A 72089-nucleotide genomic window follows, 5' to 3' on the forward strand; every position below is an offset into this window, starting at 1 on the left:
GGCCTAATTTGTCTCATAAAATATGGGCTCTTAAGTGTAGATACTTTATTTATAATTTCTAATTTCCTGATAGGCCAAATTAGAAATAAAAAAATATGTGCAGTTATAAAAGTGGTTATGGTCCCTAAATTATATGTATAATTCTTTTCTGAAATCTCATCATTAGAAAAGTGAGAACCTCTCTCTCAAGAACAATATACATACTAATTTAGAAGATCAAGAATCGCTAGACCAAAGGATTTTGACGGTATTCATGGATTCAGGTATGCTTCCGCATCTAGTTTATCTTCTTGACGATTTAACATGATAAATCTTGGTTTTATGGGCTGTTTTTCACATTATGGATTTTCTCCATCAAGTGGTATCAAAGCCATCTTCATGTTGAATCATTAATAAAAGAATTTAGTGATTTTTTTTATTCAATTTTGTTATGTGCATATTCAAAGGTTATATGCTTGTTTTCTTGTGGAACAAAATCCATTATGCCTTCTATTATGGATGAACTTATGTATGTAACAATTTATTGTATTTTTTTAAAGTTGAATAAGTAATATTGGGTTTGAATTAAGTTTTCTATGTGTTCTCTGGTTGTTGAATCTTGTTTGGCCATTTTTAAAGAAAGAAGGAAACAGTTACTGTGAGATCCATTTTCACCTACGTTGATTCATGGGTATTGTTTAAGTCCATGTTAATTGGGTTAAAGGATTTCTTTGTTTTAATTCTGATGGGCTTCAACCCACAAGGTTTATTGGGCACATAAGAGCAGATGGGTGGGTTACCCGGTAGTTGACTCGACACAGTCAGTCTGCCATAATTGACTTTGACCCAAAAATAAAATTGTTGCAATTTTAATTTAAATATTGGTATTTTTATATATTTTAAGACAAATTAAATGAGGCAATATGACGCCAAAGAGACCTCTTTTGTGGAAATTAATTTGTTTTGAAATTTAAACGATTATGTGCATGTAAGTTATGTGAATATTAACTGGCCCAAAGGAAGATTTATATTTGACAAAATTACATGAACACTTGTGGTAATAAACGCGTGATAATTATTTGGTTTTACATGTGAGCAATTAATCGACCTAAAGGAAGATTCATTATTTGACATGTTATCTTATTATCAGTGTTAATTACTACACCAAGATATCACTTACAAGTTAATATTTCTGTCCAAAGACTAGATATTAATGTTGTGCTCGATGTCTTGTGATGAGGCTTACCTTTATTTGAAATTATTATTGCATGTTTTGGTACTTATGTGAGTTTGTTTGTTTTGTTATGGATTCAGTTTCTAATCCTGCTTCTAATATTACTATAAGCATCAACTCCATTCCCATATTGAATGGCACAAACTTTAAGGCATGGCAAGAGAGTATCCAAATCACTCTCTGAGTCATGGACCTACACCTTGCGTTGAGGGTTCCCAAACCCGCTGGTCTCACTGAAAAAAGTACCTCAGATGACAAGAGGGAGACGGAAAAGTGGGAAAAGTCTAACCGTATTAGTCTTATGGTCATCAAGCGTGCCATTCCAGAAGCTTTAGGGGTACTATGTCTGATCAAGTGGATACTGCTAAGGGTTTCATTGAGGACCTTGAGAAAAGGTTTACTAAGAATGAAAAGGCTGAAACAAGTACAATCTTAGCAAAACTTATCTCCATGAGATATACAGACAAAGGAAATATAAGAGAGTATGTTATGGAAATGTCTCATCTAACTTCAAAATTGAAAGCACTCAAATTGGATTTTTCTGAAGACTTGTTAATTCAAGGTGAGCTATAACTGCCAAAGGGACTCTTGGTCTCTTAATGAGCTCATCTCACACTGTGTTCAGGAAGAATATAGATTGAAGTAGGAAAATACATCAAGTGCTCACTTAGCCACCACTTCAAAGGATAAGAAGAAGAACTTCAAGAGAAAGAAAAATAAGGAAGCTGCGGATACGACACTGTAGAAGAAACAAACTAAAAAACCAAATAAGAATGGTTGTTTCTTCTGTGTAGCTACAGGTCATAAGAAGAAAGAGTGTACCAACTATCACGCTTGGCATGTAAAGAAAGGTATGCTTCTTAATTTTGTTTGTTCTGAGGTTAATTTGATTTCGATACCTGTACACACGTGGTGGATAGATTCTGGTGCAACAACTCATATCAGTGTGTCTATGCAGGGTTGCCTGAATTATCGAAAGCCTAATGATGGTAAAAGATACATCTAGGTTGGCGATGACAAATCGGTGGAAGTCGAGGCAATATGAATTTTTAGATTATTGTTAAGAACTAGTTTTTATTTGGATTTGAATGAGATTTTCGTTGTACCGTCGTTTAGACAAAATTTGATTTTTGTTTCTGCTTTGGACAAATTTGGATATTGTTGTTCATTTGGAAATAAAACATTTAATCTTTTTCATGATTCAAAATTTGTTTGTACCGATTCATTATCAGGTTATGATAATCTATATTTACTTGATACAGTTGCCTCTTTTAATGAATCCTTACATGTAAGTACATGAGGTGTAAAACGTAAATTGACCGACGAAAATTTGGCCTCCTTATGGCACAAGAGATTAGGTCACATCTCAAAAAGGAGAATTGAGAGACTTGTGTCTGATGGTATTCTCGACCTTCTTGATTTTTTGAATTTTGACGTGTGTGTGAATTGTATTAAGGGAAAACAAACAAATGTCAGGAGATTTGGTGCCAATAAGAAATTAGACGTCTTAGAACTAATATACACAGATATTTATGGACCATTCCCAACAGTTTCTTGGAATGGTCAACAATATTTCATTTCGTTTATAGACGATTTTTCACGATATGGCTACTTTTATCTCATTCATGACAAATCGCAGTCACTGGATGTGTTCAAAAGCTATAAGGTTGAAGTTGAAAACTAACTCAACAAAAGAATCAAAAGTGTTAGATCTGACCGTGGTGACGAGTACTACGACAGATATGACGAATCAGGTGAACAACGTCCATGACCATTTGTGAAATACCTAGATGCATGCGGTATCGTCCCACAGTACACTATGTCAGGTGTGCCAACTATGAATGGTGTTGCTGAAAGATGAAACAGAACACTTAAAGATATGGTAAGGAGTATGATTAGTCATTATACCTTTCCGGAATCACTCTAGGGAGAAGCATTAAAAACTGCAACATATATACTCAATAGAGTTCCAACTAAGGCAACTGAAAAGGCCTCTTATGAGTTTTGGACAGGTAAGAAGCCCAGTTTAAGCATTTACATATTTGGGGATGTCTAGTTGAGGCAAGGCCTTATAGGCCAAATGAAAAGATACCAGATTCAAGGACTATCAGTTACTATTTTATTGGATACTCTGAAAGGTCTAGAGGTTACAAATTTTATTATCCCACGACTAAGTCTATTTTTGAGACGGGTAATGCTAGATTCTTTGAGGATGTTGAGTTTGTCGGGGGAAAAAGAGTTAAGGACTTTATCTTTGAAGAGGAATATGTTGATATTCCTCCAATTGCAATTGACACTGATTAGGAACAATCTCTTATACCTGACATTGTTCAAGAAGCAGCTCCAGATCAAGACAATATCATTGAGCCTCCCGTTTAAGTTCAAGAAGTTGTTCTAGAAGAACAAACTCTATAACCTCAAGAACTAATGTCATTAAGAAGATCTACTAGAGAAAGGAGAAATGCAATTTCGAACGATTATATTGTGTTTCTCCAAGAACATGAGGTTGAAATTAGAATGATGAAAGATGATCCAATCAACTTTCGCCAAAGTCATAGAAAGTTTCAACTCTCAAAAGTGGATTAATGCCATGAATAAAGAGATTAAGTCCATGAAGGACAATGACATATGAGATCTTGTCTCATTGTCTGAAGGTACAAAGCCTATTGGTTGCAAATGGATATTCAAAACCAAGAGGGATTCAAAGGGTGATGTGGAGAGGTACAAGGCACGACTTGTTGCTAAGGGCTTCACATAGAAAGAAGGCATCGATTATAAAGAGATTTTTTCTTCGATTTCATCGAAAGACTCTTTTAGGATCATAATAGCTTTGGTGATGCATTTTGATCTTGAGTTACATAAGATAGATGTTAAGACCGCGCTTCTCAATGGTGACATTGATGAGACGATTTATATGGTGCAACCAAAAAACTTTATATTAAGCAATGCAAAGCAAATGGTTTGCAAATTAAAGAAATCCATCTATGGACTCAAGCAGGCATCTCGTCAATGGTATCACAAATTTCACCAAGTTATTGTCTTATTCGATTTTGAAATGAATTTGATTGATGATTGTGTATACCACAAGTTCAGTAGGAGTAAGCATATTTTTCTGGTTTTACATGTCGATGACATACTACTTGCCAGTAATAATACAAGCTTGTTGCATGAAACTAAAAGATTTCTAGCAAGAAATTTCGAGATGAAAGATCTTGGTCATGCAATTTTTGTATTAGAGATTCAGATACATCGAGATCGTTCTCAAGGTATCCTTGGATTATCACAAAAGGCCTATATCGAAAAAGTTCTCAAGAGAAATGACATGTAGGATTGGAAACCAGGTGATACCCTTGTAGCTAAAGGAGACAAGTTCAGTCTTGATCTATGCCCCAAGAATGCTTTTGAGAAAAATGAAATGCAGAGATTCCTTATTCTTCAACAGTAGGAAGTCTAATGTATGTTCAAGTTTGTATGCGCCCGAACATTGCATACATTGTTGGAATGTTGGGCAGATATTTGAACAATCCGGGAATGGATCATTGGAAAACAGCCAAATGAGTCATGCAGTATTTATATTACATGCTCACATACAAGAGGTCGGATAAGATAGAGATCGGATATTCAGACTCCGATTTTACCAGATGCCTAGATAGTATGAAATCTATGTCAGGCTATATCTATTTGCTAGCAGGAGGTGTTATCTCCTGGAAGAGTGCTAAACAGTCTCTTATAGCCTCTTCTATCATGGCAGCAAAGTTCATAATGTGTTATGAGGCATCCAATCATGGAATATGACTGCAAAATTTTGTCATTGGGCTGCAAATTGTGGATGGAATTGAAAGACCACTTAAGTTATTTTGTGACAATAAGTCAACAGTCTTGTATTTCAACAACAACAGGAGCTCCATGAAGTCAAAGCACATAGACATCAAGTTCCTGGTTGTCAAGGAAAGAGTTCAGAGTGAACAGTTGTCTATAGAGCACATCGGGACAAACTCCATGGTTGTGGATCCGCTTACTAAGGGATTGCCACCCATGGTCTTTCATGAGTACACTGCTTATATGGGTGTCATGTCTTTTGAGGATATTTAAGTTTAGTGGGAGTTTGTAGTTTTAAACATATTTTCAGTTTATGAATATTTTGAGATTATTTTCTATAGAAATAAAGTTTTTTTGTTTATGGTTTGTTCACGCTTCGATTTTGGTATGATTTGATCTCACTAAAGTTTAAGGTGGACCAGTTGGAAATAGGCATGTTTAGATCACATCACATGTAATTTCCATGCTAAACTTCCATACTTGATCTATGTCATTTGGTTATGTTGATATACGTGATCAGGAATGGATTTAGTTATGATATATGTAATGAAAGTCACCTTGGTTCTATTTTGATATAATTGATGGATGAGATTGTTCGGATATACTTTTGGTTATAATAGCAATTTTTTTTTTTTGCTCATAAGATATATAATGACATACAATTATAAAGGTAATAAATATATATATATATATATATATATATATGTAGTCCAAGTGAGAGATTGTTAGATTTATGGACGTTTACGTATATATATTAATAATAATTGTATGTAATTTGCTATTATAAAAGTTTTGACTCAAATTAAAAATGATCTAGCTATGTTTAATTTTAAATAGGCCTAATTTGTTTCATAAAGTATGGGCTCATATGTGGAGATACTCTATTTGTAATTTCTAATTTCTTGATGGGCCAAATTAGAAATAAGGAAAATATGTGCAGTTACAAAAGTGGTTATGGTCCTCAAATTATATGTATAATTCTTTTATGAAATCCCATCATTAGAAAAGTGAGAACCTATCTCTCAAGAACAATATTCATACTAATTTGGAAGACCAAGAACCGCTAGACCGAAGGATTTTGACGGTATCTATGGATTCAGGTACGCTTAGATCTTGGTTTTATGTGATATTTTTCACATTATGGATTTTCTCCATCAGTTGATTGTTTTTTGTTGATTCAACTAATCTAAGCTTTTTTACATTGTGATTTGATCTTTTATTACTTTTACTATTCTCTTTAATTTAATCTTTCAACAAATCAATTTTAAATTAGTTATTTCTCTGATCATTTTAAAGTTAAAGTTTGTGAATCAATGTTGTCTCTATGCATTGACCCCTTGCTTGCCAAGATTTTATTATTTTGTTCTCTGTTATTTTAGGTGATAATCTACGACAACCAAATTGGAGTCGCTGCGAAGGGGTTGATTACAATTTTGACGAGATTTGAGGCTTCAACAAACTTGAGTGTTATATTGCAAACAAAATTTCTAATATTTTTATTTTTATTTTCAATCAGTACAAAGAGGTCTGCAATTGAAAATTTTTTTTTTCACTGCTGCGCGGTGGACCTTAGCCGCAACGCGATGATCTGCACAGATCTAGTTCTAAATTTTTTTCTATATAGTCTTTGTGTAGAAACCCAAAATAGTTTTTCTTTACTTAACTAATAGGATTTTATTTTATTGGTCCCTACTCATGTTCTTGGGCTAATCCATGTTTTTGGGCCCATAGTAAGGCGTACTCTAGAAACTCTAGTAAAGTACTTTTGGGAAGGGCAAATGAGTGTAGATATCACTCTTTTAAAGGTCAAGATTGGAGAGGAATATTTGAGATAAAAATTTAAGAGAAAAATCTGGAGAGACAGAGAGAGAGAATGTGTGTGTGTGTGTGTGTGTGTATAGTACGTACCAACCATTTTGGAATGAAAAAATACATCTCTTATTTGGGTATATTACTCCATCTTTTTTGCTTTCCTTTATTATGGAGATTCTAGCTCTAAAAAGGAACTCGTGTCTTTGAAATTTTGAAAAAAAAAAGAGGTTCCTTTATCTTTTTAGCATACTTTAAAAATCTTCTTTTAGTAAATCAATAAGAGAAAAAGAAAATTATTATGTTTCCAAAGTATTTTCAATCATCAATTTAGTAGAAATGGAAAAAAAACAAGGAGAGGAAAAAAAATGACTTAAGTAGTGTGGAGACTTTCCCATAGAGGTTAACTTTTTTTTTTTTTTTTCATCTTCATCTTTTGTATTTTATTTTAATTCATTTACTATATTAGCTTAACTTGTGTGTTTTTTCTTCTTTTGGGCTAAATAGTTGAAGAAGAAGACCACGGGGTTAAGGTGGTATGAAGAATGTGTAACTCAATCAGAGAGAATCGAGAATTCGATTAAGGTAAGATTTGACTCCCCTTAACTTAGTTTAATAATGATATAAAGGAAGTAAATCATGCATCTATATATCTTGTCGTTAAAGCATAATAATTATTGTAAAAGAATGATGATAATTATATAATCTAATGATATTGTATGCGTAGATGTTAGTATGATTTTGATGATGCTATGATAAGGATGAATGGTTCACATGATTTTTGAGTTGTATAAGAATGATACATTAATTTTTTGAGGACAAATGGTGTTGTAAAACAAGTACGGTGTAAGCCCTTGGGTGCAAGATCCTTAAGCTTTCGAGGAAGACCTTGGAATGTGGTGGTTAGTGGTTTCGCCAAACCGGAGATAAAATGGTAGAATTGAATATGTCGATTTAGCCAATCTGAGGATAAAATGGCTAAAATGGGTGATAAGAAAATTGTTTGTGATTTTGTTATTTATGAAATTTGAAATAATTATTTTGTATTATTTTATTGTCATTATACCATGTGCAATTCGATATATTCCTTTCTATTATTTTTTAGACTATGTGGAAGGAGTGTCATGTTACTCCTATTAGGCTTCATTTCTTATCAGTATTTTATGTCAAAAATTTTAGATTTTAATAAAGACACATTAGGGGCGTTGAGATCATATTCGAAAATTTGATATGTTTTCTTGCTTAAGTTGATTTGATTTCATGATTAAGGGTGTATGGTGCTTTAGGGAGAATTATTGAGGTTATCTTATGTTTATTGGAGTTTGTTTAAAACAATTTGATAAATAGATCTGTTGGATTCCCATTTTGAGAACTTCGATTATTAAATGACTTAAAAAAAGAATATCTATAATGTGTTGATTTCTTTTAACATGTTTTACGAGAAAGATTGTAAAATTTTCATTTGTTTTTGAAATGATATGAAACCACTTGGAGAAATTCTATAACTCGTATGTGCATATCCTTATATTTGTTTTGAATTTTTATACATTTTATAAAAAGACGTCCTTGTTGTTGATGTTAGTAGATTGCAAAAATGAGGAGAAAATAAAATTTACTTTATAGTGTCACACTCCCTACTTAGACTTCACCTTTGGTTATGAGTTTCTTTTTAGTATTAAGTTTTGGAAGTTAACTTCGACGTAACTCTGGTTCCATACCATTTTAATGATATAAATATTTATTTTTGATTTTACTGTTCAACCTATTGAATATAACTGCAAGGAACCCATTCTACACCTCTGTTTTTGTAAAACTATTTCACATTCCAAGCCATGATTTTAAAATAATTTTCAAAATTTTCTTGAGTTCTACATTTTAGTAACTTCTATCAAATTAAAAATCTCTACCTTCCAATAAGAATTGAAGTGTGTAAAAATTTTAGAAGTTACACAATGGGTTGTTAAATCCTAATTTGTGTCATAATACAACAACTTTGTTTTGTATTTCCATACCAGAGAAATAAATATTTTCTTTGGTTTAGTATTTATTTATCATGGATATTTCGGTCATCTTTCCAAAATGGGGTGTGGCATTAAATTTTGATAAAAATTGAGCAAGTTATAAATTTTTTATTGAAAGTTTATTGGTTTGTCGTATGTAAATGTTTCCTAAAAATATATTAAGATAGCATTTTAGTTAGTTTAAAAACTTTTTTTTTGTCAATTTGTGTAAGTGGATTACTCCTTAATCACCCCTAAGTTACAAATCATGGTTCAAATGGTGGTAACAGGTTGAGGCATGGATCTAGAAACTTGGTGCGTGATACTTTGTACTCTTATGAATGTTAACAAAAATATTTTAAATTTTAAAAAATTAATTTTGGATTTATTCTGTTGTTTACCGGAGATGGATTCAATGCGGAGATGACAATCGGAACTTTATTTGGCCATCCAAGTTAGATTCCCCACTACAAAGCATCAATTTTTTTTATTTTAATTTTTACTTTTAGAACAAATTTGTAGTAGGATCTAATTTTGTGAACAAAATTTTAAAATCCATCCGAAAAGACTTGGAGTGTAATAATTTTAGGAGAGGATGACTATAGGAAAAAACTGTCTTGACTCCCTAGATTTGTACACCGAGTTTGGTGTCGGTGGGTTGAATTGACTCAACTAGTACATCTCCTGTCTAGAATGGGAGGTAAGACTCATACCCCCACGAAACTACCGCCAATGGATTTCTGTATTACTTTTGGTTGAATATCTTTGTACACTGAATTTGCACATATTAAAAGGGCACCCTTACAAGAATGACACAATAAAATAAGAATCAGATTTCATCACTGAATTCTTATCCTGTTAGGATAATTGAATTCACATAGTAACTCAAAATAAGCTAAAATTTAATATACTTGACTTTAGGGCCCTACGAGCTTAATAGACAAAACTAATCAAAAGTTGTACCAATTGCACTTCTTGATCAGAATCAATGCCTAAGGATGATCTTGCCTCGTCAATCAAGGGAATATATTACATTTATTCGAGATAAGAAAATGATTTAAAAGTGTCCTTGCTCAGAATTGTGCACCACCTCTTTTTTGATGAACTAATTGCCTGGTTCTAATTTCAGAGAACTGGGTTGGAGGTTTAGATTACCTTTTAAAATAGTTAGGAGCTATCTAGAGTTAGATATCCTACCTAGGTCCAGTTTGTTTTTGTGTGATTTTTGGGTCTCCTGTGTGTGTGTGCATGCTTGATAGACAAAGAGTAGAAATAGAATCTCTAATTTAGGAAGATCAAATAAAATTTATGTCGCCATAGAGTTTAGGAAAGAGTCATGGATCATGTGTGTTTTACGTAATAATTATAGTCATTTTTTAAGTGTTATCTGAGTTCATTCAATCAATCAATCATACTACATACATAATTAGTTTCCCTTAGATATCATACCTAGACGAAACGAGTTTTCTGGATAGTCACTTTAGTAGCCATATGAATTTAACTATGCACGACACCTCGTTGATGAATCAAATCATATTTCCCCAGCAACCCTACAATTCTTTGAATATAGAGTTGTAAAGTCAGAGTCAACGTCCAATTACTCATATTTGTCATCTTCGTCATTAAAATCCTTAATGACTGAGTTGTTAAATCAACAACAATAATTCATCCAACAACAACAGCTCCATCAACAATAATAGGAGGAAACTGTTAAGAAATCGATTTGAAAAATTAATTTCAGTGGAAGCACCGATAAATCTGAATCATTTTAATATCGCCCTTTAACATGAATCATCACTCAATTTAATTCTAGGTAAAAAGGAAAAAAAATTTACCTCTAGGAGTATTCAATGATGATGAAGAAAAAATCCAAATTGGATGATCTCTAGAATTTAATGAATCTGCTCGTCAAAGATCTATCCTTTCTTGGTTTCCTCTAGATTTGAACTTGTATCCCTCAAGCTCTCTAAACCATCTTTTGTATGTAAAACCCAAAGAATAATTTCATTTCCTTCTGTGTTGTGTATTTTTTGTTAGAGACATACTCCTCTATTTAAAGACTTTTAAGAAAATTTGAATTTTGAAGAACCTAAGGATTAGGTAAAATTGTTTAAAACCAATTTTTTAATTTCAATTTTTTGTTAAAATAGGAGAGAATGAATTTAACAAATCTTATAAAATAGGATTCGTTATTTAGTCAAAGAGAATTCACGTACGAATCTCTCACTCCTTATTTTAAGGATTTAATTTTATCCAAATAAATTTTTTTAAAAATGTCCAAAATGCCCTTAACCTTTAAGGGCCTTTCAAAAGACATTAAATAATGAGCTTTGTGCCTTATTTTAGGAACATACACATATGAGAAAAAAAGAATAAATAATTTGATCTGAGCATAAAATCAAATTGCTCAGGGATATCATATTCCAGGCTAAAATTGTATCAATCGACTGATCTTAAATCAAATAGTTACTAAAAATTGTAAGTGACACTAGATATGTATATTACAATTGAGCCCCTAGAATTTGATATTTAACTGAGAGGTCCCTTCCAATAAATCTTTAAATTAGATAATTCCCTCTACAATAAACAATATCATATCTAACCCTTAGTCTCTATGCACGGTATTGGGACTTTAGGATGATCAATGGATAATTTAGAAAAAATTCTTTTTCTAAAATATATTACCAATAATATATATTTTACAAAAAAATCTTGGAGATTTCCCAAATTAATGGTTGTAGATTCCTTGGTGAATTCTTATCATCATCCAAATAGTTCACCAATTACCCAATTAATGTCATTTAGTAATTCATCGATGTAAATTATAATTAACAAAATTAAAGTAAATAGATTCTTATTCAATGATGAGTAAGGTTCTCAAGTCTAAGGAATTTCTAAGCTTGATTTATGTTATAAATTAATTATATTCTAATAGTAGGCTTCAAAAAGAATTAATTTATGCGTAATTAGTCAATGTACTAATAAACACCCATTTGTTGAGTGTGTGATCAACATCATGATACCTTGAAAATATGGTATTATATATCAAATGTAAATACTCTAGCAATATGTCAACCATATAAATGAAGTGTCCAACTTCATCCATAGTTGTGACAATTTCAGATAAAAGGAACTATATAACTAATTCTCCTGTGTTAAGCCTAAGTTGATCATTTAGTTATATTACAATTTATTTGAGAACCTTATGGTATCAATTATCTCATGATCGGAAATTGGTCATATATCCTTATTTGATGATAATAATTGAATGATAAATAATAATAAAATTTATTAATTAATTAATAAACTAATAAAAATGACTTTTCTAGGTTATATTTCCAATAATGCCTCGACACTTTTTACCAATTAAAATAAAAAGTATCTGGTGTAAATTGGAGGAATTTTAGGGAATTGGGAGTCACCACCTAATTAGATCTAGGAACCAAAGATAACTCCAATCATAGAATCAAGTTGGTCTACAAGCAAGTTTTTTGTTGTTTATGTTCTCTTTATATTGCTGTCTTCTATATTTAAAGCCTATTTTTTATGTTCAATATCTTGTCTAACAAAGCAACCACTACGTCATAATGCGCCAAAAACGACTGTCCAAAACAGTCATTTTTAAAAAATACGACTGCCCCTACAGTCGGAAAACGAGTCATTTTAAAAGGAGTGGTTTTTTAAAAACGACTGTCCAAGACAGTCGGAAAAAACGACTGTAAAATAGAGATATAGCGACGGTCGGCGACGGTCGCTATAAGGTATCTTGTTTTAAAAAAAAAAATTTATTTTATACCTGACCCCCTCACATGTTGCTAAATGTTGGAGATACCCCTATGTTTTGACATTGATGACCTACACCCCAACTAATAACATGAAAAGACCCAAATGCCCCTCATATTCAACTAGCTTCCATAATGGCTGACCCACAACATTGAACAACGTTGCTCGATTCCCTGATCCCTTGAAAGGAGTTTTACCAAACAAAAGTTCATATAGAAAGATGCCGAAAGTCCACCAATCCACAGCACTCCCATGCCCATTACCTTTGATTATCTCGGGTGCCAAGTATTCATGGGTCCCAACAAATGACATTGACCGAGCCCCGGTTGGCTCCGCAATGAGCTCAGGCAATGGATTGACTTGGTTTCCAATCTCATTTTTGGGTTTTCGATCTTTCTTGGATTTGCTGGAGAAGAGACGGGGCGAGAAGCATGTTGTGGGGGCTACACAGGATGGCTGGATACAAGATGGCTCAATGCAAGCTGGTTGAACACAATAAACAGGGTTCTTCCAGAAGGGTTCAGACTCAAGGGAAGAAGATTTGACAAGAGTTGGGCTGACACTGCATCGGAGGGAGAGGTCAAAGTTGGATAGCATTATGTGTCCATCTTCCCTAACGAGAACATTTTCTGGTTTGACGTCGCGATAGACAATCCCAAGCATGTGAAGGTACTCCAAAGAAAGGAGAACCTCTGCTACATAAAACCTGCATGTTGGGAACAGTTGCACGTCAAACAACGACAAATGTTTCATAAAATAATTTATGGTGAATCTGTTACAGAGCTTAGCATGCTCAGCTGCTAGCTTGCATAGATGAGTGGCAAGCCATTAATGGTGGTTTATGCTCAGTTTCTATCTTGCATAGAAGAGGCTTCATGTATGCAATCTAAATTCAAGGTTACTCCTGTGTGAAACCATCTAAATTCTTCATATCTTAGATTATACAAATGCCAACTTCCATCTATAACAATATTTTCTATTCTTTTAGTACCACAGTGATTCATTATCAATGATAGTTCTCTCGAGCTTAAAAAACAAGCTCTTTATTAACTTTAATATTGGAGCCTACATGTTGTAAGATTTAGATTCAATTGATAGCGTTTCTCCTTCCACTAAAATAAATAAGAAAGTAAGAGAGTTCACTGGTACCTGAAAGTAGTTAATCATAGTCTGGGAGTGGTCACCAAGCTTCCCTCCATATATAACTCTACCCCCTCGTTTCATAAGAAGTAGCTGCATCGAAACCACAGAGATAATTTAAAATAAATTATAATATGGTTGCATATATGAAATTAAACTAAATGATAAGGACCCTATCGATCACCAATCAGGACGCTTTCAAGACGGCCATTTGGGTGGCGTCTATATGATCCATTGGAGTGCACCATATGACTTAACCACTATATTCTGAGATTGGGCACTCAAACCCGAGTTTCTTAACTCCGAATACTCAAAAAAATAGAACATGAGGGCCCAATCAAAGGGATGGAGGCATTACTTACATGTTGGGTGCAATAGTCCCCTCCAGTGGCAGCAACTAATGATAGATGCCATACCATATCTTGGGCCAGCCATAGTAATTTTCTTTTGTCATCACCATCACCACCACCACCACCACCCCCCTTTTTGCTATCTTCATCTTAAGTTTACTTCTTACATGGAAGCATGGTGTCTCCAATTTTAGTAGGTACACATATCTTAGATATGGGTTTTGTGCCAACAGGAAGTAGTAGTGATATGAAGCCTTTTAAAACGATTTTTAAAACGAGAATAATGCATATTACAATTTTTTTTAGATGTTGGCAAGGTGCTTCAATGACCTAAAGCGTGGAAAGAGACCAAGAAGACTCAAGTTACGTGATAACAATATACGAGGGGGTGCACAACCATGAAAGCCCTTGTGTTGTGTAATACAACCATAAGCCTTTTATGGTTCCCAACAGCAGGGATTGTGCCACAAACACCCATGTATTACATGTTAAGAAACGATATGCAAGGATTTATTTCCATAAGAATACATCAAAAACTCGAATATAAATTGCTCTTTAATTGATTTCTGAAAGCACTTATAAACCCAAAAAGCACTTCTCTAAACAAGGTCACCAAACAATAGATATCACAATGGTGACTATTGTAAAAATGATTCAAAGAGATGTGATGTGATCCCACAGAAGCACACTATTGAAAGCATCATCCTTCTTTGAGACCCATCATCAATAACAAACAACAATGCCATAGTTGGCAAATAATAAAACATGTATTATTTCCTTTTTATTTCTTTTTTTCTTCCAAATCTAGAAAAGGAAGAAAAAAGTAAAAGCAAAAAATCTATATTTAACTAGATTATTAACCTCAAAGAAAATCAGTTCAAAGTTTTCCCTTGATACTAATAAGCATATGGAGTTCAATTCAACACTACCTCAGAGATTAATGTAGAAATAATGCTGAACCATCACTCAGAACAATACTTAACCTAAAGAATTCAACATCACACACCTTCATCAATTGCCACACACATACACATGAATCCACTAAAGCAGATGATCTAAAAGCTTACCAAAGGGAGTGCATCAATGAAATAGCTGTAAATTGTATCAAGAGGACGCATATTGTAATCCGCTAGAGTACAAATAGCAGCCAGATGGCATTAATTGTGTCCCCCTGTTCAAACAAGTTATAGTATAAATAACTTTGAAAGTATAACCATTCTAATATCTAATTGTTTGCTCTATGAAACCAAAATCCCATGCTTTATTGAGTTGAATGTTGAGCTAGCAAGAAACATGTTCCAACAATGTAAACCACATCATCTTATGGATAATGGAACCAAGAAAATGAAATGGTCTCTTTAAAACATTACCTACCCATCAATTTTCATTGGACCTTCCTCTCAATGCATGTCAATGCTAAAGCTACACTCCATATGCTTTGCCTTGGTCCTATTTATTCTAAATTCCTTGAATAGTGTAAGGAGTGTTCAAATTGGCGCAGAAGATTGTTTGGTGAAGAAAGGCATAGTGTACAAAAAAAAGCATTCAACTAATTATGTGTGTGTGTGTGTGTGTCTGTCTTAAAGATAAGGTAATATGGGCAAATCTGAAATACTCATCTCCACTAACTTCTTACCTTTGAGGCAAGGCCTTTGGCTGCAAGATCTTGCATAGTAATTTGAACAGCCCCAGGTTGCTTTGGTCCACATGACACCCACGTGTCATTAGATGTCTTAATGAAAAACATTGCATCTTGAGTTTTGTGAACGGGTTCGAAGAGAACGTCTTTTACCTGTCAAAGATCCAAGGAGTGTGATACCAATCTAATCTCAACAACATCACTCAAGAAAAGATGTACAACAGCACCAAAACATTGAAGTGAATGAATGAAAATAATCTATTAAAGTCTGTTTACGTACACAAACAGAAATATCCGAACCAAAGAACCCTTCCGTCTTGTGTGCCAAGGTCTCAAAGTCACTTTCAGTCAAGTTGTGAGGGGTATCTCCTAGATGAACCTGCTCATAACCATCAAGTTCGATGACAGAAGCAACTAAAAAGATAAATGTTACAATTACCCATATTTTAATGGACTGATTTTCTCACCTCTTTAACCTCCTCAACAGCATAGGAAGCTTTTATTGGTATTCCCAGCTCTTTCGGTTGGACATCGATAATGACAAACACAAGGTTGGCAACACAGCTGCAATAACAAAATGAATTTAAAACTTTAAGTCTGTCGTTTTCTCCTTTAAGTTATATGTATGAATGTGTGTATTTATGCATGAATACAGTAATGTAATGAAAAATATGAACCTAAACAAGTCAACGAATGATAAGTGGTAAGCAAGACTACCAAGAGTAACAGTTTATGGCCATTTGAAGTTTTGAAGATGTTTCACAATCATGATACCAACAACAAAAGAAAAAAAACACTTAATAATACCTTTGAGTGCTGTGAAACCTCTTTTGACGAGCTCCCGGAAGTGGATATAAGCCATAAAACTGCAAGCCAAAGCTGTCCATAGCTGAACCACCCGAACTCCTAGTTTCTGACCGGCTTCTACACCAAAGCCAAAGCTGTCAATTATTATTCGTATTTATTCAAAATATAACACTATACACAAAGAGTAACAGTTTACTTTTGAAAGGGGAAATTTGTTTATGTTGCTGACCCCAATAGTTGGGATAAGGCATTATGAAACACTCGAAGGAAGAAACACAGTTACACAGCCATAAGAACGTAAGAGAATCATTGTAATCATGACTTATGATTACTTGAGAACCTCTCCAACAAACCAAAACCAGAAAACATTGCAAGCTAATTTTTTTAAAAAAATGGCTACAAATAAAATGAAAGATGTAGTCATTTTTATGGTGGATCCTTGACTAGATTCTGCCAAAAAATAGACTTTCCCTCATATTCGGCCTTGAGGTTTTGTTGCCTAAGCTGAATCAGCCTTCACTTTTTCAATCAGATCGGCAGCATCTTGAAAACACTTATGATGTTCTCTGCTCCACCTTCTCCTATTGACACTCCAAACTTCTCTTCCAGAGCCATATAATAAAACACACAGTGATAACTACTCACTGCATCATATTTTGATTTTCAAATCAATCACAAAATGTTTTTAACTTAAAAAAGAATCTCTTGGCTAATACTTATCATCTTGTCGTAAAGTTATATACATATGCAACAGGGGAAGGTGGGTAATTTGATCAATTATCATATGGTTAATATATGGAAAAAAGGTGAAACTTTGTGACCAAAACATGCTTTAGTAACATTATATCTTTTTGATAACTACTCAGTATATCATGATATTACATTTGATGCACTTGCCCACACAGTGATGAGTCTGGGACTGAGTTTTGGTGAAGATGATCTCCAGTAACAAAACAAAAAAAGAAGCTATTTTGAAACTTCTAATCACTTTGTTTGATGTTGTTAGAAAGAGCTGATTTTTGTTAAGGATGATCACCATGGCGAGAAGTTTTAGCGAAAAATTACCTCTCTCTCTCTCTCTCTCTCTCTCTCTCTCTCTCTCTCTCTCACACGCACACATATATATAAACATGAGTACATGTAAATGGTGGCACTTACAATAATGGGAAAGCTGTTTTGTTGGCACATGGTGTTTTTGATCTGTGGAGCAGCAGGAAGGGTGACCAAAGGAGCTGGAGAGAGAGAAAGGAAGGCAGCCATGATATTAGTTCACAAGGTTTGAGAAGAGAGATTGAAAGAATACCCAAAGCTAAACTAGTTTGATTGGTTATTCAGTTGAGTTCTTTATATATATAGAGAGGTTCTCAAGAGCCTAGACAATGAAAGGTGATGGTACCAAAGTTGGCTGTACTTTAAGCCCAATGACTTGAGCGGTCTATACAATGTATTGTGTCCTCTTGTGCTTGCAATGGACAATAAGATGAATTGCACATTAGAGAAAAGGCAAAAATAGATATCAGAATCTGATAAAGTTTCTGCCTATTGATCCTCTAGTTGGGCTCAGTTCAATGGAGACACCATTATTCTGTCTGGACTTTGGAATCTACTCTTATACTGTGTATACGAGGTACCTTGGATTCTCTTAGACTCTCCAAAACTGCTTGTCTCCTCTGACATTTTCAATTTCTGATTTAGTCAGCCACATACACCAAATGAAGCATGTCTCTAATAATGTAGATTACAATTAAGTCTTTTATTCCATTTTAATAGATTGGAGAAAATTCAAGTTGTGTTTGAAAGAACAAAAAGAAAAAAAAATCCTTCAAGTTCGGACAAGACACCTATAAGACCACCACCAAAGGGACACAAAATTGCCTTTTTCAAATTTGGAGGAGCCAAAACCAAAGGGACAGATGAACTTGAATTCTTCTTCAAGTTCAGACAAGACACCTATAAGACCACCACCACCAACTAGTCCCCATCTACTATCTTTGGGCGAACTAGAATTCAGGAAGGCCTTCTTGATTTTAAGCTACTATGGGAAGTACGTTAATGTTTAATTTATTATTATTCTTATTTTCTATGGTTGTGCATGGACTTGAATGGACGATTACAATTGATAGGAAGAAGCTGGAGGAATCTATCTTAGTGGATTTGATTCAAAGTATGAAAAACTTACCCTTGACCGAGTTTGAATCACAACTTTGGAGACTTGTTGGGCAGAAATGTATTGAGGAAACAGATAGAAACAAGGTAAAATATTCTGTCTTTTCATACTTATTTTTTTCTTTTGAAGCTCACATGTCTTTGGCATATCGCCCACATATACTATCCATATTCAATTATTTTGTGTCTAACTTCTGTAACCTTCATATTACTAGGTACCACCATATGATATACATTGTGAAATTTCAATGGAGTGAGTTGCAAAGTAAAGAATGAATTTAAAGAGGTTCTAGAAAGCCCAATCATATATTACATTGTGAATTCTTTCAAGAATGAGGATACTTGACTTAACTTGCTCTCATGTATAATTAAGGTGGATTCTAGAACGTATACTTACTACAACAGCATGTAATTACTTTTTGTAGTTAATATCTTTTAGAGGTTCAGCCAAAATTAGGCAAATAGAAATGAAATTGTAACGGCATTGTCTATCTAATGGTGGTGGTGGGGGCAACATCTCTGTCTTTCTTATCTAAAATGTAATTCATTGATTGCATGACACATTATTTCTTTTTTGTTTACAGAGCCTTGATTGGGATTCTGGAAGAACATATATTTACCGCTGTTATGTTGATCCAGATGGTTCTTACACCTTTACTTAAATAATTAATTCTTTTTGTTTACATGTGTGACCAATTCAGGAAAAAAAAAAGGTTAGATTAAATGAATATGCATTAGTTGTAATGGATTCGATTCTCTTAGGAATTGTTACGAACAGTTGGTGCATATTAATCTGAAAGAAATATAATATGAAGGAAAAACTTCAAAATCAAACAAGAATAATCTAAAATGTTGAATGCAAACTTCAAAACATTTGAAACCCTAAATTAATTAAGAAAAATCTTAGATTGTTACGTACCCACTTAAATCGGATCAGAAAAATAATAAAAAGAAGAGATTGAGATTGATCTCGTTCGAGGGAGATCGGACCTCCTAGGCCGCCAATTCGAGACGGTGAATATCCAAAATCCAATAGGATCTTAATGATAATTTCTCTGCATATTTTTCATTAGTCTAATAATGAATTTAAATACAAAGAATTACTACATTAACTACCCACTTATCCAAACTACCCACTCTCCTATTCATTCAAGTAACTACCCCATAAGCATAACTCCATAACTCCATAACTCCTACACAATTCGTAACTACCCTTACCCATTACCTAAGACTCCTTAACTAATTAAAACAATTAAAATAAAATACATCAAGATGCATCAAATCTTGATACAAGTCAATAAATTTCTAGGCACATAACATTCTCTACCTGATGTGAACCTTCTTGGATTAAAACCTTCTCTTGATGATCTCTTCTAAGAACCCTTTTATTCGAAGGCTTCGAACGTTCTAGATTGTTTTAAAACAAATTCAAAATGTTGATCGGACTAAAACCCCAAGGAAACTAAGTCCTTGAAACCTCAATCTAATGACACCACAAGGATTGATCACTTCCTTGATAAGTCGAAGAGTCATGTCTTTTCTTCAAGAACTCGAATGAAAACTCATAAAGAACTCATAAAGAACCCATAAAGAAAACATGAAACAAAACACAAGTTTCTTTGAATAAACTTCAAAATCTCGTAAGATGTAAATTATCAATTGTGTCCCAATTACAAAATGAGGTGCCTTTTTATAGACAAATTAGATCAAGATTAATTCTAATTAGTCCTTGGAAAAATAAAGAAAGTCTAATTAGTCCTTAGGAAATAAAGAATTCAAACTAAGGACAATTAGAACATAAAAATTCCCAATTAACCCTTGCATTCAAATTGATCTTCCAAATTGACCTTTTGCATAAAAAGATAGTTGACCATCCTTGATGAAACTTTGATATCTCCGAAGTTAGCCTTAGAATCTTTTAGAATGGTCTCTTTGTATTGGACTTCCACAATCAAGCCTTGGAATGCCTCTTCCATCCGTTTTGTCCTTGCCCTAGTCATTGGACCGCCAATTCCTTGCAATGGTTCTTGAGAAGACTTGGAAACAGCAACTCGATCTCCATTATTCTCCCCCTCTTCGAAAAGATTCGTCCTTGTTGATAGGACAGTAGAAAATAGAAGCTTAGTTCCTAACTTACTCCATAAAGTACGCCAAAAATAACTAAGGAACTTAACATCTCTGTCACTAACAATTGATTTAGGTAGCCCATGCAATCGAACTACCTCCTTGAAGAACAAATCAGCAATATGTGTTGCGCCATTGGTTTTAGTACATGCAATAAAATGGGCCATCTTACTAAACCTATCAACAACAATAAATATACTATCTTTACCATTTTGAGTCCTTGGCAATCCTAAAACAAAATCCATAGAAATATCAATCCAAGGCTGATTAGGTACAGGCAAAGGGGTATACAAGCCATGCGGTCGAATTTTAGACTTTGCTTGCTTACATGTAATGCACTTGTCACAAATAGATTGAACATCATGCTTTATATGGGACCAATAAAAATGCTCACGTAAGATATCTAAAGTTTTTAGGACACCAAAATGACCCATTAAACCTCCCCCATGACTTTCCCTTACAAGTAATTCACGAATAGAACAATTAGGCACGCACAATTTATCTTTCTTGAAAAGAAATCCTTCATGCCTATAAAAGTCACCAGACGCACACTTAGCACATGCATTCCATACTTGGCTGAAATCAGAATCATTGGCATACAAATCTTTAATTAATTCAAAACCAAGTAGTTTAGTTTGCAATGAAGTAAGTAATACGTACCTTCTTGATAATGCATCGGCCACAACATTTTCCTTCCCACGTTTATATTTAATTACATAAAGAAATGTTTCTATAAATTCCAACCATGTAGCATGTCTTTTATTAAGCTTACCTTGGGTCTTCAGGAATTTTAAGCTCTCATGATCAGAATGAATGATAAATTCCTTTGACCATAAATAATGTTGTCATGTTCGAAGAGTTCTCACTAGTGCATAAAGCTCTTTGTCATAAGTAGGATAATTCAATGCTGTCCCACTTAGCTTTTCACTAAAATAAGTTATTGGCTTAGAATCCTGCATCAAAACAGCTCCTACTCCAATCCCGGATGCATCACACTCTATTTCAAAAGCTTTATCAAAGTTTGGCAAACACAACAAAGGTGCATTAGTTAACTTATCTTTCAAAGTTTGGAAAGCCTGATCATGCACATTAACCCAATTAAAAACAACATTCTTTTTAACAAGTTCATTCAAAGGTGCAGCAATAGAACTAAAATCCTTAACAAACCTTCGATAAAAACTTGCTAAACCATGGAAACTTCTTACCTCGTTCACATTCTTCGGTGTAGGCCAATCCTTTATTGCCCTTACCTTTTCCTCATCAACACTAATTCCCTGTGAACTAACAACAAATCCAAGAAACACAACAGATTCCATACAAAATGTGCATTTTTTAAGATTAACATATAATTGGTGTTCTCTTAACACACTAAATACAACATGCAAATGCTTCACATGGTCATCAACATTTTTGCTATAGACTAAAATATCATCAAAGTAAACTACCACAAATTTTCCCATGAAAGCACGCAAGACATGGTTCATTAATCTCATGAATGTACTAGGTGCGTTAGTTAAACCGAATGGCATTACTAACCATTCATACAACCCATATCTAGTTTTAAATGCAGTTTTCCATTCATCTCCCTCTTTCATGCGAATCTGATAATACCCATTCTTTAGATCAATTTTAGAAAACAAATGAGAGCCATGCAATTCATCAAACATATCATCTAACCTAGGGATAGTATGTCTATATTTTACCGTTATCTTATTAATAGCTCGACAATCCACACACATGCGCCATGTTCCATCTTTCTTTGGTACTAAGAGAACAGGAACCGAACATGGGCTGAGACTTTCCCTCACAAATCCCTTCTGCAATAGTTCATCCACTTGCCTCTGTATCTCCTTTGTTTCCTCGGGATTAGCTCTATAAGCAGGTCTATTTGGTATAGCAGAACCAGGTATGAAGTCTATTTGGTGCTCAATTCCTCTTAAAGGAGGTAAACTGTGTGGAATCTCCTCGGGAAAAAGATCCTCAAAATCCTGCAATAAAGACACAAAAACACTAGGCAAAGAGAAGTTAAGATCGGTAGTGGAAAAATAAACATCTTTGTACATTAGAACTAGAACTTGTGGTCTTACTATCATTACACTTTTAACATCATGTTTGTCAGTAAGTACACTCAGTACTTTATTCTTATCTCTAGGTTGCTCATTTTGCTCTCCTTTTTGCTCACACTTTTGTTTCTCTCTCTTTTTGCACTCACTTGCTATCCTAACCTGGTCTTCATAAGCTTGCAAAGCTTTGAGAGGGGCCAATACAATTTTTCGATTGTTCATTACAAAAGAATAACGATTTTTATACCCATCATGCGACACTCTCCTATCAAATTGCCACGGTCGACCAAGCAATATATGACCGGCATGCATCGGTGCCACATCACAAATAACCTCATCCACATACTTGCCTATTGAGAAAGGAACCCGAACTTGCTTATTTACCTTCACTTCTCCACAATCATTCAACCATTGAAGCTTATACGATTTAGGATGTTTCTGCCATTTCAAATTCAACTTCTCTACCAACAAGGTACTAGCAACATTAGTACAACTCCCACTATCAATAATCAATGTACAGACTTTATCCTTCACGTGGCATCTTGTGTGAAAAATATGCTCACGTTGCTCCTCATCTCCTTCATCCTTAGGCTGTATACTCAAAGCTCTCCTGGTGACAAGTAAATCACCATGCACAGGCTCTTCTACTTCAACATCAGAACAATCCTCTAATGGAGGCATCTCGTTGTCACTTGAACTAGCACTTTCAATGTCTCCGTTTGCCAATACAACCATAACCCTTTTGTTTGGGCATTCAGAAGCAATATGACCAAATCCTTGGCGCCTAAAACACTTAATCTGACGTGACTTAATAAGAGGCTTTGTTTCAGGTCTATCTTTAGGAATAGAAACCAAAGGCTTTGACTTTACGTCTTCTTTTGGTTTGAAAGAAATTTTGTTGTCCTTCCAATTTGGTCTCCACAGATTATTAGAAGATGATCCAGATCTGAACCTTCTAGACTTGATTTGCTTTTCCACTTTAATGGCTTTGTGCAGTAACTCTTCCATCTCCACATAATGGTGCAACTCAACCACATCAGCAATCTCTTTGTTCAATCCGACAATGAATCTAGCCATGGTTGCTTCTCTATCTTCCTCTATGCTTGCTCTAATCATGGCAATCTCCATTTCTTTATAATAATCCTCTACACTCATGGAACCTTGAACCAACCCTTGTAATTTAATATACAAATCTCGATAGTAATGGCTAGGAATAAATCTTTTACGCATCACTGACTTCATTTCATCCCATGATCGAATAGGTCTCTCACCATTTCTACGCCTATTGATCACCAATTGATCCCACCATATACTGGCATAGTTTGTAAATTCCACTGCGGCTAGCTTTATTTTTTTTATCCTCGGAATAATTATGACAATCAAAAACGTGTTCAACTTTCCTTTCCCACTCCAAATATAATTCAGGATCATTCTTTCCGTGAAAGGTCGGAATCGTCATCTTTATGCTACCCAAATTGTTATCTTCTTTGAAATCTACTTTCTTATCCCGTCGATAATGTACTCTCTCCGCTTCGGAATGAATATCTTCTTCTCCGTCGAACTCATGTCTTCGATATGGTTTAGATTCATTAGAGGATTCCATATTGTCCAACCTTGAATTCAACAATTTAAATTGATCATGAACGGCCTTGATGAATAATTTTAAGTCGGTCTCATGTGGTTCTCCCCCTTCCTTACTCATGGTTGAAACCCTGTAAGTTAAAATAAACGAAAACAACAAAAAATATGCAACAATCTTGTAAGTCCTGGAAAGTGATGAAAATGATGGAATTGAAGGTCGAAACGGTGTGGAACGAGGCTATGCCTATACAACTTGTAGATCTCGAAAAGAGCTTCGATTTGATATGCACTAATAGTCGTTCCGATATCCGGATCAAAAGTTATGGCCGTTTGAAGTTAACAACTCCAATTTATCGATTTTCTGTAACTACAAATAGCAACTAACAAATCTTTTTTTTTTTTTTTAAACCAAGCCCAGCAAAAAGAAACAATAAATCAGCCTTTAAGGTACTTAATCAGAAGTTAGAGTTCAATAACCGCAAAAATTCAGCATTCGATGTTCATACAACAAAAGAAAATTTGTGTATGGTTCTTAATAGAAACAAAAATTCAACAAACCCAAAAAAAAAAAAAAAAAATTCAACATTTAACAGAAACTATGGTACGTAACACAAGCCCACGATTCCACTCTTAAAAGAAAACAAGAAAATTCGTTATGGGTGTTAATTTCAGCAAGAATAAGATATAAAAAAAATATAAAAATATAAAAAATTCTAGCAAAACACGTTACATGAATCAGTGAACAAGAAGTGCACAGATTTCAGCAAGTTAATTTTTATTTTTTTTTTATTTTAAGAATTAGTTATTAACCACTTCTTTTTTAACGATTATATCACAGATTCAAGTTGGAAGGATTAGTGGCGCAATTACGTTGATACAATTGCTGCAGTTTCAGCAAGAAATCCAATGTAGTTCAGCAAACAGAAAAAGAAAACAAAACAAACTAAAACTTGTTGGTTGAATTCGAAGATGACAATCCCACAGATGGTTTTGTTCCTTAAAGACAGTCAAGAAAGTCGACCAATCAGGTCTGTTTTCAGCCAAAAGAATACAGCCCAAAAACATTAAGAGACATAAATTCAGAAAATGCAGAAATTAAAATCTGAAGATCTATTAGTTCATATCTATTTTCAGTCAAAAGAATTTAGAAATTCGTTTCTGAATTTTCTCAGTTATAATGTTTGGCATACAAACTTAAAACAAGGTGAAAAAATCAGAAACATTACACCAATTTGGATGAAAATATGAACTCGGCAAGAATTCCAACAATAGAACGATGATCAGCAATTGACAACAACGTTTGAAGGTACTACGATGAAGATTAACAAATTCATACAAATCGCGATACAATGTCAAACCATTAAAGACAACTCTATGTCCAAGACAATTCTCCAAACGAAAATTTCAGAAATCAAGAATCACAATCGAGTATTCTGTTATGGCTGAAATTTCAAGAAGCTCAATTTGCAGATGTACATATAAGGAATTAGAAAGAATGTTGAAGATCGAACATTGATTTCCAATTTCAGCAAAATAGAATAACCAATAACACGTGGTGGCTGAATTCCAGAAATTTTTTTTTTTTTTCAATGAACAACACAGCAAAACATGGCTGTTGGGGCTGTGTTTCAGCAACAAATCAAGTTGTGGACAGCAACTTTGGTTTGTTCTTGTACACGAAATTAAAATCTGAATATTTTAAAAACAAAGATGATCATGTAGCTCGTATATCTTAGATTGATTGTTGATGATCGATCACAATTTGTAATTTTAGCAAGAAAAAATTTCAGAATTCACAAAGAAAATACCGCAAAGAAAATGCAGAATTCACAAAGAACTATGTAAGAACAACTACGAAATTCAATGAATGTTCATGGTTTCCAACAAGAACGTATCAAGAATGTTTTGAAATAATAAAAAACCTGGTTTCTAGCCATCATTGGCTTTGAATTGATATGAATTTTGTTGGGAAGCAAGATATACCACGTTTGATCTCCAATTCGAATGTCACCCGAACCAAATCTTCGAAGGATTACTTCAATCTTGATGTATTTTCCAGCAATCTTGATGCTCTGATACCAAATGATGTGAACCTTCTTGGATTAAAACCTTCTCTTGATGATCTCTTCTAAGAACCCTTTTATTCGAAGGCTTCGAACGTTCTAGATTGTTTTAAAACAAATTCAAAATGTTGATCGGACTAAAACCCCAAGGAAACTAAGTCCTTGAAACCTCAATCTAATGACACCACAAGGATTGATCACTTCCTTGATAAGTCGAAGAGTCATGTCTTTTCTTCAAGAACTCGAATGAAAACTCATAAAGAACTCATAAAGAACTCATAAAGAAAACATGAAACAAAACTCAAGTTTCTTTGAGTAAACTTCAAAATCTCGTAAGATGTAAATTATCAATTGTGTCCCAATTACAAAATGAAGTGCCTTTTTATAGACAAATTAGATCAAGATTAATTCTAATTAGTCCTTGGAAAAATAAAGAAAGTCTAATTAGTCCTTAGGAAATAAAGAATTCAAACTAAGGACAATTAGAACATAAAAATTCACAATTAACCCTTGCATTCAAATTGATCTTCCAAATTGACCTTTTGCATAAAAAGATAGTTGACCATCCTTGATGAAACTTTGATATCTCCGAAGTTAGCCTTAGAATCTTCTAGAATGGCCTCTTTGTATTGGACTTCCACAATCAAGCCTTGCAATGCCTCTTCCATCCGTTTGGTCCTTGCCCTAGTCATCGGACCGCCAATTCCTTGCAATGGTTCTTGAGAAGACTTGGAAACAGCAACTCGATCTCCATTACTACCCCTTGTAAAAAAACATTGTCCTCAAGGTTTCAATCTAGAAAGTATTCCCTCCCCCTTCATCTTCAATTTCCTTTCCATCATCTCGTTCGTCAATTTCATCAATTTCTTTTGGCCAATTCCCCTCTAAAAGGAAAAGTTGCTGAACTTTACATTTATGACCTTGGGAGAATTTCTCATCGCAATTATAACATAACCCACGATCTCTACGCTCTTTCATCTCTACAGGTGAGAGTCGTTTAAGAGCAACTGATAATGGTTTTCCTGAATGAACGATTGTGTTGGTGTCATTTATAGGGTCATTCATCCGCTTTCGAGCCAATATTTTTTCTTCTTGCATGCAAGCGAGGCCGATTGCATCAGTGAGTGTTCTTGGTTTCAACATCTGAACACTCAAACGAATTTCATCTTTCAATCCTCCTACAAAACAACTCACCATGAAGGACTCATTAAGACCTTCAGTTCTGTTTGCTAACTCTTCAAACTGAGTTTGATATTGCTCCATCGAAGACGTTTGTTGCAGTTTAGACAGCATAGCCGTTGGATCCTCGTATGGTGAAGAGCCGAATCAACTTGCAAAGCAGAAGCAAGTGATTCCCAATTTGAAATTGCTCTTGACCATTCCATCCAACGAAACCATTGGAGTGCCTTCCCTTCCATGTGAAAGGAAGCTATAAGTAGCCTTTGTGTGAAGGGTGTCTGCTGGTGTAAGAAGAATTGCTCTGCCCTATAAAGCCAATCATCTGGATCCACCCCAGTAAACCTTGGAAATTCCAGTCGTACTGTCCGAGTTTGAATTCCCTTGTCAATATCAAATTGATAAGGTTCATCAAGTCTGTTAATTGTTTTACTGGAACTCTCCCCTATCTCCATGCCTTTTTTTTTAGAGAGGTGCTCAATTTTGGTGTCCAAACTTGAAACTTTCAGCACTAGCTCATTAAGCATCTTCCCATGAATCTCTGTGGTTTCCTTCAAGAAACCCATCATCTCATTGAGTTTGGCATTTCGTGTTCCTTCCGCCATTTCAGAATCTACCGCTCTGATACCAATGTTACGTACCCACTTAAATCGGATCAGAAAAATAATAAAAAGAAGAAAGAGATTGAAATTGATCTCATTCGAGGGAGATCGGACCTCCTAGGCCACCAATTCGAGACGGTGAATCTCCAAAATCCAATAGGATCTTAATGATAATTTCTCTGCATATTTTTCATTAGTCTAATAATGAATTTAAATACAAAGAATTACTACATTAACTACCCACTTATCCAAACTACCCACTCTCCTATTCATTCAAGTAACTACCCCATAAGCATAACTCCATAACTCCATAATTCCTACACAATTCGTAACTACCCTTACCCATTACCTAAGACTCCTTAACTAATTAAAACAATTAAAATAAAATACATCAAGATGCATCAAATCTTGATACAAGACAATAAATTTCTAGGCACATAACATAGATTCAATCAAAAACTTTAACATACCTAAAGATTCGGTCAATCGAACAAAGCCCTAAAACTTTCGATCAAACGCCGATTCATTATGCCCTAAAACTTGCAAATCGAAAATGATTGCGTCTTCAAAATCACAGATTCTGTGAGTGAGAGATCGAGCAAAGATCTTTCAATCAAACTCCAATCAATTTCTTTCCACACAAAAAAATCCGAACGATCTACTTTCAAAAATGAAAAACCTGATCGATTCAGAGAGAGTGAGAGAGTCGAGTGAGTGAGAGAGAGGGAGAAACGCTAGATCAAAGCTTAGAGTTGATTCGAGAAGATAGATCCGAGAGAGAGAGATTCGAGAATACAGATCTGAAAGAGAGATTAGAGAAGAGAGATTAGAGAAGAGAGATTCAAGAAGAGAGTGAGAGTGAGAGTGAGAGAGAGAGACAGAGACAGAGAGAGAGAGACGAGTAGAGAGTGAGAGTGAGAGGAGCGTTCGACAATGGCGGAAGTCGAGTTTTATTCGAAGACGAGAGACAGAGAGTCGAGGACGAGAGAGAGAGAGAGAGTGAACGAGAGACCGCAGAGACAGAGAGTCGTTTTTCTCTCGTTTTTTAGAATGGTTATTGGCACCCCAATTTTTACTTCTTCCGTAGAAACGACGGTTAAACGACAGATTAAAACTGTCGCAATTAACGACAGTCTTAAGCAGTCGTTTTTAGAGCAATTATGCCGTCGCGAAAAACGCAATATGACGTAGTGAACAACTTTGTTCTTGGGGTTTCGGGACTGATTTCATCAGCTTGTATCTGTTTAGTACTGGAATACATGCAAGCATCTAAGTTTTTAGATAGAGAACCACCAAGTGTTAGCTCCTAATGACCAAACCCTTGTCTAATGTTTCTAAAATCTAGAGCTTCAAGTACAGAAAGCATAATTTACTTAATTTTTTTTTTTCAATTTGTACTGATTGTCTTTTTCAATTTTTGATCTCTTACTCTGCACTTATTACAGAATACAACACGAATTATTAGCGTCCACAAAGCAAGCTATCTTCCTTGACTCAAGTATTAGTGATACAAATCGAACATGTATTGTATTGGGCAACCATCGAGATGCCACGAGAGTGAGAACAAAATTTAAGGTTTATTAGCTACACTTTATTTTATTCCTTCTTTTGATGAGTGAGACGTTATAATAGGAACTCGCATGAGCTCTTCTAAGATACCCTTAAATGGATACCATTATGGACACTTCCTTCGGCATTGTGTGTGTGGGGAACAATCAATTTTTGTTGTGTGTGCAACACTTGTATCTGTGAAAAGCAGCTATGATTTTGTGCACAACACAACCCTGAAGGTAGTGTTATTTTTGAAATCAGTTTAACAAATTATAAAGAGATAATATATTATTGATCCAATGACATTGGTCATAAAATGTCGAATACAATTATCCTTTCACTAGTTTTTTCCGTCTTCAAATCAGTGATCGATTACAAATTGTAAAGGATCATTTATCTGATACCATTAAAAGGTTATTTATTTTTCAGATAAATAAGATAAAATATCAAAACAGAGGTAGAAAATGGAAGAAAGGGTAGGTAGAATAACAATTTGTGGTTACAATTTTCAACCCTTACTGTCTATTTATAGGTAGACAATGGAATGTTTTATGGGTTATATATATATATATAGGGTCCCTTTCAGCAACAAACATTTTGACAAACATTTTGGCAAAACATTTTTCAAAACATGGGTTAGAGGTTTTGGAATGGGCTGATTTTTGGTGAGGATGATCTCTACGGTGAGGAGATCATCCTCATCAAAAATCAGCCCATTCCAAAACTTCTAGCCCCATGTTAACAGGTTGAAAAATTGTGAACCGTCCATTTTTTGTAAACCATTTTTGATGGGTTAGAAGTTTTGGAATGGGCTGATTTTTGGTGATGATGATCTATTCCCTGTAGAGATCATCCTCACCAAAAATCAGCCCATTCCAAAACCTGTAACCCATATTTTCAAAAATGTTTTGCCAAAATGTTTGTTGCTGAACATTTCCCATATATATATATATATATATATATGGGTCCCTTTCAGCAACAAACATTTTGACAAACATTTTGGCAAAACATTTTTCAAAACATGGGTTAGAGGTTTTGGAATGGGCTGATTTTTGGTGAGGATGATCTCTACGGTGAGGAGATCATCCTCATCAAAAATCAGCCCATTCCAAAACTTCTAGCCCCATGTTAACAAGTTGAAAAATCGTGGACCGTCTATTTTTTGTAAACCATTTTTGATGAGTTAGAAGTTTTGGAATGGGCTGATTTTTGGTGATGATGATCTATTCCCTGTAGAGATCATCCTCACCAAAAATCAGCCCATTCCAAAACCTGTAACCCATATTTTCAAAAATGTTTTGCCAAAATGTTTGTCAAAATGTTTGTTGCTGAACATTTCCCTATATATATATATATATATATATATATATATATATATATATATATATATATATATATATATATATATATATTTTAAATGAATACTCCGCTGATGTGGCATGAACACACGGACCCATAAATCTTTTTTCTCAGAATACACAACTGCACAGTCCCATAAAAGATGTGAAATTGTGTATCCTGAGGAAAAAGATCTATGGTTCCATGTGGGAGCCACGTCAGTCAGCCGAGTGAAGACTTTCTAGTTAGAAAATCATCACTCTTTAAACATAGATAACAATGGTGATGAGTTGTTGAAAGTTGAAACTGAATACGGAAGAGAAGAGGGGTTTCATTATATCTATGGCAAGGAATTGTTGTTACAAGTTATTCAAGTAGTTGGTGTTACAAGTCACTTTGGAGTTTCTGTATGAAATTATATCTAGAAAAAAAAAAAAAAAATGGAACAGTTTTAGTGTTCATTTGAGAGGTAAATAACAAGTAGACAAAGGGTCTTTAATTACTCAACAACCTAAACTACCGCCTTGGGTCCCTATGGAGGAATAATGTAGAATTTGAGATGTTTATTGTAACACATAGGTTTGGTTTTATGTGTTCCACACAAATCAAGTTGTGGGGCTCTTAGATGGTCCACATTGATGGAAATCCTTATAGTTGTTGGAGCAGATAATAATAGGTTTAGGAATATTAAACAAGGAAGACTGAATGGAGAAGCCCCGGAAAGTTTTTATAGGAAACTTTTTAATAAAAGGATAGATGATATAAAAACACATGTTTCCCAATTTAATTCATTTGTTAATATAAGTAACAAAGTGGGTGGCATGTCACATGTGCATTTGACTAAATTTTTTTTGAAAGAAAACCACAATTAAAGAAAACTTGTTTGATACAGAGTGCTGTGTTGTTTACCAAAATCTGATATTATTGTTTGTCTTAAGTGTTGATTTCTAATAAAATGATCAAGATATTCTTAAATGTATAATAAAGCACAAGAATGCTTTAAAATGACCAGAATGAAACTGTAATTAAAATAAAGTATTAAAATTGAATTATTTTTAAAAAGACTCTTCAAATAAAAATCCTATTTAATTTCAATTTGGCTGCACTTGTCGCTCTTCAGCTCCGGGTGTGATGGAGATTTTGTAAAGATGAATGTCTTTCTCTTTGAACCTTGTGAGGGAGTGATTTGTCTTGTTTGTGCCTACTATGCCGATTCAAAGTGCCTTCAATTGATTTTGGCAATGCCCATACTTATAAAATTGCCTCTTCTGCCTCTCCTAGGGGAAATTGGAAGATACGTTCGTCTACTCTTTGCGGTTGGGTCGTTTGTCTAGCCCGAGCAAGTTTTCCTTATCCTTATGCACACCACCTTGCCAACATGACTTTCTAAAGATAGGGATTCCACCGACCTTGGTTCCACCACTCGTTATCAGTATCATGCTCTAGTTGTCGGTGCGTTGGTATTAGGAGGTTTTGCTTGTTTGTTTTGCGACTGGTCGTTTCACTGAGACTTTATGTCGTTGAAGATCTTTTCTCCATGTTTGGCGATGGTCTGGTTTTTGCCTTATCCGAGCTTAACCCTCTCCTTTTTACGTACTACCCCATTGTGGGCGTGATCTTTCTAAGACTGGAAATCTACCAACCCTATCTCTGCTACTTGTCTTTAAGCCTTGTTGTGGTTACTGCCTGAGTACTCCTCAAAGGTTCTATTGCCTAAGCTATCCTCTTGCATGGTTTCCCGAGCTCTACCACTTGGTTGTGAGTTTAACAAGACTTCCCATAGACGACGCCAAAAGTGTGGAGAGGTTTTTAGGCTTTTCCACTCTTCAAGATGTGTATGGCTCTTAGATGATGAGCTTAGTCTTGTTTTTCTATCTTTTCTTCCACGAAAGCATACTTGAATTCTCTTTTGCTCTTCTAATGCCTTCTTGGTCGATCGTAGGTGAGAAAGGAGAGGTGGTTGACCTTGTTCTTAGACCATTTTGGTCAATGGTGGCCATTTGACTTCTTCAGTTTGGGATTTCCTGCCTACTAACTCCAAATCGTCCCGAACTCCTTTTGGCTTTTCATACCTCAAGCTACGGATTGCTATCGTCCTCGACTGATGACTTGAAGTGTCTTTTCTCTTGCATTTGGTGTTATGACTAACCTCCCTACCTGATGACTTCGACTTCCGTTCTTGATCTGTAGCTTCTTTCTCTAATCATGTCTTAATTCACTTCCAACTTCTTGTTGTGGCCAGGAGAAATCTTTTTCTGGTCAGCTCAGCTTTCCTCCCTTATTGGTGTGGGTCAAATGTATTCCTATAGCTGAAGACTTGACTTTGAACTGTGTTTCTATACCTCCTTCTTTGGATTATTGATCCCTTTTTCTTTTCCACTGACTTGGTTGTTCCTCATTTCTCCTTGTTTGGTCTTCCATTATTATGCATGGCGATCTAATGAGATTCGTCTTCTAATGGACTCAACTTTGTTCTCTTGACTTTCTCTCTTTTATGGCTATAGAATGGATACTTCTATGAGACCTTGTAATCTCCAGTGCAGCGAAAGGCTTAACGATAAAAGGATGAAGCCCACAGTGTAGGGTTTGCCAATGTTCCTCCGACAATCTTATTAACACTTGGATAATAGAAAAATGAAGAAGAAGATAAATAATAAAATTGCAAAGACTTTTTACTGATGTCTTTCTTATATTTTTCTTCGTACTATTATTGTCCCTTCTTTCACCCAATCCCCTCTATTGTTCATGACTTGGTTTATATAGATGATTACTTAGGACAAGTGTCACTACACGGCTGACCTAGGTTTTTTAGCCGAGCTATTTGAGGCTTACTTGAATGTTTTGGGCTATGAGCCCATCACTTGTCAGTGGAACTAAACTTGATGTGCAAGTATTGCAGGTTTATTAAATACAAATCAAAATATCATTAACCTATAGTATCATGTTAGTTAGATTCAAATCTTTCTTGAGCTTATCTTTGGTATGCTCGGTCTCAAATGCTACCTCGGATTTCATTTGTGTACTGTATACCTAGTTACCTGTGAGTTTGGGGTTTGTGATCTAAGTTTGATTTATGAGTTTATAGACTGTTCTTCCAGTTTAGTTGTGATTTATCCTCTTATTTTCAACTATTTAACACCCTCTTATATTTTTCTCTCTAAACATGCTCAGTCGACAATCGTACTCCATCTTTCGTATGATGAAAAATGTGGGGGGAATGTACAATTATTCCTAGCTCTGCCTAGGACATTTTGGGCTCAGGATTTAGACATTGATAACTTACCTATTGTCCCATGGTTTTGGGAAAACTTTTTCAAAGTAGTAACTAATATGACTCCCACAGCTGGCATGTCACATGTGTGTTTGCCTATGAGTTACCTATTGTCCCATGGTTTTGGGAAAACTTTTTCAAAGTAGTAACTAATATGACTCCCACAGCTGGCATGTCACATGTGTGTTTGCCTATGAGTTACAAAAACCTGTTTGACAACGCCGTCAACTTTTACGACTGGAAGGAAAAAAAAAAAACTGAATTTTGCAACTGAAAAAAGGCTTATTTGATACCGTACCGTAAAAGTTTTGTTTACCATAATCAGGCAACTATTGTTTGATACAATTATTTGATTCTGATAAAATGATCAAAAGACCCTTAAATTGTATAATAAGACATCAAAATGCCCTAAACAGAACATAATGATACTATAATTATAATAAAGTATTAAAATTAAATTATTTTTAATAAGATTCTTCGAATAAAAAAGTTAATTAATTTCAATATGCATTGAGAGATGATACTCAAAAGATTGTTTAACTTCAATTTGGCGACAATACAACCTCCAGTCATTATAGTAAGATAAAAGACGATCAAAGGATACGAAGATAGTTAACATATTATTAGTAAAGGTAAATGCAGAAGTGACATTGAAATTGACATCATTTTACACATTGAAAACATGAATGTGTATAGAACCATAGATGTTTTTTTATCGAGATAGAGTGAGAAGAATTCATGGTTCTGTGCACACCAATGTAGGGAACGATGTCAATTTCAATGTCACTGCAGCATGACTATTAGTTAAACCTCGAGCCACCTGTTTCTACTGCAATTGCCAAGCAAATAAACCTATGTTTGGCAATCACATTTCTCTAGTAGTTACATGCTCACATGCAGCTCTTCAGAAGCACACCAATTCAAATCACCCAACTCTAATTTTATAACCAACATCATCCTAAAATCTCTCCATCATTACGTATAATGTAACGTAGATAACAATGGGTGTGCACTACAATACCATATGGGACATCATTAATATAGCACAGTTTCAGCTAATAATCTCATAATTTCAATTTAAAAGTCTTCACAACTCACATGATCAAATCAAGAACAAAGGATCCCATAAATGGTACATAGTTTGCTAATACAACAATAATTACCTGCTCTTGGTTCACTGTCTGATCTGATTTTCTAAAAATAGCACAAGATAGTAAACTCACTGCAGAAGTTCATTAAAAAATACAATAAAACTTACATTCTCAGTGTCAAAGGTGGATACTGAGCGGTCACCTGCTTTCATCCATTGATTCCTGAACCATAATCTGAGTTGGTTCAAGGCATCCTCTCAATGAATCATGGCCAAGTTGTCCTCTCTCATTGTCTCCAAACCCAAAGATAAGGCCCCTGTTGGTGACGACAACCGTGTGATAAAGCCCTGTGCTTACTTGAGATATGCGGTGAGCTCTTAGGCTGTCAAGGATTTGTGGCTTCAATACTTTATCAGAGGCACCTCTGTCCGTAAACCCTAAGCTTCCAAACCCCATCCATCCAAAACCATAAACAGTTCCGTCGTCCAAAAGAACAAATGTCTTCCTCTTCCTCGCACAAACCTATACATATCAGATTAAGCAACGTCACAATTGGGAGAAACCCCATCACTCATATGAAAAAGGTAAGTCATGACACGGGTCAATAATAGCCGTATAGTAAATCCTAGCAAGAAGAGGTAGTGAGAAGTCTAACCTGCACAACAAGGTGGCCCTTAAGGCTGCTTAATAGTACTGGAGTTGTTTTGTCAATCTCATCTCCATGGCCCAATGCACCACAGTAGCCTTTGCCCCATGTATATACCTGCAAACACCATTTTTAGGAGAGATCAAACTTTTAGTATAAGAATATTAATATTCCAAAATCTATGTATATTCAATAAAAGTAGCAAGTTTCTTTTTAAGTAAGAAAAAATACTAACAAGTCCACTAGAATCAAGTGCCACCACATGCTCATCCCCAGCAGAGACACTGACAATATGAATATTCTTCCTCTTAAATGACAGGATTGCACGTGGTCGAGGCTCATTATGTTGTTCGCCATGGCCAAGACAGAAATTGGAGCCGGACCCAAATGAATAAACTGTCCCATCATCTATTACTGCTAATGTATAACTTGGGCCCGAAGCAATCTGAACTACACGACCTACACCTTCAAGAAGTTCAACAAATTTGGGGGTAGGCCTGTCTACAGTATCGCCATGTCCAAGTTGGCCATGCACGTTGCTCCCACATGTATATACATGACCTTGCCTTGTAAGGAACACGGTAAAATTAAGTCCTGTAGCAACCTAAAAAAATTCAGATGCAGGATTAAAAATTGATATTGATGTGTAGATATCCATTATAGGCAACACAGTCTGAGAACCAACATCACGAAACAAGAAGAAAATCCTGGAAAACTAGAGAACCAAAAACTTCGAAACATAAAAATAGGAGTAGCAATGGCTCCTCAATTCACTATGGAATGTTTTGTGGCCTCTTCTTAATGATCATTAATAAAAGTTCCCAAGAGGATAAGCACTAGAAGCACAATGCCATTTAAAATGCTAGGTCTTGCACATGCTGCGTACATTAACATTGAAGGGTGAGGACTAGGGGGGAGCAATAGCTGTTATAAAATATTCTCACTCATGTGGACATGTCAAGTTAAAGAGTTCCTTAGAAAAATAAGATTGAATAATCACATTTCTCACCAGTATCTTCATACCAATAGAGGAATGATTCAACTTTGTTCATCTTTTTATTTTTTTATTTTTGGGCTAAGCAAGCAAGGATTTCAATGTAAAGAAATGTGTTGATCCAAGCCTACGGGTTTAACAGACAGGGTAGGTCCATTCATTTTTTCCATTGCCCACTATAATACATGGTTCCTTTCCACTGCAGCATCTTTCACAAGTCATTAGAATACATGGACCCTTTCTGGTGCGGCATCTTTAACAAATCAGCTTCTAACTTTTGGAAAATAATCCAGGCTAGAAAGGAGAGTAGCTTCAAAGAGAAATTTCAACATGGAACCAAATTCAAACAAATCTGCAACAGTTCTACTTAAATTATGATCTACTACATATCTATTAGATATAACATTCCAAACATATTAACAAAGAACCAATACAAATAAGCCAACTGCAAAATGAATAAGAAACAGTTTAGCTATATATTATATGAAAATAATACCTGTGCAAAATCTCATATTTCTTACACCTGAATAATTCCTTTAAGATCACTAAAATTCTCATTTTGGTGTTGAATCAGCATTCAAGGATTTATTGAACATGATTAACATCTCAATCAACTTTCAAACGCATTTATCATATACAACCTAAAATGGCCACACATGCTTACCTGCTTGCAAGGAACCCCCTTCAATGCCTCAACAAGCCTAGGCCTGAAAATGAAACGCCCTACTTCTCCATAGCCACAACAAAACGATAAATTATCCCCGCATGTGAACACCTGTCAAGCACCAAGATTGCTTGTGCTTTAGCTCATGGAGCACTTAAAGCCCGTTTGGATACACTTAAAAAAGTAATTTTTTAAACTTTTGAAAGCTGCAAGGTTAAAAAGCTTGTCTGGATTAATTTCAAAATACTACTTTTAAAAGGTAAATATCATAACTTATAACTTTTTAAAAAAGTTAAAGGAAACGACTTTCTACTTTCCAAAAGCTATTTTGTTCCAGAGTTTACTTTCTACTTTGTATCCAAACAGGGCTTTAATGTTGGCCAGAAAACCACTGTATCCAGCAATGTGAAATAACTAAGACTTCTCATATAGTGAGGGTCTGATGGAATATAAGTGGCTACGAACCTCTCCAGACTTCATAACAAAAGCTGCATGGTTGTGGGACGCAGAGACATGGATCACGCATGATGAAGATGGGAAAGTGATCTGGCTAAAGGCAACACATTGTGTGATGTCAGGACCTTGACCAAGAACACCACACAAACTGGACCCACAAGAGTATACCGATGAGTCACTGATCAACAGTGTGTGGTATCTTCCAGTGGTAATCTGCATCTGCTGAGATGAAAACACTCGCTACATTTAGCTTTTAATAATAATAATTAGAAGACGCCAGGTCTGCACACTATCTGAGTAAAAAGGGGGGAGGCCTTGCTGATATTACAAATTGCACAAACTAAGATATTTTGAAAATCTAATCAGTGATACTAGTGTCACTTTCTCTTTTGCTTAAGATTGATAAACTGGCATGGCACATGCCCAAAACCTTTAAAATAATATTAGCATTCAGAAAAGAAATAAAAACAAATAAAAATCTATGAATATATTCAAGATAGCTTTAAAAAAAAAAGCTTGAGACAGGTTTTTGATAATCAAATTCTAGAAAAAACTACACTTTATATTTATGGTTTAAAACCAAATTGAAATGTTTACAAAGACATCAAATATATATATATATATATGGGGGCGGTTCAAGGGCCATATGAGAAAACATATGAAAAAACTTTCGTTTTTCAAAATAAGAGTTAGAGGTTTTGGATTGAGCTGATTTTTTGCAAGGATGGTCACTATGATGAAAAGATCATCCTCACAAAAAATCAGCTCAATCAGAAACTTCTAAATCCATCAAAAGTGATTTACAAATTAGTGATAAAAATTGGTAAAAAAATCGACGGTCCACATTCTAAATCACTTTTAATGGGGTTAGAAGTTTCAGATTGGGCTGATTTTTTTTTTTTTTGGATGATCTTCCATCATAGAGATCATCCTCACAAAAAAATCAGCTCAATCCAAAATTTCTAACCCATATTTTAAAATTTTATTAAAACGAAAGTTTTTACATATGTTTTCTCATATGGCCCTTGAACCTGACCCTATATATATATGAGAAAAAAACAAGATACTAAATGCAGAAAATAATTTAGGGTTTGTTTGCGCATGGAAAATGGGGCATGAATTTCTTTAGAAAATACAATTTTAGGTGTTTGATTACATATTTTCACTGGAATTCAATTTCCCAGTCCAAAATGACTTTCCAATGAGCGGGAAAAATAATTCCCATTCCAATCCTATGTTATTTGCTCACAATTACCCCCATGGCTGATGGCCCCACCCCAAAACTAAAAACCATAGTTTTAAAACCCAAAAAAACTTGACTGAGATGTCCATCAAGTTGAGTCAAGTCAACAATTTGCAAGTCGACTTGAACAAGTCATAAAAATTTATTAAATTTACAAATTTTTATTTTTTAGTGTTAAAAAAATTTATTCATTTTAGTACTCCATAAAAAAATTATATATATAGTTAAATAAACTGGTCGAATTTTTACTTGACCAAGTCAATTTTCGAGTTGACTTGATGATTTGCCAAGTTGATTCCAAAGACACAAAATTCACCAATTTTATTTTGAAAAAATTAGGAAAAATGTTGCTGAAAGGGGAGTCAGACAAAAAATTATCACCGATTAATCAACAAAGTGGAAATAATAGGTGATTAACAAATTGTTCGACTCTTCGAAATTTTTTCGGCCTATCCTCAATCCAGAATATATCTGAATTATCTCCCCAACAAATAATTGCCAAATCCAAATTTGATTACTATGATTGACTAGAAGAGTTGGTTCCATCGAATTTTGGGTCCTAATCACCTTGGAATCCAATCAAGTAACTCAGCCAAGTTTGAAGTGACTCAACAAGTGTTAAAACAATACTAAAAACAAAAAATCCCAAGTGAAATCAAACACTGGAATTCATTTTCCCAAGGAATTTGTATTCTTTTGAAAACGAATTTACAACTACAGTACTTTAGGACTTAGGTTTTCCTCTGTTTTCACTTTGTGAATTTGTTGCTGAGTGTTAGCGGTTTGCAGATGTATCTAATGAATCTACACAACCACCAAGGACAACATGTGTATCTATGAAACAAAATCTAATTTTCAAATAATAAGACAAAGTACTAATTATGGCAATATAAAAAAAAATCAAGAGACCGTTTATGGTTGAACCCTAATTAGCAAAATCGAAGAAATAGTACATTGCCTGTTGAGGTCTCGACCAAGTTGGATGACTGTTCCACAGACTGCGAGAACCTCAGAACCCGCTTCCAGTTCCCACAACATCGATCAAAGAGCTCTTTACGAGCATTTGAGGGCAGAGGACGGAATATGGAATGCGAGCTACAGAGCTGGAAGGCCACAAAATCAATCAAAGATCGAAACTTTAGAGGGAATAAGTCATGATTTCCCCTAAAAAGTAGACAAGTCTGCTCCAAAGAGGCCAGATCAGCCGCACTTAATCGGCCAGAACTCAAAATCTCTATAAGCAAATGAGAGGGAAATTCTTCTATGGAAAATGACCTAGTTCCATTCGCCATTACAGTACTTCCTTTTCTCTCCTTCCCTTAAAATCGATCACGAAGATTGATGCATATATAAGAAAAACCACCTCAGAAAGAGAACCTTAGGCAGCAATAAATCTTGGAAGATCAAATTTTAAGGCGAAATCTCAAGCAATTAAAACAAGATATAAAGAAAGCATCAGCCGGAAGTAGTATACAAGAAATTTGGTACATAAACAGGGGTTTAGACGATAAATTTGAAGGTAATTGTGATAGAGAGGCGAAATTAAACATCAGAAGGAAGAAATCACACTGGACAATTGCGATAAAAGATAACAATTACAAAGCACCAATTCACAGATAAAAGCAATTTAGATCGAAATTCAAGGCAAGCTAAGCTTAGCACAAGAAAGACAAAAGAACATCAATTCGAGATTGAAAATCGAACAAATGGATTTGATCTCAGAGGGGACAAAGGGAAATTTTAGTACCAAAATTAAGGGATCCAATCAGGGAAGAACAGAACCAAAGAACTAGACTCAATTGGAAGCAAAATCGGAAGAAATAGATCGAAAAAAAACATCGAATGTGGAATCTTACCAGAGATCTATCGAATAAAAAGAAATTTTTTCAAGCTTTTCGGTGCCGATCTCTCTTCTTTTCCACCGAAAAGTAGAGAGAGAGTAAAAGTTAGGGTTTAGAGATTTCTTTATGGCGCCATTTCCTCTCTCTCGCTCGCAAGACCCGCAATATATATGACAGCGAGAGAATTAAGAGTGGAAGAAGGAATCTTCGGTTTTTTTATTATTGGATTTTGTTAACGAGTGCAGTCTGCAGTGTGACCTTAATAAGACCTTTATTTTTATTTTTTATTTAGGTATCATGCAGGCGTGGAGAGTTTTATACTTATTGATTTATTACATAACCCTCCACATTTGGTGAATATTTGTGATACCCCTTAATTTTTCTAAATTGATGAACTTCCCTTTGACCTCGGTCTTTCTTATATACTCATATTCAATGACCTAAATACTTTCTTTTTCAACCTCGAATGAAATAATCTTTAATTTTTGTGTAATGATTTTCTGACATCCCTCTCTCACATACACCCCCATCACAGAATCATAGATCATTTGCCTTGCCATATGCATAATTGTAAATCTTTTCTTGTGTATCACAAGGCAAATGATCTATGATTCTGTAATAAGGATGTATGGAGAGCACATGTCAGAGAGGGGTGTGATATTATCACGATTCTTAATTTTTCTTTAAAAGCTCTCATTTTTTTAAATTGATGGCATGCCCTTCTTTACCTTAGTCATTTTTATAGATTACTTGACAATGACTTGTATACCCTCATCTTCAACATCTAGTTAAATTTTTATTTTTATTGAAAAATTATCATTTTCAAGTTCTTCAATGTTTTCAATCTTACCTTAATCAAATGTTGACACCAATAGTTTTCTACCTAGTATTTTTTTATAAATAATTTTTTTTTTTTTTAATCTTATTCTTGAAATATGAAGGTTGAAGTATAAAATCTGGTAGAAAATCTTATTTAAGAGGGTTAGACCACTAGTTTTGAAAAAGATAAATCAAGTGTATATTTGTTACATGTTGAAATATAAGGACATTTAAGTCAATTTCATTAATAATAGACGAAGGTCAAGGGAAATGTCATTAGTTTGGAAACACAAGGGATGTCTCGGACATTCACCAAAACTTGGGGGTTGCGTCTAACTCAACCTTTATATATGTTGTGTTGTGGGTCCCTCTAATTTTCAACACGTGGAAGTAATGATCGACGCCACGTGGAATAGTTTTGCAAATACCTACGCAGCATCCTTTAACTATCGGTTGCTAAGAAATGTTAGGCAATCGTCATCAATGGAATTCACCTTTAAATAATGATTAGTTTCTAATTAGAAAGTCTTCTCTTGCTCAGTACTCGGCTGACGTGGCATGAATAGTTAATCATAAATCATTTTCTCGGGATACCCACTAGCACATCTCCCATAAAATCAACACTCTTCACCTTTTAGTTAGGACTGCAACTTGGGCAGACTGACCCGGGGTAGATGGGCGATCTTGTGCACAATTATGTAGAACATGAGTTGTGCCTGAGTTGAAATAATTCCATTAGACCATAATTTGAGTTGAGACTCGGACAACCAAACTCAATTCATAAATATTTTTATATTAAATAGGAAATTTTTTTAAATAATATCAAAAGTAATACATGTTTGGACATAATTAAAATATATATTAATAAAAAAATTCTCAATGTGTCAATATTATGTGATAGCTCTATCAATACTGTAAAATTTCAGTATAAATAAAAATATTATATAATTATTCGAAAAAAATTTCTATTAATTATATATATTTTAATTATTTATTTATATTTTTTAAAATTATTTTTTTATTTTTAAATTATTTTATTTATATATCTTTTTAAAGCTATTTTCTTTTTATTTATTGCCTTACTAATAGGGAATGATGTTCTGTACACTTGATATTGTACTTTCTATTTAACATATCAAATTTGTTTATCCATCAAAATAAAATTAGACTTGTTCAAAGAGTTCTACCCACCCAAATCCATTCAAAACTAATGGTTAGGATTAATTGAATTCAACCTGAGTTCAAGTCAAACTCAGATTGAGCTTGGGTTAATGAGGTTAGGCTCGATGCTTGGACTGAGTTGAGTTCGGGCTAAGGGTTTTGCAATAATTATATCATTTTATTTTCTTTATATTTTTCTCAAAAATAATCCTCATATTATAAATTTATAATAACATTTAAAAACTAAAAATTTACATTAATTGTGGCTATTGATTTATTTTGTCTTCAAACTCCGCATAGCGTTTCCAGTTATACAAATTCAATTTCTTTGACTTTATGATTATAATTTGAAAATAAAGTCAATAAAAATTTTAGTAGACTAACAATATATTTCCAAGTGAAATTATGTACCTCTTATTTCATATGTTATAATTTGTAATATAGAACTTTTTTTTAAGGAATTTATAAATCTATTGAGATCTTTTATAAAATCAATATTCAAACTACACATTTTACTTAAAATACATTTTTTATAATAATTTTAGAAAAAAAAAATTTCAAAAAATATAATTAATTTAATTTTTATAAATATAATTAACCAGGGCAATTTAGGGTACCTGATCGTACACAATTTTTCCAACCCACCCAATCCTAAATCATTTAAGTGAACTTTGAAAGAAAAAAAATTAGGGATAATGACTACAAATACCTGTTTTTTGAAAATATGTACCAAAAAGTCCCCTCTAACAACATATGGACTCTTTAGTACTCATTTGATCAAATATTAATTTATATGAAGGATGTTTTAAACGAAAATGTTATAATTACTCTTTCAATAATTTGTTATGTATAAAGAAATGTGTTCATTTGACAATATTTGAGGAACTCCTATGTTTTGAAATTAATGACATACCCCTTGATAATCCGACTCAAAATTCAATCGGGTCTCTCCTAAAATTTGGGTTATGTTCGGCCCAACAATGGAAGAGATTTACATAGTTGCATGTAACTCAGCACCTCAAGGAAAGAGCCATCAAATGAAAAGGAGTTACTATTGGCACACCAACTTTCGTTAACGCCGCACCAATTATGTGCAATTCTTTGGTGATTTGTATAGGAATTGATGTGGCATTGGTAAAAGTTGATGTGGCAATAACAGTTCTCTAAAAAAAATTATACAAACCTGATGAACTTCGTAGTTTGCTTAAGAGGTAAATCTTCGATTATACGTGTTGGGAGATAGTCATTCTAGTTGAATATTGACTTAAGAGATCTCCTTGGCTTATAAGAAAGGGACCTTTATTGAGGTTTTTGAATTTTGTTTAGTTAGTGGTAGGTACATAACTTATGAGCCACAGCATTGGAGAAATAATTCTCCATTTATTAAAAAAATTCACCCAATTGTGCAGTAACTGATATCTGATTAAATTACCAACCAATCAAAATTGGACATCTTAATTTTGAAATCGATTATTTCAATATACAATAACAAAGTGCATGAATTCAAGGTCTTTTTTTTTTGTGGCATGCCCCTTTCTAGGTTAACATAGGTGAGGATACCCTCACCTAATAAGAGCAAGGCTTTGAAAAAATTGTGCACGATCAAAAAACACTTACAACAATGTGTCATAAGTAGTTTATTTTACAGAGACTCCTGGGAGTGCTCACAAAGATTTGTGGTAGGTTAAACAAATCTTGTTACTTCATTCCACTCTATTTGAAACCAAGTCAAGTCTTATGTTATTGAAAGTGAGTTCATATCTACTTCCATTGTCTTCATCTAAGGTCATGTTTGGTGCACTACAAATCATTTGCATTTGCAGCAAATGTTTTGTGATAAAAAAAATTATTATTTCTTCGTAACCATCGGAAAATCACATGCGGAATTATTGTTAAAACAAAAAGTGGAAATCACTTTAACTTACTTGATCTCATAAAAAAAAATTATTTAAATTACTAAGTACTGTCAATACTTGCTACATTAATATACATATGAATTTACAAATTCCTATACGTACATTTTGGAATTACAAAGTATCTATTATCATTAAAGTATTCAAACAACAACTATTTATCATCCCTTCAGTCAATTTTCTCTTATTTTAGAATCTATTAAAATAACTCTTATATTTTTTGAATTCGTTCATTTTTAATTTTATCTTTCAAAGTCTTTCCAATCATCTATCTGAAATTTCTCATTTGTCCTACTCTCAATTTATTAACATGATGTTTTTTTTTTTTTTTTTTTTGGCTTATTTCGATATTTTATAATTATTAGACTTCTTCCATGCCTATCAACATAGGCATCCTCTTTGGGGACAAGGGGATAAAAGAGGAAATGCAATAAAGTTGGAGAGATTTTATTGAAATAGAGAGAAGAAGAAAGACAATAAAATTAAAAGTTGTCAAATTGTGGGGAATAATAATCTTTTTTTTTTTAATTTATAAAATCCAACATAAATTTAAATGTTTCCTAGCACGTTCTAGCAGTGTTTTACAAGGGACATAAGATTAACCCATTTTCCCAAGAATGCCAATTTTTATGTGAAATTTGTTCCGTGGTAATTATGTTTCTTACCACAATCGTACCTAACATAAGACCCTAATATATACAATGGTTTTGCTTCTTATAAATAATAGAGTTTGCATGTGCCTACGACATCGACATCTTTGTTGGGGTTAACGAGGGTAAAAGAAGAAAGATATTATAGTAAGAGGGGCATTATTAAAAAATTGGAGGAGGAAAGAAATGACAATAAAGTTGAAGGGGGAGAAGAGGAAGGGCACTAAAATGGGGTTGTGTGAACTCCACTCATCTGTCTCAATTTCAATACATCGCAAAATTGTAACTAAGTGGGGTCTACCATTGTATTTTATTATATAGATATGAATAATAAAATACAAAGGTGAATCCTACTATCCCCTCATTAAAAGGGATTGGAATTTACTTTTGTTATGAATCTTGGGGACAACATTTAACTTTATTGCATTTCCTCTTCTCTTCCTTTTCAGAAATACCCCTTTAAATTTATTGTCGTTCTTGTTTTTACCCCTTTTTTAAGAATACCCTTCCAACTATATTATATTTCCTCTTCTATACCTTAACCCCAAAGAATTTGCCCATACTAGTAGGCATGGTCGAACTTTAGTAGTTGTTACACTAAAATAAGCAAGAAACATCATGTTAACAAATTAAGTGTAAGACAAATGAGGATATTCAGATAGATGAGTGAAAGACTATGAAAGATAAAATTAGAAACAATCACATTAAGTGTAAATTAAATATCATTTCCAATAAACTAGGATTAGAACCATGGTTTTTGGTTTCATATCATTTCCTACTTTTTCCCGAAATATTAAATGAACTATTAATGACTTTTCCAAATAGTACCTAATTTATTCTTGGAGTGGATGTTTTATCTCGCATTAAATTGTGGACCAACTCCAAGACTTGTACAACTCATCTCTATGAATTGTAATTCCCAGTCAATTGACTTACTACATCTCCTTAGTCGAATCCATCTCTCTGGTAGCTAGGGTCATCAATGGGTTGGGCTGTAGTCCCACAAGGCCCAGTTTTGGATGGAGTAAATATGCTCGTTTAGTTATCAAACTGGATTGGGTCAGGCCCAATTCATGTTTAGGGATAGATTCGAGCATGAGAGTAGGTCCATTAGGCCGTTTGGCCTAGCTAAATACTTGTATTTTACATTTTTTTTTCATCCAGCATGGCCATTAAATGCCAGGTTCCGACTAGTATTTTGAGGCTCGGATAGAATCGGCATTCCTAAGGCCGGAGCCCATTAAAAGCTCTAGTAGTGGGTCCTAAGTCTTAACTAATCATCAAGTCCTTTTTGCCAAATCGAAAATAACCAGATTCCTTTTGTTTTTATTTATGAGAGATTTACTGGGGCAAACTTTACTACTGCATTTTTATTTAAAATCTCTCCTGGACTTATGACAACTCCAAGGGAACCTTATTTTATCAAGTTTGTTACCCAACGAACATTGGACTGGGATCCACATTCTTTTAAAATATTAAATAACTACAACACCCTCTTTCTTACATCAAATGCCTATTATATCCTCTCTCCTCTCAACATCAATTATCTCTCAAAATCATCATTGAACCCACATAATGGTTTCAAAACTCGATTTGATGTCTCATCTCGTCCATAGACGAGATTGAGTTGTATTGGACAAGTCTGTGGGCATCAAAATTTTAAAAAGGCCCTCATAAATTTTATAAGTCAAAATAAAGTCCTTAACCTCACAGTTAGGCCCACAAGTCTAAATTGGGGATTTGTTAATCGGGACGGGCTTCATATGTTTGGGTTTGGGTTTTCGCAGATAAAGCCCATGATCTAAACTAAATCAAGTGATCCACATATTAAATATTGGGCCTTATACCTAAATAAATGAGTTTGGCCCAATAATAATCCATAAAATCCTTAAATGGGATTTGGACAAATTTAGCCTCTTAAACAAATCAATTAAGCCTCTTTAAGTTTGGGGTATAATTGGAAAGCTAAATTACCTTTAAGTCTATAAATACAAGAGTCTCTCTCATTGAGAAGGGATCTGGATCACTTTCTCTCAGAAGACAGAAGCTCTCCCTCTAGAGAAGAAGAAGCTCTCAAGCCCTCCTCTAGAGACGAAGCAAAAGTTCTTCAGAGATCCAGACTTTGACTAAAGAGAAGATCAAGCATAAAGCCCTTCTTCGGAAGTCAAGAAAACCTTCTCAGCCGATAAAGCGCGAAGCCCGAAGAGAAGAAAATCTACAAAAAACTCTACAGAAGATCAAGCACAAAGCAAAGCCAACGTCAAAGCATCCTTCTCAGCCGATAAAGTGCGAAGCCCGGAGAGAAGAAAAGCTACATACATCGTCACTATTTTTTGTACTTGACTGTTAATCAGAGGAAACACTGAGATCTGTATCTCATTTTCATCGAAATCAATAAAATCATTTGCGATCTTATTTCACAAATCTCGAGGTAGATCCGTTGAAATTTATTGTCGACAAATTTCTGGCACGCCCGGTGGGACCATCTCAACCTCTCATCTTTTAGTCAACTGCAAGAACATCACCTAAAGCATCGATGGCATCTCGCAACGTCAACGTTATCGCATCTGCCATTACTGAGAAAGGTAAGAAAATCCTTTCTTCCAATCTTGAATCTGATCAGGTTACTAGTCGAGATCATCATGTGACACGAACAATGACAAAGACTGGTGGAATCAAGCTAATGGAGCATCTCCAGCATCACTCCAAGAAACGTGCTATAAAAACAGCACTTACCACGAAGGAATCATGGACGGACGTGGTAGAAGACGACTCGTCAGATTCTGGATCTGATTCGAAGTCAAGCGAGGGATCGTTTAGATCTTTATTGATCACTTCTCCGTCACAAACTCACACATCCATCAGAGCAGTGATGACAGCTGAAGCGCTAACGATAGAGGAACAAGTTGCTCAGATGACAGACACCATCAACAAGTTAACAAAAGTAATGGAAGAAAAAGATATTCAAATTGCAACTCTCGCCAGCCATTTGGAGTAGAAAGACAAAGAGAATAAGTCAATTGCTGGACCCTCACGTCCTCCAGGATTCACCCTTGAAGCATACATGGCTCCGTACGAAGAGGAACAACGAGCAGACTATTCTGGTTCACGAAAAGCTATTCGAGATTCACCACAAGGGTCTGTTGCCTCACTTTCTGTTCAACAACTGCAAGCAATGATTACTGACACCATTCGTACTCAGTATGGGGGCATGCCACAATCCTCATTGGTCTACTCCAAACCTTACACTCAACGCATCGAACAAATGCGTCTTCCGGCAGGATATCAACCACCAAAATTCCAACAGTTCGAAGGAAAAGAAAATCCAAAATAGCATATTGCCCACTTCATTGAAACTTGCAACAACGTCGGTACATTCGGAGACTTCATGGTAAAACAATTCGTTCACTCCCTCCGTGGCAATGCATTTGATTGGTACACTGACTTGGAACCCAACTCAATAGACAGTTGGGATCAACTTGAAAGAGTATTCCTCGACCGTTTCTATAGCACTAGAAGAACAGTAAGTATGGTGGAGCTCGTCGCTGTCAAACAAAGGAAGGATGAATCAGTTATCGAGTACATCGAGCGATGGAGAAATCTTTCTCTCAACTGTATGGATCGATTTTCTCAATCTTCTGCTATCGAAATGTGTGTTCAAGGGATGCACTGGCAACTCCTTTACATCTTAAAAGGAATCAAGCCACACACTTTCGAAGAGCTAGCTACTCGAGCCCATGACATGGAACAAAGTATAGCTGTGCATCAAACTCCACGATCAAGCGAACCTCGAAGACAGGAAAAGAAGGATGGCAAAGCCTTCAAAACTAAAGAAGTCTTGTCTACCACCACTAGCAAACCTGTCAAGATTACAGGTTAAAGAAGAAAAGATCAGCCGCGAGCTGATTCAACACAAGAAAAAGAAAAAGCCTGGAAAACTCTCAAAGAGCTTGAGGCAAAAGAGTACCCTTTTCCCGATGCTGACGTCTTGGGCATGTTCTAAGAGTTGCTGAAATTAAAGCTCATAGAACTTCCAGTGCCTAAATGACCCGAGGAAGCAGGTCGCGACAATGATCCGAAATATTGTCTTTATCATAGGGTGATTAGTCACCCAATAGAAAAATGTTTCGTCTTCAAAGAGAAGATTATGGATTTAGCACGTCAAGGGAAAATTGAACTTGACTGTGTTAAAATGTTGCTACTTCCAACATGACCTCTGTCACTTTTGGATCTTTTGATCCAATACTCTTGACAAGTCAGTATGCTACACAGATTTTATCTCCTCAGATCACCAAAGTTTTACCTAAACCATCACAACTCATATCCGTACATTCTGATGTTGAAAAGGCCCATCCCACGCTGGGGGCAAGGCCACATCAAAGAAAAATCATCACTTCAACAAGGACCACAATCTCATTCGACTTCAAAATCAAAGTCAAGCATCTCAGAATCTACTTCAGTTGATTATGAAGGGTGGACAGTTGTCACTCGTCGAAAAAGACGCCCTACATATGTGCCAACTCCTTTCATTTCGAAACCAAAGAGAAAGAGAAGAAAGTCAAAACCAAGTACAGGGTGGTCAAAGAAACGAAAAAGAGCAACAAAGAAGAAGGCTTTCCAAGTTCCGCCCGCAGACCCTGAAGACATCTTTCAACAACCTCCCCGTGTGCCGGTTACTCTTTTAGAATTCTTACCAAGGAAGCTCTTGAAGGAAGCCTGCACGGTTTCATGTCATCAAGTGGAAGCAGAAATGCTAGAAGATGATGTCAGTGATAGGTCCGAAGAACATCCTACTACTTCCAGTAATGGAGATCAACGACTTGAGAAAGACAGTAGCACCTCGGAAATAGAAGATTCGTAAGTCGACTTAGATTTATCCAGTGAATTTCAAAAAGTTCAGCTTACTTCAAAGCAAAGCTCAACTGATTCAAAACAGAAAGTTCAACCTGACCTAGATCCACGACAAGACAGTATGTGTATGGCCACAATTACCTTCACTGATGAGGATTTCCAATTGGGATCTCGACCTCACAATAGGTCGCTCTACGTCATAGGTTATGTGATGGAGAATAAAGTTCAAAGAATTCTCTTAGATTGTGGTTCTGCGGTGAATATCATGTCAATTCGTACCATGAAACAAGTTGGGATCTCGTTGGATCAACTTACTCGTAGTAAGTTGATGATCCAAGGCTTCAACCTGGGTGGTCAAAGAGCTATCGGCATGATAAGAGTCAAGCTTTCAATCGTAGATTTGGAGTCAACAGCACTCTTCCATGTGATTGATTGTAAAATTTCATATCACATGCTTCTCGGTCGACCATGGCTACATGAAACTGGAGTAGTACCTTCCACGTTACATCAATACTTCAAATATTACCAAGATGGTGTGCAGAAACATATTTTACAGATGCAAAATTTTATTTTAGAGGGGTTGTTATTCAAGAAGCACTTCTAGTTTCGGTTCCTCATTTTAATAAGGAAAAAAAAGTCCGACAAAGGACAGCATACTACGAATGATGCCGAGGAGATTTCTCCTGATCTTTCACTTCAGAAAGAACGAAATAAGAAGCAAGAATCAAAAACTCGACAGATCAAGGTGGGTCAATCAATGGTGGATGCGTCATTCACAATTGTGTTGCCAATCCCAATGCTTCGTTACGTGCCGCAATCGAGACGGAAGTCGGGACAATCACCTTTCGAAGAGATTTCTTCAAAAACCAAGCTTTTTGTCTCTAAAATCGAATTGGAGACGTTGAAAGAAGAGTTAACCTTTCCGATTACACCTCTCCAAAAATCTTACATAGTAAGGACACCCGTGGAAAACGTTGTCCCAACTATGACAATCGCGAAGAACCATGAAGACAACCTCGCAAAAGTAGAGTCCAAAAGTTGGTTCGGTCCTAAAACTTTCAAGTTATTCAAGATTACTGGTTATGGAAAAGGTGAACCTGTGTGATTGGGTGAACTACCCCAGACTGATCAAATTCATGGTTTAACTGCAACACAAGTCAAACTCGTTCGAGCTGGAGAAAGAATTTCATTCACACGAGCATGGTTAGGTTATACGCCAGAGGCTCCAATCAAAATTTCTAAGATGAAGACGGCTTCTTCACAACATACTACAGTAAAGGTCATCGATGAGTCTGTAGAAGAAACACCAGTTCCACGAACATCGGTCTTGATCGAATTGGTGGCCACATCTCAACCACGTCGGTATTTGATCGATTGGGTACTTTAGATGATCATCATGATGTACAAATTCATAAATCTCGGGCGTTTACTATATCTAGACTTGGTCAGAATGTTGGGATAAAAATACGAAAAGAATCGCGACGTCAACCTAAGCCAATGAATAAACATGTGGAGCATAAAGATAGTAGTGGCTTGCATAGCATTATTCCATCTCGCATGAAACGACAAACAGCTTTAGAAGTCTCGATATCAGATGTATTGATTGTGAAGCGACGCACCATCATCCTCACAAACCAAACGAGCAATAGCAGAGCTTCAATTGTTGAAAAAGACAATTCTAAAGATATCATTTTGATAAATCATATTACCATTGAGGAATTTCATGAAGAAGATTCTACGTCGTCAGATGAAGAACTCGAAAATGCTCCACTGGTCTTTGAAGAAGGCGGACAAGCCACTGTAGACGACTTGAAAGAAATAAATCTTGGGACAATTGAAGAGCCACGACCCACGTTCGTCAACACTCTTCTAAACCAGCATGAAGAATCCGAGTACCTCAAGTTGCTACAAGAATACAAAGACGTATTTGCTAGGACTTACAAAGAAATGCCAGGACTTGACCCGAAGATCGTTGTTCATCAGCTCGCAATTAAACACGGAGTTCGCCCCAATAAAACAGGCATAACGTCGTTTTCGACCCGAGTTGATACCATAAATTGAGACAGAGGTCAATAAATTGATAGAAGCTAGCTTCATCCGAGAAGTAAAGTATCCAACCTGGATTTCCAACATAGTTCCTGTAAGAAAGAAGAATGGGCAGATTCGAGTATGTGTCGATTTTCGTGACCTGAATAATGCATGTCTAAAAGATGATTTTTCGCTCCTAATCATAGAACTTATGGTGGATGCGACCACAGGACATGAAGCTTTATCTTTCATGGATGGATCTTTTGGTTACAATCAAATTCGAATGTGGCCAAAAGACGAAGAGCTTACCTTTCGTACCCCAAAAGGTATATATTGTTACAAAGTTATGCCTTTTGGACTTAAAAATGCTAGTGCTACTTACCAACGAGATATGCAAAAGATCTTTGATGACATACTACATAACAAAGTCGAATGTTACGTTGACGACCTAGTAGTAAAGTCCAAGAAAAGGGAAGATCACTTACAACATTTACGTGATACCTTCAACAGATTGTGACGGTATCAGCTCAAGATAAATCCATTAAAATGTGCTTTTGGAGTTACCTCGGGCAAATTTTTGGGATTCGTGGTTCGGCATCGCGGTATTGAAATCTACCGAAATAAGATTGAAGCCATTCAAAAAATGCCAGCACCAAAGAACATTTATGAACTCAAAAGTTTACAAGGTCGACTTGTCTACATTCGTAGATTCATCTCGTACTTAGCTAGGCGTTGTCATCCCTTCAGTCGATTGATGAAGAAAGATACGTCATTTGAATGGGATGAAGCTTGTGAAAACGCTCTGAAAAATATCAAGAAGTATCTTCTCAAGCCTCTTGTTCTTTCTGCACCAATTCCCGAGAAGCCACTGATTCTTTATATTAGTGCGTAAGAAATGTCACTAGGAGCATTGTTGGCTCAAGAAAATGTCGAAGGAAAAGAATGTGCACTTTACTACTTGAGTCGAACTCTTGTCGGAGTAGAAGTAAACTATTCACCTATCGAGAAGACATGTTTAGCACTCATCTTTGCCACAAAAAAACTCTGACATTACATGTTATCGCACACAATTCGACTCACTACGCGAGCTGATCCACTCAAGTACATCATGACAAGGCCAGTCTTGTTGGGAAGACTAGCTAAATGGGCCCTTCTTTTATCAGAATTCGAGATTATTTACATCCCTCAAAAGGCTGTAAAAGGACAAGCATTAGCCGACTTTCTTGCTGATCATCATATTCCAACTGAATGGGAATTATCTCATGACTTGCCTGATGAAAAAGTATTATCTATTGATGTGCTTCCAACTTGGAGAATGTTCTTTGATGGTACAGCTAGAAGAGATGGAGCGGAGGCAGGTGTAATTTTTATCACCCCCACAAAATGAAGTATTGCCATTCTCATTTGCCTTGACGAAGCTATGTTCAAACAATGTTGCAAAATACCAATCTCTGATCATTGGTTTAGAACTCGAGCTAGAGATGAAGTTACACCAATTCTATGTGTATGGGGACTCACAACTTGTCATTAACCAACTCTCAACAGAGTATGACGTTCGAAAGCATGAGTTAGTGCCTTATCACTACTATGTTTTACAACTGGTAAGACAATTCGAAGACGTCATCATTAGGCATATACCAAGAGCTGAAAACAAGCAGGCTGACGCTTTAGCTAGTCTTGCTGCAAGTTTAGCTATGCCAGAAGGAGAGACAATGAGTATCCCTATCTGCCATAGGTGGGTACTACCTCCTTTGATAGAGGAAGATTGTGAATCGCATGAAGAAAACACCGTCGAAATAATCGAAATCAAAGATTGGAGACAGCCACTTATCGACTACTTACAGCATGGGAAGCTGCCAGACGACCTAAAACACAAAATTGAAATACTTCGTAGGGCACCTCAATTTTTATATTTCAACGATAAGTTATATCGTCGATTTTTCGACGATATCTTAATAAGATGTCTCAGAGATGATGAAATCCGAGATGCTTTAGAAGAAGCACACTTTGGAGTGTGCGGTTTACAACAGTCAAGGTCGAAACTCCATCACAGTATGAAGATGATGGGATTTTACTGGCCTGCTATAGTGAAAGATTCTCTAAACCATGCAAAGAGGTGTAAAGCTTGCCAATTTCATGGAGATTACATTCGTCAACCACCGGAGCCATTGCATCCTACAATCGCATCTTGGCCCTTTGATGGGTGGGGACTTGATATCGTTGGACCACTCCCAAAATCTTCAAGACAACATCTCTATATCCTCGTCGCAACAGATTACTTTTCTAAGTGGGCTGAAGCAGTTCCCCTTCGAGAGGTCAAGAAAGAAACGGTAGTCGATTTCATCAAAAGTAATATCGTCTTCCATTACGGCATTCCACTATATATCATGACAGATAATAGGAAATCTTTTAGCAATACGTTGATGGATCAATTCTGCATGAAGTTTAACATTAAGCAGAGATGTTCTACAATGTACAACGCTGCAGCAAATGGACTCGTCGAAGCCTTCAATAAAACTCTTTGCAAGCTTCTTGAGAAGGTTGTCTTAAAATCAAAAAAGGATTGGCATGAACGAATTGGAGAAGCATTATGGGCATACAGAACTTCATACCGCACCTCCACACAAGCTACACCTTACTCATTGGTTTATGGAGTTGAAGTTGTTCTCCCTTTGGAATGTCAGATACCTTAATTAAGAATTGCAATCCAAGAAGGTCTAATTTACGATGAGAATGTCAAGCTACGTCTGGCTGAACTTGAAGCATTGGACGAAAAGAGATTGGAAGCACAACAACGACTAGAGTGTTACCAAGCCCGTTTATCACGTGCATTCAATAAGAAAGTTCGACCACGTTCTTTTCAAGTTGGCGATTTAGTTCTCGCTGTACAACGACCAATCATCCTCTCATACCGTTCTAGAAAAAAGTTTGATCCAAAATGGGATAGGCCTCATGTAGTGAAAGAAGTATACACTAATGGTGCATATCTTCTTGTAACACCAGAAGGATTACATCTTGGCCCAATTAACGGCAAATTCCTTAAAAGGTACTGAAAGCGCCCTCGATCCGCGGGGTGCGCGGATCCGCTTTTGACCCTTGAGGTTTGGGAGTCGCCACCTAGTTATTACGGTCTAGGAACCGATCAATGACTCTAAACGGATAAAAACTAATCTAAAACCAAGAAAACTGAATTCGGGGATCATGTTACGGGATTGGAAGGTGTTAGGCACCAATCCCGCCCGGCCAAAGCCGGTCTCTACTAAATTCCCAAGTAAATTACATTGCTAAAACCTAGATAAAAATAAATAAAAAAATACCTTTCCGATGCAAGGACTTTATTCCCTCAGATCTGACAAAAAGAGCTCCTTGTACCGTGCTCCCTTGTTTCGTTCTGTTTCTGGATTTGACTTCGGATCTCCGAGGCAAGGTATCTCCTTGTTTTTGAATCTAAATTCTTCAAGTTCGTTGAGGATTTGAGAGTGTTTTTAGAAGGCTTTTGGGTGTTTTCTAGACTAAAATTGAAGGAGGGATGTTAGCTAAGGAGTTGGGGCTCCAAAACTAGGGTTTATGGGGGGCTAGGGGAGCTTCTAGACCTACTTCTCTTAGGGTTTATGATTTGATACGAAAATAGGGTGTGAGCACCTCTATTTATAGATGTTTTTAGGGGTTGATTTGGATAGAGTTAGTGTTTAATTAGAGATCTTTTAATTAGAGTTGTGTTTTAGTTAAAATTATTTTAGGTAGAATTGTGTTTTAATTAGAATTGTTTTAGGTAGAATTGTTTTTAAGTTAGAACTCTATTAGATAGAGTTATTATTTAATTAGAATTATATTATGACTTTTGGTCTTATTTGATTGACTTTTAATGTTTTGACTTTAGTCTTAATTGATTGACTTTTAATATTTTGACTTCAGTCTTGCTTAATTGACTTTAATTTTGACTTCAGTCTCACTTGATTGACTTTAATACCTTGACTTCAGTCTTATTTGATTTACTTTTAATTTTTGGAGAACCCCCCTCTATTCTTTCTTTAATTCTTTGGACCCCCAAATGGAGGGGTCCTTAAAGAAATATCCCACGAACCCTCAACAATTTTGCTTGAGAGTCCGATTAATCGATTTTTTAGGTTCAAAATTTTAAATTAATTTCATTAATGTTTAAATTTAATAATTTAATGTTTTTTTTATTAATTTCGGAATTTTTTATCATAAAAATTGTGAAATTACCGTTTTGCCCCCGAAGAGGACTTTTCACATTTTAAGTCGGTTTTTAATGTTCTAGGATGTTTTAGAATCGATTTTTCGTAAGGAATTCAATGGAAATATTATTTTGTGTCATTTATGAAGTTTTTTGTATGAAATGGTTGTGAACTTTATGATGAGCATTTTCGTAATTTTATCGAATTCTTTTAAAATTGGTGAAATGATTTATTTGGTTTCGATTTGTTATTTTATGTGTTCGAGAGAGTTTTCCTAAGCGTAATGTAGGCTCTAGGGTTGTTTTGAGGTTAGGGGTATTTTGGTAATTTATTCAATTTTTAGTGATTTTTATCGTGAAGTTTCTTTTTTATCTGCAAGATGATGGTTTCTATGTTTCTGAGGTCGTACTTTCCTAGCGTAGCGTGGTTTCTAAGGTTTTGTCAATTCGAGATACCTCATCTGGATTTCTGAAACAAATCTGGTAACAAAGTAAAGTAATGGAATACACATCCATCATTGGGAATCCTTGCGATCGGGTTGACGAGTTGATTAATCAGGCGGATGCAAAAATGGGGTGTCTACAGATGCCCCTCTTTGGCAGAGGGTTGAAGCAAACTAGATAGCAAATCTATTTTGGTAGATAGTGCGATATCCGAATGCCAAAGCTAGTGACAGTTCATTTTGCAGCCTGATTTAGCAATTCGTCAGGGTGTTCGGATCCTTGAGGGTAAAGCTCTCCCCGAATTAAAAGGTTGTCAGGTCCTTGAGTGCAAACTCTCACTGACGGTGTCAGATCCTTGAATTTTAGAGAATTCTCCCTGACTTAAAAATGCAAATGTGCAAGTGTGTGCACTGTGTGAAACTGAATAAAACCTGAGCATAAATTTAGCATAATCTGAGTATAAACTGAGCATAATTTGAATATAAACTGAGCATAATTTGAATATAATCTGAACATAGTTCCTGAGCATAGTTCCGAGAAAACCCTCGGCGGTATCTGAGCATAATTCCGAGAAAACCCTCGGCGGTATCTGAGCATAATTCCGAGAAAACCCTCGGCGGTATCTGAGCATAGTTCCGAGAAAACCCTCGGCGGTATCTGAGCATAATTCCGAGAAAACCCTCGGCGGTATCTGAGCATAGTTCCAAGAAAACCCTCGGCGGTATCTGAGCATAATTCCGAGAAAACCCTCGGCGGTATCTGAGCATAATTCCGAGAAAACCCTCGGCGGTATCTGAGCATAATTCCGAGAAAACCCCCGGCGGTATCTGAGCATAATTCCGAGAAAACCCTCGGCGGTATCTGAGCATAGTTCCGAGAAAACCCTCGGCGGTATCTGAGCATAATTCCGAGAAAACCCTCGGCGGTATCTGAGCATAGTTCCGAGAAAACCCTCGGCGGTATCTGAGCATAATTCCGAGAAAACCCTCGGCGGTATCTGAGCATAGTTCCGAGAAAACCCTCGGCGGTATCTGAGCATAGTTCCGAGAAAACCCTCGGCGGTATCTGAGCATAATTCCGAGAAAACCCTCGGCGGTATCTGAGCATAATTCCGAGAAAACCCCCGGCGGTATCTGAGCATAATTCCGAGAAAACCCTCGGCGGTATCTGAGCATAATTCCGAGAAAACCCTCGGCGGTATCTGAGCATAGTTCCGAGAAAAACCCTCGGCGGTATCTGAGCATAGTTCCAAGATAACCCTTGGCGGTATCTGAGCATAGTTCCGAGAAAACCCTCGGCGGTATCTGAGCATAATTCCGAGAAAACCCTCGGCGGTATCTGAGCATAATTCCGAGAAAAACCCTCGGCGGTATCTTAGCATAGTTCCAAGATAACCCTTGGCGGTATCTGAGCATAGTTCCGAGAAAACCCTCGGCGGTATCTGAGCATAATTCCGAGAAAACCCTCGGCGGTATCTGAGCATAGTTCCGAGAAAACCCTCGGCGGTATCTGAGCATAATTCCGAGAAAACCCTCGGCGGTATCTGAGCATAGTTCCGAGAAAACCCTCGGCGGTATCTGAGCATAATTCCGAGAAAACCCTCGGCGGTATCTGAGCATAATTCCGAGAAAAACCCTCGGCGGTATCTGAGCATAGTTCCAAGATAACCCTTGGCGGTATCTGAGCATAGTTCCGAGAAAACCCTCGGCGGTATCTGAGCATAGTTCCGAGAAAACCCTCGGCGGTATCTGAGCAAAACTGACAGAGGAATGAATGAATTTAGAAAAAATTGATTGGAACGAACCGGAGAACGAATAAATCTGGAAGATAATGAATCTGGAAGAAAAATGATCGATTCCAAGAATGATTGGATCTGAAAAGAATCTGGAGAATGAAAGAATGCCATATCTCCTATGTGAGATCCAAAATGCTTTTGTTTGAACCTCAAGGATGTATCAAAAAGTTTTATGAATTTAAAACATGAGTTTTTATTTCTTTTGAACCTCAAAAAGTTTTTCGAAAAAGAACTGTTATCAAGAGGGTAACCTTAAGTTTGGGGTTCCTATTATTTTTATAGGATTAACATTGCTCGAAGACAAAATGCCTCTAGTTTGACAATATATGTGACATTGAAGATAATTGAACACATCATAAAAAAATGCCCCTAGTATAAGGGGGAAAAGTTACACTAACAAAAGAAAGAAAATGCCCCTTGTATGAAGGTTTGAAATAATTGATTACCACAAGCGCAATAAAGACTCAACTTTTTAATTTTAATTAATTTTATTAAAGGTTTTGAGTCAGGCTCAAGAGTACAAAATTATTTCCTTTCGAGACTCATCATAGAATTCACCTTTATCTCCCTTGGTTCACTTGGGGAAGTAAACATTTTCAGATCGATCATAGACAAGATACTTGTGGCTTCTGAGTCTATGCCTGGCTTAAGCTAAGTATTGAACTTGGTTATTCGGACTTCTAATGTTTCAGCTCGGACCGCTCTCAGCTTGGGATCTTTTCATATTTTTCTTTGTTGCTCTAACTTTTGCCTAGATTGCCTTTTCAGGTTTTCAATCTAGCGAGCTTGCTCTAGCTTTTGCCTAGATCGCCTTTTCAGGTTTTCGATCTAGCGAGCTTTTTTATCTTCTTGGCTCTGATTGTTGCCAAAGTTGTCCTTTCAGATTTTCAACCTTGCGAGCTTGCCTTAATTTTTGCCTAAGTCGCCCTTTTCGGGTTTTCAACTTAGCAGGTTTCATCATTTTTTATCTTTTTATTTTGTCTCTGAACTTCTAGAGTTGCTACCTGATCATGCTTTGATATCTTCCTTGACTTTTCGCACGGTACTTAGGAGGACTTTTATAGGTAGGCTTAGGACTGGGTATAAAAAAGAAATGGATTTTGAGGCTCAAAAACCCAAATGCCCCTTGTGTGGCATTTCATTTTAAATTATTTCTTTTTCTTTAAATTTTATTTCCCACTTTGAATTTCTTTTATTTTGAAATTTTTTTTGATTTTTGATTTTTTGATTTTTTGTGTGGGAAATACATTTTTTTATTTTGATGTGGTCGGACCTGAAGTAATTTCTCAGGTTGCCTACGTACCCCAGAATTTTGGGATCAGACAAAAACGTAGTTCGAAGTTTCCCTCCCCTAGGTTAGGTGATCGGGCTGAGAAAGAAAAAAGGCATCATTCATTTTTTTTGAAAAGGCTACAAAGGGTTGAGAAAGGATATGTTGAACAGGGTAACTAGGTAATATGAGGATTGATTCGGCCAAAGATGGCCTCCCTAAATGTAGTACCGCTTGATCTGGTCAAGGTTGGTTGGTTCTGGTAGTTCAACTCCATCATGATCTTGAAGTCTGACGACTTTTCCAGACAGTATTTCCTTAATGAATGAATTTCTCCAATTTAGACTTTCTCCTATAGTCGATGAGGAGTGTTCAATTTTCTTTGAAGTCTGATGAGCTTTGACCTTCTTGTCAAATGCACATGTGACTCTTCTTAGATAAGTTTGCACATGGTATAGGGCTTTAACTCGTTTTCTTCGATCAAGTTTAATTCTTCATACTGCTGACGAACCCAATCTGTTTCTAACAAATGATTTTCCAATAAGACCCTGAGAGACGGAATTTTCATTTCAACTGGCAAGACTGCTTCCATGCCATACACTAAAGAGTAGGGAATAGCTCCAATAGAGGATCGAATTAGGGTTCGATATGTCCACAGCGTGAATGATAATTTTTCTGACCAATCTCGATGTTATTGACTCATTTTCCTGATGATAGTCTTGATACTCTTACTAACTGCTTCAACCGTTCCATTGATCTGAGGACGGTAGGAGGATGATTTGTGATTCCGGATCTTCAACTTTGAACACAGAGTAATGATTTAAGCTTTGAAGTACGACCCATTATCAGAGATCAATTCAAAAGGTATTCCTATATCGATTGATAATATGTGATTTGCAACTCAAGATGTAGTAAGGATAGTGTTGATGTATTTTATAACATCTTCTTTGATTCCATCGATATAGACGAGTCAATATATAATCCGTGTTAGACAACACCCAAACTTGCACCTAACATATCCTCATAGGCCCACGTGAACAAGTCTTCGAAATTTCTAAGAAAATTCATTATCCCCTTGTGTTCTTCTGGAGATAAGATGGTTTCTATTTGAATCTCTTTAGGAATTTATTTCTGTTCCGAGGTCAATAACCTTTGCTTTCTTGAGCCCGACTCTTATCTTTCTTGTTCAGGAGAAAAATATATCTTTGAAGCTAGATTATTAGTTAATTCTTTAATGCGCTTGAGGTATTAAAAAATTTTCTTTATTCAATCAAATTCAGAAGGGACGACAGACACCTCTATAAACTCAATAAATTAACTCGACTCAATAGGAAAAGAGTAGACTCGATCTAAAGAAAATATGACATTAAAAAATTGGACTCGAGCTAACTCAAATAACTCATGAAAACTCAATACAACTACCCACAATGGGCTTGATTAGGACTGAGGACTGAGACATTGCTTACAACCAACAGGATTGAGGCACTATGATCTTCAAAGAACAACTGGATGATGTTGAGAAATTTGAGGTCATTTCTGACTGTTGACTTGATATTGATGTTTACTCTAACTGACCGGATTTACAACCCTAGATAGACGATGGACGATTGAGCTTAGATACAATGATAACCCTATATGACCCCATCAAAGGTAGATTTAGTCAATTTCGATATTAACCCCTTGATAACATTTTTAAGAATCATTTTATTGAGGTTTGTGCACCAATCCATTAATTAATCCATTCACACAATGAGTATTTGAAAAGGAGATATTTATTCAAAAAAGAAAGATAATTTTATTGAAAATGATTGACAATATGTTCTTATTAAAACATCTTTCAACAAATTTGATTTGAATTATTTTTACATGGACGCTTGGTTTTGTCTTGATGGTCATCAGGATTGCTATCAGGCTTGACCCTCTTGGTTCTAACAACTGGCTCTCTGAATTCTGCTGGTCCGTCCGGATACCCTAAGGTGCGCTTGTTCCATGCTTTCTCGATGAGGTGTACTAACTTTTCAGTCAAAGGCTCGGGGGAAAAGAAAGCTTTGGGTTGAGATAAGGATAACTCTATGGGTACATCATACTGTTCTGGGATCAAATTAGGATGGTAAAAAGATGTTTCTTCTAAACCCATCAGACGGACATAGTAGGATCCTTTGGTTCCTAGAACAGGGGGATCAGTCATCCACCAAGGGCACCTAAAATCGATATGACGAGCTAAGCGAGAGTCTAACCATTTACTCCAGGCTTTGACTGAGTTGTGACGCACTAACAGGTTTCTCTTGGAGAAGTGTTCTGGCCCATATTCGAGGTTTGAGGGAACATCTACAATCTTAAGACGATCACAAAGCCACATATAGAGTAAGTGGGGACTTCCTTTGAAGTTTCCCGCTCACCATTTTTTATGGCATCTAGACCTGAGAAGGTTTCAGCTAAGATGAGGGGCACTGGGTTGGCTTTCCTCGAGAGTTGAGAGGCTAAATCTATGAAGGACTCAGGGATAGTTTGGCCATCACTATTAGAGGTCAGTATGTATTGGGCTAGGATTCCTAAGCATAATCGATAGTCTCTAGTGGCTCGCCAGGCTTCGGGTTTTACATTGATAGGATGACTGCGGGAGCGGTACGGGCCCAGTAAAGGTACTAAATCCAGTCTCCCGTTATGGATTATGGCCTTGGCTTCTTCTTTGGAAATATTCAATCCTGTGGCGAGGGCACCAGAATATCCGGTCTTCAATGAGGGCCGGACTAGAGGTCCTGAAGTGGATATCCCCATAATACCACAAAAATCCTCGTAAGTAGGGCACAAGTGTATACGCCCAATGTGGAATATGTGAAGGTAGGGGTTCCATCGTTTAGCCATAGCATGTAAGAGGTTCCAGTCTATCTCAAACTCATGGAAGTAAAGAGCACTCCTCAACATGAATCTCCCAAAATTGATCTTCTCTACAGGGTGCATCCCTATGACGGTTGTTTTGACTAACTGATCGATTGGGTTATCGCCGGCGGCTAACATCCTGGTTTGACACAAAAGAGGATTTTAGTACTCTTCCAATGGTCCATGTAAAAGATTAATTTATTTTCTTTTGGAAAATTTCATTCTTATGAAAAATATTTTCTAGAAAATATATTTTCTGGAAAATGTTTCTTCTAAAGAACACTTCTTTTGGAAAAATAAAAATCTTTCTCTTCTTTGAAAATTCGATTTTTTCTTTCTCTTCTTTGAAAATTCGATTTCCATTTTGATTTAACTGGCCCGGTCCATCATGATTGTTGGATCTGGATGGAATGGGTCATCATTGTAAAAGAATGGATTCTTTACTGGGTCGGTGCACCCGTTTTAATTTTCAAAAATAAAATTTCTTTGATCCTTGAGGACAATCATACACTTTGATCTCATCATTCACATCACTCACATACATTCATCCAACAACAGGCATTCATTCAATAAACAACCCGGGAACACCCACGATAAGTTCGAGTCGTGACTTATGGGGAAGGTTTCTAGACTCTAGGCTTACTACGTGCAATGCATTTTTATCTGGCCACCCTTGCCCAAGCACACCTATATACCTTTCGATACGTGGTGACTTGGTTTGATATACCGTATAGGTGATAATCTAAAACCTCAATTCACTTCTCTGAAGCCAAAAAGAGCCAGTTTGATCTCCAGTTGAGAGGTGGCGCACAATGCTGAGCAAGGGCCCACTTAAATACCTCTCGTCTAGAATAGACGTAGTCTATCCCCCTCGTACAGTAGGGTACAGCGGGGCAAGATCTTGCTTAGGCACCGGTTTTGACCAAGAAGTGCAATTGATATACTTAGATTACCTTTTATACCTACGGGTACGAGTCAAGAGTTGTAGCTTTCATAAATGGTTTGGCATCCCACGAGGGGACCGACCACGTACTAGTACTATGTTGGCAATCGGGACATGTGACTGTGTGGCTTACAATAGGACAAAGGCTCAGGTCACCCCAGCATGGGTGCATCAATATGTCTCTCAGAATCACCTGATTAGACGGTATTGATGCCCCAGTTCGATATACCCTAAGGTACGTGACTGGAGTTGTGGGTTTCATGAATGACGTCGCATCTCCGAAGAGACCGGGCCACGCACTAGTGCCACGTTGGCTAAATGGGACGTGTAAGTGAGTAAAGCGGTAAACGTGCATGTGGTGTGTGCAAAGTAGGGTGGGGTGTGCCCGGGGCCTTTTCAAACAAATGGGCCCATGGCCCAATCAAACCAATTATAACATGAACTATATGGATATAAGCACTATTCCAATCACATAAACAGTTAATCATGATCAACATTATGACCAACATCAAACATGCATTCCCAATGATATTATGGCATATTAAATAGGCAATTATCATGAATTAATAATATGGTCCGCTTCACGATTTAAACATGCACATATACGGTATGTGGCAATCAATTAGACCCGATCATCGCAATAATTTGATAAATTTTATAGTCCAATCAAAGGTCATTTTGGGGTGACCCGAAATAATTCGAAATTTCTAAGGGTTTTGAATTAAGTGTATAATAATGATCAATGAAATAAAGAGGATGGTTTTATTTTTATTTTTTTATCATTATTTCTCTTTTAAAACCGAGTCTAGCCCAAAAGAAATTCAGAAAAACAGAAAAACTTGAACATGTGTTGCTGTTTAGCAATATTCAAAAAGATGATTTTGCTGTTTTTTTTCTAACTTCCTTCCAATTTTTTTATTTTGATTTTTTTCTTTTTTAGAAACAAATTAATTTCCTCTCTTTTTAGAAAACAAACTGATCTTAAAAAAAACCAAAATAATTTTGGGAAACAAATTATATGCCGCTGCCAATGATCGAATTCATCCGGCACATGTCGAGATCGGTCTTGCTGTTTTAAAACAGCAGGATATCGTCGAGCTCAACGTCGAGATCAGCAGCTTAACGTCGAGATCAACGTCGAGATCAACCCTTAACAGCAGCATAATCGTCTAGATCAGTAGTAAAACCGTCGAGATCAGCAGCTTAATCGTCGAGATCAGCATGTTATCGTCGAGATCATCTTATAACAGCAGGCCAGCGTCGAGATCAACAGCAGACCAGCGTCGAGGTCAGCCTGTAACGTGGGATTTTTCGACGAATTGTTCGCCATTTCAGTGCTGTGATGAGAGGAATCTCTCTACGACCTTCTCTAATGGTGATTGGAGACTTTTACTTGAAAGAAGAAGAGTGAGAAACAGTGATTCAACCAATCTTCAAAAAGATCTCCACATTCGATCGAGATCAGAGGTATCTTTCTTACAAGAACAACTGATCAAGAACAGCCATTAAAGTCGAGACATGGGACGATTTTGAGCGAAGAATATGCGAAGTAATTCAGGTAACAGCGCCCCATACCAGTCCGTTAATCCATCGTTGATCAATCAATAATCAGGACGAATGCAAAACTCAAATGGTTGATCCTTAAATCGGCCGAGATTAATGAGCCAAGAGGTGGGTAAAAAACCTTTGAGGAGCAAGGTTTTTCGAGTCTCTGTTGAGACAGTAGAACCGAATGAAGAAGACGATGTGTTCTTCAACAAAAAACTGATTTTTTTTTAAAAAAAAAAGCGTTTTTCTCTATTAACACCCCATTTAAAACGTTGAATTTAAAAACTTACAATATTTTATACTTGGGGCACACCAACAGGAGCTGCTGCCGGCAGAAACTTAAAATTTTTTATTTTTTATTTTTTTTTTTATTTTTTTTTTTAAACTCTATATGCTGTCAATGGACAGCATGTCTTGCCTAATAAACTAAAACAAAAACGAATACCTACCTATTAAGCGAAAAAACAAATAACTAATAAAAAAAATCCCTTTTTTTTTTTTTTTTTTTTTTTTTTAAGGAAAACGGTCAAATGTTAAATCAAGCACACACCCAAATTTTCAATCGAAATATACTTATATATGTAAAAAAAATCATGGTCCAAAAATCTCATCCTCAATAAAAGTATTCCTTCGAAATCTCGTATTATTTCGGATCATTCCGAATGGCCCTTGATTAAACCATAGAGATGATATGTTAAATCAAAGTGCTCCAAGTAGAATCAAACAATCAATGACGTACCAACAAGAATAAAAATAATAAAGAAACAATAACATGAAACTAACTAAAAATTAAATAAAATAAGCAAAACAAATAAAACTAGGTCATTGGCAATGTCCCCATACTTGGGGTTTTTCAAGTTTGATCCTCAATGTCCCCAGTGGAGTCGCCACTGAAAGCGTCCTCGATCCGCGGGGTGCGCGGATCCGCTTTTGACCCTTGAGGTTTGGGAGTCGCCACCTAGTTATTACGGTCTAGGAACCGATCAATGACTCTAAACGGATAAAAACTAATCTAAAACCAAGAAAACTGAATTCGGGGATCATGTTACGGGATTGGAAGGTGTTAGGCACCAATCCCGCCCGGCCAAAGCCGGTCTCTACTAAATTCCCAAGTAAATTACATTGCTAAAACCTAGATAAAAATAAATAAAAAAATACCTTTCCGATGCAAGGACTTTATTCCCTCAGATCTGACAAAAAGAGCTCCTTGTACCGTGCTCCCTTGTTTCGTTCTGTTTCTGGATTTGACTTCGGATCTCCGAGGCAAGGTATCTCCTTGTTTTTGAATCTAAATTCTTCAAGTTCGTTGAGGATTTGAGAGTGTTTTTAGAAGGCTTTTGGGTGTTTTCTAGACTAAAATTGAAGGAGGGATGTTAGCTAAGGAGTTGGGGCTCCAAAACTAGGGTTTATGGGGGGCTAGGGGAGCTTCTAGACCTACTTCTCTTAGGGTTTATGATTTGATACGAAAATAGGGTGTGAGCACCTCTATTTATAGATGTTTTTAGGGGTTGATTTGGATAGAGTTAGTGTTTAATTAGAGATCTTTTAATTAGAGTTGTGTTTTAGTTAAAATTATTTTAGGTAGAATTGTGTTTTAATTAGAATTGTTTTAGGTAGAATTGTTTTTAAGTTAGAACTCTATTAGATAGAGTTATTATTTAATTAGAATTATATTATGACTTTTGGTCTTATTTGATTGACTTTTAATGTTTTGACTTTAGTCTTAATTGATTGACTTTTAATATTTTGACTTCAGTCTTGTTTAATTGACTTTAATTTTGACTTCAGTCTCACTTGATTGACTTTAATACCTTGACTTCAGTCTTATTTGATTTACTTTTAATTTTTGGAGAACCCCCCTCTATTCTTTCTTTAATTCTTTGGACCCCCAAATGGAGGGGTCCTTAAAGAAATATCCCACGAACCCTCAACAATTTTGCTGAGAGTCCGATTAATCGATTTTTTAGGTTCAAAATTTTAAATTAATTTCATTAATGTTTAAATTTAATAATTTAATGTTTTTTTATTAATTTCGGAATTTTTTATCATGAAAATTGTGAAATTACCGTTTTGCCCCCGAAGAGGACTTTTCACATTTTAAGTCGGTTTTTAATGTTCTAGGATGTTTTAGAATCGATTTTTCGTAAGGAATTCAATGGAAATATTATTTTGTGTCATTTATGAAGTTTTTTGTATGAAATGGTTGTGAACTTTATGATGAGCATTTTCGTAATTTTATCGAATTCTTTTAAAATTGGTGAAATGATTTATTTGGTTTCGATTTGTTATTTTATGTGTTCGAGAGAGTTTTCCTAAGCGTAATGTAGGCTCTAGGGTTGTTTTGAGGTTAGGGGTATTTTGGTAATTTATTCAATTTTTAGTGATTTTTATCGTGAAGTTTCTTTTTTATCTGCAAGATGATGGTTTCTATGTTTCTGAGGTCGTACTTTCCTAGCGTAGCGTGGTTTCTAAGGTTTTGTCAATTCGAGATACCTCATCTGGATTTCTGAAACAAATCTGGTAACAAAGTAAAGCAATGGAATACACATCCATCATTGGGAATCCTTGCGATCGGGTTGACGAGTTGATTAATCAGGCGGATGCAAAAATGGGGTGTCTACAGGTACTATGCTTGAAAGAATGTTGCTCCCCAACACGAGCCTAAACTGTTTGACAACGCTCCCCAGCACGAGCCTAAACTGTTTGATAACGCTCCCCAGCACGAGCCTAAATTATTTGACAATACTCCTCGGCACGAGCCTAAACTGTTTAGCAATGCTCATTATCGTACGAGTTTAAACTACATGATACTCCTGACCCGCATGAGTTAAAACTGTGAACGGTCCAAATAAATAAAAAAATTTGAGCTCGCTAGATTGAAAACTCGAGAGGGCGGTCTAGGCAAAACTTAGAGCATCCATCTGAACTACGTTATGGTTTGATCCCATTTTTGGGTACGTAGGCAGCTTGTAAAGTTACTTCAGGTTCAACCACATCAACAAAAAAAAATACTCGTATAAGGAAAAGAGGGAATTTTATTAATTTCAAATGAAATAAACAATGTTATAATTTCCTAAGTCCTATACAATAAAAAATAAATAAATGAAAATAAATAAATAAACTTAATATAAAGAAGTAAGGTTCCAAAACTTCTTCTTTAAAAACTCTATTTCGGCTTCGCAAGCAACTATTTCATCATCGTCAATAATTGGAGCATTAGATAAGCGAGTACACTCCGCTTCAATAGTAAATAGAGCCTCCTCCTCTTCCTGAACTTGAGTACTAAGAGATTCTTTAGAAACAACAACTTGTGGTAGCATTTTTCTGATCTGAGTCAACTCATTTTCTACCTCAATTTCTCATTTAGTCAATTCAGCTTATTTATCTTTAACTTCAGTCAGTTGCATACATAAACTATCCACTGATTGACGTTTTAGCTGAGCTTCCTTATCTAAGATAGATAGCTGAAGATCCCTATCATCTGCTGACAAAGATGATAAAACCTTCTCTCGTCTTGAAAGATACGCTTCTACTCCAGTTATAAGCGATTCGAAGAAGTTAGCAAAAGGCATAGGATCAGTTCTAAAAGCATCCTTGAGAGAAGAGATGATGGTAGGCATGTGAAGTGATTGCCATTCTCTTAGGTTGGAAAAGCCCATATTAAGCATCAACTCAACTCTAGATCGAAGGAATTCATCACGAGCTCTATGTAATGCTTGTTAAACGCATAAGTCGATGTCACTATCATGCAGAGAAGCTTGCCGAGTTTGGGTAGAAACAGTAAGCATGCCACGTGACTTCGGAACAATCACAGATGAATCAACCAACTTATTAGAAGTAGGTAAAGTCAATGCGGTAGGAGCCGTATGTGTAGTTGAAGTTGATGAAGTGCCATGGAAATTTTGATGAGGACATGAAGAAACCTCGTCCCTATCACTCTTTGATGGGTTTTCAGTATCCCATACCCGAGAAGACAGTGAGGACTGCAAAATCTTCTGAAGCGAACAAATCGGCAATGGAGTTTATATTGGTTGATGATTTTGCGAGAACAATTAAATCACAAAAGATTATAATAAAAAAAATGAAATTTCTAATAAAGGAAAAAAATTGTGTAAAATTACCTTTCCTAGGAGACACATCATTCTCAGCTTCAGCTTCTTGCTCATCTAAAGTCACACTCGTATCTTTAGGCTCAATATGAGCAACAGGCTTTAAAGAATCCATGGGACTTGATCTATGAACAGCTTTTTCTACATCTACCCCAACAATGTTGGCCTGTTCCGTCTGAGTAGTCGCTGGCGTTGGTAGTATTTTTTTGAAACACAATTTCAATCTAGGCTCCATAATGACACTTTGCGTATCATCAATGCGGGTATGTTCTATTCTTCTTTTTCGAGAAGGTTTTTGCGTGGCAAACAAAGTACGACGTGCCTCACGATCTTCAACTCCTTTTCTTTCATCAAAATTAAAGTTTGAAAGAGAGACGCTATCTTCAAGAAGACGGAAATCAAGGTCATCCAAGTGAGGTAGTACATCTTGAACCCACCAATCCCTATAACTCTTATCAAATTGTCGGTTCATGTCTTGCACTTTTGGAGGAATAAAAAAGTTGATTCGACTTTTGGTCTGAGTCAAAGACAACCATAAACTGTATAACTCTATCTCATCCACGGATCTTGTGAAAACAATCGGAGTTTCGGGGATACGTTGACGAAAGCCTTGTTGACGAGCAAACTTGTGAGGGCTATACATTTCCACCTCGCAAACATCACCATATCGAAATATAACAAATCCAGGACGATAACTTATCATGAAAGCTTGAACTTCAGAAGGATCATCACCATCATCAGTCCGTATCCTTCTATGACCTTTTGGTGGCCAAAGCTCCTCAGGATGCCATTTAAAATCACTAGAATCCATAGTGATGATCAGATCCCTCACATCTTTAGTACTATCTTCCCAATAAAAGTATGAGTTGGAAACACCAACTGTGCGAACCAAATATAGAGGTCCAAAGTCAGCATCAATGTTGTCAAATACTCCCCGAGGAAACTAAAGTCCAATCCACCCAAATAAGTAATGAATGGGACAATAACTCGTGGAAGCACCTACAACTTTCGGTGTTTTCATACCCCAATAGGTCTGAGTTAGACCATTGTATAAACAACACAGAAGTGGAGGTACCAAGCTGAACGTAGTACCTCAGGACATCAATGCTGCTACCTTGAAAGTGCCTAGACGAATAAGATCACCATTCTCACAAGGGAGAACAAAACAACACAACCACAAGGAGAGGTATGTAGTTGTCATAGTTTCATCTTCAACATTCTGATTTGCAGGAAAATCGAGCCTGATAAATGGATTTTCTCCCACTTTACGACCCCCCTTAGCCAAAGTAACTCGAGAAGAAAAAGGTATCCGTAACTTTGTTCTAGGATGTTGACGGCCACTACAATCAAAGTAAAATGATTTTACCCTCCTTATACTCTACTGTCAGACGAGGATTAGAAATCCGTTCAGCTTTAGTGTACCAGAAATCAAGTCATTCACTATGGCTAACACAGTCACTCCCCTTTTCAAAAATCAGTAAAGTATACGCCTTGAATAGATACTGGCAAAAAAAAGAAGACCTAAAACATCGTTGCAACCCATGAGTTCATCAAAACTAGGCACCACCTCTTCATAATACTCACCCGTGATAGAAAGCCCAGAAATCTTCTGCATTTTCCATAAAGAAATGCCAACTTTCCCACGACCCGTAACAAAAGTGTTAGTCTCGGGACATCAAAACTCACATAAAGCTCGATACATGCCATTAAGACGAATGTACTCCTTACTACTGCAAATATAGCTTCACTAAGGAAAGTTGTCGACTTTCGACTTTGTAGTTTATGGCTCAAATCCAAGCTTCAATCCCAAAAACCACTAAGATATCGAATGTCACCTCGAGGTTCAATATCCCGAGTGAAACGTTGCATTATTTTCTGTGCCAAAATAGTTTGTGGACAATTACGAGTTTGGTTATGATGTGAAGGATGACATAAAGATGGCTGACGCTCTATATCAATCTCATCTACAGGGAGTAAGTCAGCTATTGGAGGATACTCACTTAAAGCTGTCATATCAAGTGATGTGTCCCTTTTTGTATCTTGTGCCTTC

At 35.9% G+C, this 72089-nt stretch overlaps 2 protein-coding genes and 1 pseudogene across 6 annotated transcripts; all 3 read right to left on the reverse strand.

The window, feature by feature from the left end:
• Positions 1 to 12696: 12696 nt before the first annotated feature.
• On the reverse strand, positions 12697 to 13377 carry LOC147382714 (serine/threonine-protein kinase D6PKL2 pseudogene; annotated as a pseudogene).
• Positions 13378 to 15273: 1896 nt separating this feature from the next.
• Positions 15274 to 29168, reverse strand: LOC147382715 (protein SUPPRESSOR OF K(+) TRANSPORT GROWTH DEFECT 1-like). Of its 3 annotated transcripts, XM_086428924.1 has the most exons (7): positions 28806 to 29168; positions 17719 to 17792; positions 16561 to 16677; positions 16221 to 16317; positions 16114 to 16132; positions 16034 to 16079; positions 15274 to 15906 (listed from the first exon to the last, which is right to left on the reverse strand). In XM_086428924.1, the coding sequence occupies exons 3-7, from the start codon at positions 16638 to 16640 to the stop codon at positions 15903 to 15905; spliced, it is 246 nt and encodes an 81-aa protein (XP_086285050.1). In that variant the 5' UTR covers positions 16641 to 16677; positions 17719 to 17792; positions 28806 to 29168; the 3' UTR covers positions 15274 to 15902. The 3 variants fall into 3 exon arrangements, with proteins under 3 accessions (XP_086285050.1, XP_086285048.1, XP_086285049.1); XM_086428922.1 differs by having other exon boundaries at positions 16034 to 16132; positions 28806 to 29164; XM_086428923.1 differs by lacking the exon at positions 17719 to 17792 and having other exon boundaries at positions 16034 to 16132; positions 28806 to 29163.
• A 6376-nt stretch (positions 29169 to 35544) lies between these two features.
• Positions 35545 to 41698, reverse strand: LOC147382716 (ultraviolet-B receptor UVR8-like). Of its 3 annotated transcripts, none has more exons than XM_086428848.1 (6): positions 40543 to 41698; positions 38356 to 38565; positions 37891 to 38001; positions 36468 to 36836; positions 36242 to 36349; positions 35545 to 36108 (listed from the first exon to the last, which is right to left on the reverse strand). In XM_086428848.1, the coding sequence occupies exons 1-6, from the start codon at positions 40879 to 40881 to the stop codon at positions 35785 to 35787; spliced, it is 1461 nt and encodes a 486-aa protein (XP_086284974.1). In that variant the 5' UTR covers positions 40882 to 41698; the 3' UTR covers positions 35545 to 35784. The 3 variants fall into 3 exon arrangements, with proteins under 3 accessions (XP_086284974.1, XP_086284973.1, XP_086284975.1); XM_086428847.1 differs by having other exon boundaries at positions 38356 to 38568; XM_086428849.1 differs by lacking the exon at positions 38356 to 38565 and having other exon boundaries at positions 40543 to 41697.
• Between the last annotated feature and the right edge of the window lie 30391 nt (positions 41699 to 72089).

Source organism: Akebia trifoliata, chromosome 16 (assembly GCF_017979445.1).
Source record: "Akebia trifoliata isolate Shusen 1 chromosome 16, ASM1797944v1, whole genome shotgun sequence".
Classification (NCBI taxonomy): Eukaryota; Viridiplantae; Streptophyta; class Magnoliopsida; order Ranunculales; family Lardizabalaceae; genus Akebia; species Akebia trifoliata.

Bases quoted from the DNA above. Each gene is read 5' to 3' on its own strand.
- LOC147382715 (XM_086428922.1), bottom strand. From the start codon at position 16,640: ATGGACAGCTTTGGCTTGCAGTTTTATGGCTTATATCCACTTCCGGGA. The intron at 16,318-16,560 runs GTATTATTAAGT...TTGTTATTGCAG, and splicing joins AGGTTTCACAGCACTCAAAG to CTGTGTTGCCAACCTTGTGT. The intron at 16,133-16,220 runs GTGAGAAAATCA...GGTTATGAGCAG, and splicing joins CTGTTGAGGAGGTTAAAGAG to GTTCATCTAGGAGATACCCC.
- LOC147382716 (XM_086428847.1), bottom strand. From the start codon at position 40,881: ATGGCGAATGGAACTAGGTCATTTTCCATAGAAGAATTTCCCTCTCAT. The intron at 36,837-37,890 runs GTAAGCATGTGT...GAATTTTTTTAG, and splicing joins AGGGGGTTCCTTGCAAGCAG to GTTGCTACAGGACTTAATTT. The intron at 36,350-36,467 runs GTTAGTATTTTT...TGGTGTTTGCAG, and splicing joins CACTTGATTCTAGTGGACTT to GTATATACATGGGGCAAAGG.